This window comes from Helianthus annuus, chromosome 8 (assembly GCF_002127325.2).
Source record: "Helianthus annuus cultivar XRQ/B chromosome 8, HanXRQr2.0-SUNRISE, whole genome shotgun sequence".
NCBI lineage: Eukaryota > Viridiplantae > Streptophyta > Magnoliopsida > Asterales > Asteraceae > Helianthus > Helianthus annuus.
Genome location: NC_035440.2, coordinates 41,737,223 through 41,809,311, shown reverse-complemented (window position 1 = coordinate 41,809,311; position 72,089 = coordinate 41,737,223). Strand labels below are relative to the sequence as shown.

General features: G+C 38.7%; 3 protein-coding genes across 9 annotated transcripts in view; all 3 read left to right on the top strand.

The window, feature by feature from the left end:
- The first annotated feature begins 27,538 nt into the window (after positions 1 to 27,538).
- On the top strand, positions 27,539 to 36,182 carry LOC110872749 (potassium transporter 2). 7 transcript variants are annotated; one of them, XM_022121617.2, is made up of 11 exons: positions 27,539 to 27,884; positions 30,178 to 30,284; positions 30,476 to 30,710; positions 30,787 to 31,032; positions 31,121 to 31,174; positions 32,205 to 32,465; positions 32,560 to 32,612; positions 33,066 to 33,183; positions 33,976 to 34,230; positions 34,896 to 35,534; positions 35,625 to 36,182. In XM_022121617.2, exons 2-11 carry the CDS (start codon positions 30,234 to 30,236, stop codon positions 36,089 to 36,091), a joined length of 2,379 nt encoding a protein of 792 aa, XP_021977309.1. In that variant the 5' UTR covers positions 27,539 to 27,884; positions 30,178 to 30,233; the 3' UTR covers positions 36,092 to 36,182. The 7 variants fall into 7 exon arrangements, with proteins under 7 accessions (XP_021977309.1, XP_035832078.1, XP_021977312.1 ...); XM_035976185.1 differs by having other exon boundaries at positions 27,641 to 27,884; positions 30,479 to 30,710; XM_022121620.2 differs by lacking the exon at positions 27,539 to 27,884 and adding an exon at positions 29,750 to 29,768.
- A 4,488-nt stretch (positions 36,183 to 40,670) lies between these two features.
- Positions 40,671 to 41,880, top strand: LOC110872748. The gene is made up of 3 exons (XM_022121615.2): positions 40,671 to 41,012; positions 41,426 to 41,489; positions 41,573 to 41,880. The coding sequence occupies exons 1-3, from the start codon at positions 40,701 to 40,703 to the stop codon at positions 41,740 to 41,742; spliced, it is 546 nt and encodes a 181-aa protein (XP_021977307.1). The 5' UTR covers positions 40,671 to 40,700; the 3' UTR covers positions 41,743 to 41,880.
- Positions 41,881 to 71,975: 30,095 nt separating this feature from the next.
- The window catches only part of LOC110872747 (mini-chromosome maintenance complex-binding protein), a 3,382-nt gene continuing 3,268 nt past the window's right edge, over positions 71,976 to 72,089 (top strand). The window contains exon 1 of the mRNA XM_022121614.2: positions 71,976 to 72,089. This exon is cut by the window's right edge and continues 194 nt beyond it. The gene's annotated coding sequence lies outside the window, so the exon portion shown is untranslated.

The following is a 72,089-nucleotide window of genomic DNA, read 5'->3' as shown; positions in this document are numbered from 1 at the left end:
CCCTATTATCCGTATCCTAACCCCTGCTATTGAGGATCATGTAGCTATGGAGATAGGAGAGGATTCTGCAATTATCCCTAGTGATGATATACAATCTCATTCAGGATCATGGATCCTTCCAATCATGAGATATATCCAACATGGAGAGATCCCTACAGGAGAAAACCCCAGGGCTTTCAAAATTAAGGTATCTTAGTTTACAATATTAAATAACATGTTATATAAACGATCTCTTGCAGGACCATATCTAAGGTGTATTGAGGATCCTTAAACCCAAGAAGTCTTAAAGGATCTTCATGAAGGAGATTGTGGAAACCACACTGGGGGCAGGGCATTATTCTCAAGGATCTTGAGAACAGGATACTATTGGCCTACTATGAAGAAGGATGTTGTGGATTGTGCTAAAAGATGTGATCCTTGTCAAAGACATAGTAATATCCTTCATCAACCAGCAGAGCTCTTGCATCCTATACCCTCTTCTTGGCCATTTATGAGATGGGGAATGGATATAGTTGGTAAATTTCCCAAGGCACCTGGTGGAAAAGTATTCACGCTTGCTATGACTGACTATTTCTCAAAGTGGATAGAGGCTGAAGCCTTTGCTCAAGTCAGAGAAAAATAAGTGATATCCTTTATCAAGAGAAATATTATTACTAGATTTGGTATTCCTTCTGAAATTGTCTATGATAATGGATCCCAATTTATTAGGAGTAGAACTACTAACTTTTGTGACAGCTGAGGGATTAAGATGATAACATCAACGCCAGTCCACCCACAAGCTAATGGCCAAGCAGAATCATCCAACAAGATCATCATCAACAACTTGAAAAAGAAGCTTGGATCCAAAAAAGGAAAATGGGCAGAAGAGCTACCTTATGTATTATGGGCTGATAGGACAACTCCCAAGAATGCTACTGGTCAAACTCCATTCTCTTTGGTATTTGGAGCAGAATCAGTGATCCCTACAGAAATGGTGGTTCCTACTGCAAGAACAAGCATCCGTGATCCTGAAGGAAATGCTGAAAACTTGGTTCAAGACCTGGATACTATAGAAGAACTCAGGGATTTGGCAAGGATAAGGATGGCCAGTTATCAACAAAAGATGGCTGGAGCTTACAATAAGAATGTCAGGATCAGGAAATTCCAAGTTGGTGATATGGTACTGAGGAAAGCATTTCAGAATACCACCAATCCTGCTGATGGAAAGTTGGCACCAAAGTGGGAAGACCCTTATTTGATTGAAGCTGAAGTAAGAAAGGGGGCATATCGGTTGCTAACAATGGAATGTGATTTGCTGCCAAGAGCTTGGAATGTTGTCCACTTGATACTTCATGTGATAAGGATCCATGATCCTTAGCCGACAATGATCCTTGAAGGATCCTTGCAGAACGAAGGATCCTCGTTATGGTAATAATTTAATCTCAAACTGTTTAATCCTTCAAATATCATGTATATAAGGATAAGGATCCTGGATCCTTTATCCTCCTTTAACTTGTTTCTAAGTTTTGCAGAAGGTTTGGGTATCCTTAGCAGAGGATAAGTCTCCACAGAAGTATCAAGTTATTTGGGCTTGACCCCAGTTATTTGGGCTTAACCCCAGTTATTTGGGCTTGACCCCAGTTATTTGGGCTTAACCCCATTTCTTTGGGCTAGTCCCCAGTATCGCCAGCAGCGCACGATGATCCTGGTACAGTTCATGGCAATGGGACCAGTACTCGCTTTAGGGGCTGATAATTTCATTGTACTGGCTTTATCCGGGATCCTACGTATAATGGTAGACGTACCATACATCCGTTCCTAATGTTTCTAACGTTTTCACGTTAGCTAAGGTTTTGGCATTTTCATGTCACTAAGTTTGGATAGTCTCCAGTGAGGGCCATACTCCAGTCTACACAAGATCCTTTGGGCTTGTCCCCAGTTATCCTTTGGGCTTGTCCCCAGTTATCCTTTGGGCTTGTCCCCAGTTATCCTTTGGGCTTGTCCCCAGTATATTGGGCTTGTCCCCAGTTACTAACTTTTCTCTGATAATTGGCTTAGTCCCAAGTTATATCCTATTTCAGGTCTTTGAAGCTAAACAACCAAGGATCCTTGATCCTCGGCTTTTACTAAGGTTTGCCTTTTGATTATCCTCATTATGAACGTTAAAGGGTTAGGATCCTAACTTGGATTCTCAGGTATGTTCCTTTATCACTTTGATTGTATTCATTATTTATATAAGTGACCCTTATCCTTTGACAATAGAACTAATGATCCTTAAGTTGCATAACCTTTCTGAATTAATTGACTATAGGATATTTGATCCTTGATCATATCCTAAAACTTTTAAACATTATTTGTTAAACTTAATAAATTCAAACAAGGTATATAACAATAGTTGAGAAGTAAAGAATTCACAAGGATAACAACACGGGAGATAGCCAAAAAGTTAAAGTTTTATTTATTCACAAAATATTAAACCCTTTTAAGGTTGTCAAAATTGCCAACCCAAGTTTCTACCAGCAATACATGGCCCGTCCACTTGGGTTGGCAAAGGGTGTCCATTGTTTAACAGGTCATAAGAGTGCAGGTAATAAAAGACGGCAGGATAACAAGTGGCTTCATCCCCCAAACAGAGGATCCCTCCACCACCTATTATCCTACCTATTGTCCAAAGGATCGGTGATCCTTAAACCTAAGACTATTGTTTAAGATACAACCCAACAGTGTTTAAAACATCAACAACCACAAAAAGAAAACTACCAAATTTCAAAAAAAAAATGGGCTCCGGCTGTGTCTAGAAATGTCCATCATCGCCCATCCTTGCAGCTCACACCTTGGCTGCATCACCACCAGCATCACCTCCAGCTTGATCCTTGCCACTGCCACCTGCCTCAATTGTCAGGATCTCCGTAGTCTCCTCCTCATCCTCTAGCTCAGCCAATTTTGCCTTCCAGCCTTCCTTGTCCCAAGTGGTCCTGTCGAAGTTGGGATCTTCAGCCTCTTGAGCCATTTGGAGCTAGATTTGGTACATGGTGATCGCGGCAGAGACTTTGGCATCCTCCATGATCTCATGCTTTTCATAGTCAGCATTTATCTGAGCTGCAACCAACTCCTTCTTTGCCAGAGCGAGGTCTTTCTCGAGGGAGGAGATGGTCTGATCTTTGGCCAGGAAGAACCTTTGGAACTCTGCTTGCTTCTGCTCCGCCTCCTCAGTATATGCATCAAAAAGCATTTCAATCTCGGCAAATTTCTGCAAGAAGGCAAGGTAAAGTTTAGGATTCATGATCCTTAAGTGGGCAGGATAATGAAGCAGAGTAGGTGATCCTTACATCAGCAAAATATTCCTGGAACTAGTGGCGGATAAGAGGCTATCCTTCTAGCTTATCAGCCTCGGTGGCCTTCCTTTTCTTTCCCCCTTTGGAGGTGGTAGCCTTTGGGATTACAGCATTGGGGCTGGCAGCAGCTTTCTTCCTCGCAGATCGAGGACCAACATTGCTAAGGTCACTATCATTGAAACGGGGAGATAGATTTTGAGGATTTTCCAGCACCTATCAATCCAAAACAACAGATAAGTATCCTTGTCTTATTTGCATTTCAATATTTAATCATATATCAACTTGGATACTTACTTGACATTGTAACAGAATCTGAGGATATTTCTTGAGAATCTTTAGTGCTTGCCTGGAATGACCTTGCTGTAGGTTCAAGATTCCAGAAAACTGTGATCCTTTCTTTGGTTGCAGGGGATGGAATAATATGGGAAACAGAGATAGCTGCAAAGTAGAAACAAAAAGAATCAGTTATCCTCGCAAGAGCAGGGTTATCCTATGATCCTTCTATAAGGATCCTCTATCCTACAATGAGTGGCCCATTCTAAGGGGAGATCCTTTCCGTTTGGAATAGAATCCCTCCTGACGAAGAAAAATCATTTCTTCCAGTTGGTGTCGTTCTTGGTGGTCTTGAGGATCGGGTGTTCTTGACCAAGTTTGTGTTTGAACAGGTAGTGATGTGATCCATGGCTTACAAGGTTATACAACTCGGCAAGTTCAGGCATACCTAACTCTATATCCTCCTGCTCAATGATCCTTTCAAGGGTAAACAAAACCCCCCACATCATTGGTATTGCCTGAACGTAGGATATGCCAGTAAGGGAGAAGAAGGACTGGGTGAAAGCGGGAAAAGGATAAGAGTATCCGATCAGAAAAGGGGTAGCCAGAAATGCAACCCAGGTTTTAGAGACGAAGTCGCTCAGGGCGGTAGGATCAAAACGCTTAAAAACAGAGTCCGCCGGGAAACAATGGCGAATCCTGTTGATTTCAGGATCAGTAAAGCAACGTTCCTTCGGGGAGTCCTTGATGATCCCTTGGCTCTTCAATGGACTGTCTTTCTGATGATCCTTAGCAGGGGATAATCGTAGCTTCATCGTGATTCAGAGATTTCGAGAAAGAAGGAACAGAGCAAGAATGGGAAGAGAAAAGGAGAGAGAGAAGTACCTGCTTGATCTTCGATTGAGGCTTTAAAGGATGAAACGCACGAATTTAAATGCTCCTCAACCCTTATCTCTAACTTGAATTTATAATGATGATTTTGCAGGGATGTCGCTTCAAGTGACGTATGATCCATAACGGATAGTTCTATCCTAACGGCTATATATCCGTTAGTTTGCTACGGATAGGATCAAGAAAATATAGTTCAACAATTTACATTTTACTCCCTATATTTTGGGGGCAATTGTTAGGGGAGGATTTTATAATCCTAAGGATCATGGATCCTCAAGTGCTGCCAGGGTCAGGGATCCTCAATTCTGTTTGAATTAGTGATCCTCAGGGAGTGTTGCAGGATCAGGATCCAGGATCATTATTGTTATCCTTAAACTAACGATTGTCCATTTTGAATATGAAGTCGTTTTGCAGGAGCTAAAGCATGGACCGAGTCTCGCCGAAGTTCCTGGGGCATATTCCCTTAATATTCTGCACGTGCTAAGCTTTCATGGACGTTGTGGAGATCGTGGGAGGCTTGCATTATTGTCGGATAGTTTGTTACTTTAGTTATTTCTAATTTAAAATGGGGATAACAAGCTTGAGTAGAACACTTAGCTATTTTTGGCATACACACGCTCGTAAACAGCTCTCAGTCAGCTCTCAAACAATTACTTGGCGATTTCATACACCTTATTGCACATTACACACTAGTGATCCTCGTAACAAGCTTGTTATCATCCCGAGTTGTAATCTTCATTTGTCTAATCTTAATTGGTGATCGGTAGTTGCCATCACCCGAGGTTTTTTATGCCGGAGATCAACTCTTGATCAAGGGCTTTTTCCTCGTATAAATCCTTGTGTCACTTGTTCATTACATTTGATTGTTATCCTTAACATTGTTCATTGATTCAAGCATCACACCTCACAACAAAAGATTTGGTTGCATTATCTTTGCTTGATTTTTTACCAAAACAGCTACCAAACAGTACAAACACTCATAACACAACCTCCTACTCCTTTTTTAACAGAGTAGAAACAATAAACACACACACACCAGAAAAATTATTTTGAGCATATCTAGAGTAATGTACAGTACGCAAAATCAATAAAGATACAAAAAAGTGTATAAACGATAACAAACCTCGTCTTCAAGCACACTGCTAATGGTTCTTAAGTTGCTTCATTTTTTAGCACCATCTCTCACACAAAACCCTAGAAAAAAAAAACAACTAAACCTTTAAATCCACATTACACAAAAGGTACGAAATAAAATTACAGCCTAAAAGGCTGAAACTACAAACACAACGTACAAACAGTTTTGAAGCGAAAAACTATGAAATAGGAAGGGGTTTGAGAAATATTCAGGGTGTAGGTATCTCTGATATGAACAGATACTACATCGGATCATACGTAATCGGAGTGTTTTGGTTCCGAACGGCATGGAAGCCCTAGATTTTAACTCGAACATATCCGACCACCCTTTCCACCATCTCCATTAAGTTTAGGGTTGATAGGAAGAAGATATTGCGTACCAGATGTAAGATCCTTTTGAGTAGCAGCTTGAATCGCCTTGGAGGAAAACCCTAGATCCAGATCCAGATCTGGAATCGCCAGAGAGAGAGAGAGAGAGAGGAGCATGGAAGCGGGCAATTTTGAAATGTTTTGAAATGGTGAAACCCTAATGTATCCCGTGTTTTTTAGTAGAAGGGTATTAGTGGAAAGTGATGTTTTTTGGTGCTTAAAAGACTTGTACATCATGCTTTAGGGGTGTTTTAAGGAAATTACAATGACCTTAAGAAGTCCTTCTAATATGCTTTTATATATAGTATAGATATAGATATAGATATAGATAAGTGACAATTCGTGAGAGATATCACCTAAAACATCATACAAACTTAGATTGAAAATAATCAAGTTGATCTCATGTCTAATATGTTTATTATACAAGTTGTGTTTGATTTAATCTCTTGAACATGAATTATTAAACAAGTTGTATTCACATGTCAACTTATCAACACTTGAAAATAGGGATGACAATTTCAGACACGTACACGAATACACGACACGAACCTACACGAAATTAACAGGTATCGTGTATGGCCTTAACAGGTAACATGTACTACACAGGTGGACACGAAAATACCTGTTAATTTTCGTTTCTAAACATGTAAAATATGTGTTTACCTATTTAATACCTGTTAATACATGTTAAAAATTTTAATATACTAAAAAATATAATTTAATGGGACCATGTGATTTAAAAACCTAATTCTTCCCTTTCTCCAACCCCAGTCCCAACGACACCACCCCAACCACCGGCCATCGAGAAGAAAGACCCATGTAAACTTTGAATTGAAGATTTGAGAAGAAAGACCTATGTGAACTTTACATTGTTTTGAATAGATATTATGAATTATTTAAATCTTTTGTGATTTGTCGTTTATGGATTTTGTTTCAAACTTGTTACGGATTTTACGTTTATGCATTATTTAAGCCTATTGTGAACTTTTGACAACTTTTGTTTCACTAAATAGGTTCCTATATATGTAATTATTGAAACATTCGTAAACATGTATTAACATGTAATTATCGTGTATACCTGTTAAAAAATATTTCGTGTTCGTTTATGGAAAACTGAACACGAAACATTTTCGTGTCGTGTTCGTGTATCGTGTATTATCGTGTACATGTATACACGATATGCCAGCCTTACTTAAAAATAAGAAATCAAAAAGAAATTTATATATTTTAAAATAAAGGGCAATAGAAATTTATATATTTTAAAGGGCAACTGGTCAATCTGATTATGATACACTATGACTTGTTTATATTAAAATAACAATGTTAGAGCATTCACAATGAAAATCTAAAAAATATGTGAGAGAGTTTAGTTATATTATATGGAATGGTTATTATTGTTTTTGAGTGGTTGTGAGTGAGGGAGAGAGTAAATATATGGGAAAGTTATTGTTCATCTGTAAATATATACGAAAAAAAAAATCTGGAGAGAGAAAACCTTATAAATTTTTTAATATATTTAGAAATTGTTGTGAGTGAAGGAGAGCAAAAAATTAATAATAAATATATAAAAAAATATTTAATTGAAAAAGAGAGAAAAAAATAGTTGTTTTTAATGGAAATATATGGATATGGATAAAGAATTCATTGTGAATGCTTACACGATTCAGCTAGAATTAACGTCGATTACACAAATAAATATACATGTCGATTTCAAGGTAATCAGTCTAGCCCGTCCAACCAACCTGGTATCTACATTAGGATGAACGGTGCGGCAGAGTGGACTCCATGCGGTGAAGGAGTTTGCCGCAAGTGGATTCACCACCAACACCCAAATTCCATGCGGTGAACTCCAAAATCGGTAAGTTGTTACTGCTTGCGGGAAGAGGAGAGAGAGCGGGTAGTGGTGGGCCTCACTCTCTTTCAACCAATCACACATTTTCATTTTTTTATTTATAAAAAATGGTTTGGGTGAAACCACCCCTTATGATTAAGGACAAGAGGGGAGTTAAAAAGGGAAATTGACATGACAAGAAATCATTGGTGAGAATTTACCCTCATGAGGGTGCACCCCTTTTACCCTTATGTAACACCTCGAAAATTTACGTCCTATAATGTATTGACACGTGTCATAAGCTTGAACGTGAGAAATAATACTCTAGATGGACTAAAGTTGACAAACATGGAAAGTATGTGAATATAAGGGTTCAAAATGTCAACAAGGGATAAATATACTTTACAGTAACCCTACATGATGCTCATACCTTCAAACGAATAAATCATGGATCATACGGAACTAAATATGAAAGAAAGTGAGAAGTTACAAACTCCAGGGGTTAAATGTGTCAACATGTTTAAGTTATACCTCTGAGTGACCTTTTAGCAAACCCGAGGCTTTGTAACAGTAAATTATGCTCACTAGAATGCACGATAAAAATTTCATAAAGTTTCGTTGCCATATGAGAAAGTTATGATTAAATTCGTTTAAGAGGGGTTAAAGCGTAAACGTTAAAAGTTTTGACCTTTCGGGTAATAATAAAGTGACCAAGGACTTAACACGATGGGTAAAAGTTTCGAGGCCCTTGTACGTAAATATGAAGGGCTCATAATGCAAGAGATAAGTTAAGTTGACCTTTCGAAGAGCCAGGAGCCAAACATGCAATTATTGAAAAGATTGGAATCTGATCAGAAGGCCCATACGGGCCGCGTAAGCCTTGTCAAGGCCTTACGCGGGCCGCGTGAGACGCCCAGATACAGAAAAACGTAGACAGCCTCCTGTTCAGCCTTGTAACTGACTTTGAAAGATCTTTTCAGCAGCATGGGCGCCCCCTACTTGCTTTTTAGACCTTAGGGACACTTGTTGATGATCAGGGAGCAATGGTAGACTTGCTTGGCAAAGATCTAAGGTGATTTAATCACTATATAAAGCCACATTGATGCAACATTGTGTTCATTCCTTCCTTCTGCATTTGTGGAGCTTTCTGGAGCACAAGTGTCTTCCCTAAGCATTCCTAATCGTGCATAGGACTTCAGTAAGTATGCTTAACCTTCCTTAGTTGAGTTTTTACTTAGTTTTAGCTTAAAAGTCAAACCATCGTAATTAACGGTTGACTTAACGATTAATCATTAATGGTCCAGTGATTAGTCGAATCAAAGGTAGTTATAAGTTGGTAATCATGTGGGCTTTAAACCCTTAAAAGGGCACCCCCTGATTCCCACTCTAACTAGATCAAATGTCGGGTCAAAGTTGCTTAGAAAAAGTCAACAGAAGCTTAATTTTTGAATTAACATGTAATTAGCAATGTAGAAGGCATGTAACCTATTTTATCACTCATATAACTTGGTAATAAGTATAAGAACTGGTCTAAGCTTGTTTGATCTGACAACTTTCTGTTTAGACCCGGTTCGGAACCGAAAGTCGCAAAACTTTGACTTTTGCTTTGACTTCAGTTCTGACCCATTTTAGTAGAGTTTAGAAATGCCTTAGGACTTCCTTAGGACCAGGTTACATGATAGTATAACCCTCTGTGACTGGTTCGTTGATTGTCCGAGTCGTTTGCACATTTCCGTTAAATGCTTAAAAGTTGACCATAATGCCCTTTTGATCATAAAATGAGAATTTTGGGAATGTGAGAGAGCAAAAATCTTTGTTACTGATTTATAAACATGTCCCTGAAGTTTCATGTCAGTTAGAGGTCTAGAATAGGAGTTATGCTAAATAGCGCATTTAAGAAATCTTTTGTTAATTAAACGGCGCACTTAGAATAAAGCCTATCTAAACCTAATTTCGACACCAAACCTTTTACACACTAATGTAATATAATATTTTGAAATTTTTAAAGATTTTTAATTATTTTTAACCTACTCATAACCTAAGGTTATGGCATTGATTCGGTAAATACCGATTATACCCTTTTCGGGCATAAAATGAGTTCTACATAGTATTTTGACACAAATCCAATTGCTACTGATTTTATATAATAAATAAAGTATTTTGAACTATGTATCCTGATCGGAAAACTCAGATTTCCTGTTTAGCCCGGAAATCGCTTAAAATGGCTTTTTACGCGTATTAAACGCCTAGTATAGCTTTAAAACCATTTTGTCATATAAAGACTTATTACCTACTGATGTAATTTTTTAAAGTAAGTAGTTTTACTGATCACTTCAGACCCGAACATCAGAATTATAAATAATCTCTTTTATAATCTTTAAAATGACCAAAATACCCCTACGGGGCTTATATTGGGATTAAACTCGTTTTGGGCATAATGGAAGGTATCCTACTGATATCACAACATATTTAGGGCATATTAACTTAGGAAACCTGTAAGTGACTCTCTTGGTTACCCGTTACGCTTTCTGCGCGTTCGGTTCGGTTTATGTAACTAGTTTACATAAATTAGTCGAAACGGGTCAAACCTTATCGTTTTTATCTTAAAATCCAGAAGGTGTTTAGTTTACCCATATTATGCAAGTCTTTAAACTTGTCGGGACTAAAACACATTCTATTCCGGTCTTCGCTTAATCGTGCGTTCGAACCGTATCTTTCGTTAAAACTAACCGGTCTAAGTTTAGGCTTAATTAAAGACCCGTTAGGATTCTAATAGGTTATATTAAACCTTCGTTCCAGAATAGGAGACCCGGTAAAAGCTACCCGCACTTGCTATTTGTGATTGATACTTGCAAAGGTAAATACTTTTAACTTAATTTCCCTTATACGGGCTTGGGGTACGGTATATAAATTACCGCTTGGTCCAGCATTGAATCTTTGATCGAATAGAAATTAAATCATTGATATGCTTTGTTTTGAAATGTATTGTTTGCTTAAAGCCTTTGGGGGGGTTAATGACCATGTCCCGGATATCCTTGGCATCATCTTACGAGATGGCCACGACCTGAGCACGGGGTGTAGGCGTACACCCGTCAGTGCATAAATGAATAAATAATGTGGTGTGTTTATTGATCTTTAACCCGGTCTACGGAACGGGCTACTGAACGCATAAGGAACATGTAATTCGTTTACAAGTATTATATTCAAAATAATTATCCCAAGTTATAAAAGTTTGTGCCACGTGCATTCAAATCAATTTTATTAAACTTTTCAAATGAGTCGGTTGAATGTATTTACCAGTGTAAACTGACGTATTTTCCCAAAAAGGTTAAGTGCAGGTACTACGCGCACTAGGCTGGCTTTCTCCTAGCGTCCTCAATAAGTCTCGCAAACTTGGATGTCAAACTGTTGAACATGTCTCCTATTTATTTTGGATCCCCTGTGGATTATTTTCAACTAATTGTGATACTTGATATTACAATTATATTCAGTTGAAATATATCTATCTTTTGCTTCCGCTGTGCATTTAAATATTGTGTTGTTTGACTGTAATGTTACCAACTACGTCACGGTAATCCCCCACCGGGCCCACCGGTGAAACGTGGAAATATCGGGGTGGGACACCTTACTATATTTTGTCACGGCCCCCGCCCCGGTTTTACCCGGTCCAGGTGCCGCGGGACAGAAAACCTGTGGTATTTAAGTTTACAGCGGAAGTTTAGCAGGATCGTTTAAACTTAAATATGCCCGATTATTTTATTTCATAATTTGGGACAAACCCCGTAATTTACAATAGAGGAATTTCACGAGGAAATTTCCTGGTTTACAAAACATGTTTATTTATTTAACTGAGCCACTACTTCAAGCTTTGTTAGTGCTCCGTAGCACTTTTCCTTGCTTCACAGTAGGTCACCTGAAACATGTTTTAAAAATATTTTTGTCAGTGGGGAAATACTGGTGGGTCACTCAATTTGATAAAACGACACATAGCTATTAATTACAGCATAAGAGCGATTACAATGGCTTTTATTTTATTTTTATCTGGCGCCGTGTCACCTCCTGGTGACGATGGTCATACCACTATTGGGTCTTTTCACCCAAGTAGTGATGATTATCACTGTTAGGATTTATTAGCCTAACCGTGAGAAATTAGTAATGTGCACAATACCCCACTAGCCAGTGATTCAACCACGACTTTATCCCTGTAATTATAACTTTTGAAAATAATTTGGAGTATTGTAAAACACTGTTGATAAAAAGAGAATGACTCACATTGCAAGTTTAAACGGGCAGAGCTTGGCCTACTGATAAGCCTGATAACCTAATTTAAATAACAATGCACACGAACTAGGTCACTAACTAATACAGCATTTACGATAACTCACGAGATTAAAACCTTCACAACAAATGACAAAGTGCAACACTTAAACATCCATCGAATTCACGACGAATGACAAAGTATAGCCCTAATGTGGGCAGCACTTAAACATTCATCAGATAGTTTCAATCGATCGGACATTGAATCGTAGCAGCGATCGAGTTAATACCATGTATCGTAGCAGCGTCTTGATACCTTAAAACTTCGGATTTAAGCAGTATACTTCGTGTTTGAATGAAATTTTCGAGCACAGGTGAATGTCCCATGCACAGGCTACTTATAGCCAAATTTTGAGTTTTACGCGGCCCGCGTAAGACTTAATAAGAGCTTACACAGCTCGCGAGGGCCCCTAGTCTATGTGTAGGGCATATGTGTCACGAGTAGGTTCGCCAAGTGTATGACACGTAGCCCGGTATGCTTATCCGGTCAACAACACTTTGACGCGGCCCGCGTAAACTTCTCTTATGGCTTACGCGGCCCGCCTGAAACCAGAAAATTGATTTTTCTTGATTTTTGATATGGATTAAGGCTTCAGGGGTCCGGGTTTTTACTTACGGGTCGTTTATGGGCATTTTTGAAGGTCCTTACATCCTCCCCACCTTATTTAAAATCTCGTCCTCGAGATTTACTAGAATAAGTATGGATACTTTCGCTTCATTTCTGATTCCAGTTCCCAGGTGTATTCGGGTCCTCTTTTCGACTTCCACTTGACTTTGACCAGTACGAGTCTTTTGTGTTTGAGAAACTTGACTTTTCGGTCTTCTATTTGAAGCGGTTTCTCTACGAGCTTCAGTTTTTCATTTACCTCTATGTCTTGAAGAGGTACTACCAAGGATTCGTCAGATAAACACTTTTTAAGGTTGGATACATGAAATATGTCATGTACCCCGGCTAACTCTTCTGGTAGTTGTAAGCGATAGGCAACTGGTCCTATGCGTTGGATTACTGGAAAGGGTCCTACATACCTTGCACTTAACTTTCCTTTCTTACCGAACCGAACTACTCCTTTCCAAGGAGAAACTTTCAAGAGTAATCTATCTCCAACTTGGAATTCTAACGGCTTGCGTCGATTGTCTGCATAACTTTTCTGGCGAACTCGAGCCTTCTTTAGTCTTTCCTTGGTTTGAGTTATCTTGCTAGTGGTTTCTTGCATAATCTCAGGACCTGATAATTGGCTTTCTCCTATTTCTGCCCAGCAAACTGGAGTTCTACACTTGCGCCCATACAGTGCTCCGAACGGGGCAGCTTCGATGCTTGAATAATAACTACTGTTATAGGAGAATTCAATTAAGGGTAGGTGGTTATCCCAGTTTCCACCAAAATCTATCACACATGACCTGAGCATGTCTTCTAGGGTTTGAATCGTCCTTTCACTTTGTACGTCAGTTTGGGGATGGTAGGCAGTACTTAAATTCAATCGGGTCCCCATTGCCTCTTGAAAACTTGTCCAGAAATGTGAAGTGAAACGATTATCCCTATCCGATACAATGGAGAGTGGAACTCCATGTAAGGATACTACTTCGTCTACGTATAACTTTGCTAACCTTTCCATGCTAAAGGTTTCTTTCATGGGTAGAAAATGAGCTGATTTGGTTAATCGATCCACAATCACCCAAATCGCGTCGTTACCTTTTCTGGTTTTGGGTAACTTAGAAATCCATGGTTATTAGTTCCCATTTCCAAACAGGCATTTCTAATTGTTGGAGTAACCCTGAAGGTTTCTGGTGTTCGGCTTTAACTTGCGAACAAGTTAGACACGTAGATACATATCTAGCTATGTCCTTTTTCATTCCTATCCACCAGAAATTATTTCTTAAATCTTGGTACATCTTATTATTTCCTGGGTGCATGGTATACCTAGATTTATGAGCTTACTCTAAAATCTTATTTCTTAAGTTTCCTTGCTTAGGTACCCACACCCTTTTCTTGTGGAATCTCCAAATTCCATCGGTACCTTGCTCTAGCTCCTTTATCCTTCCTTTCATTCCTTCAGCATCATCCTTGATTGCTGTTTCCTAAACCTTCTTCAATTGTTCCATTAAATCTACTTGAAGATTTAATCTAAGAGCACGAACTCGCTTTTGCTTTTCATGATACTTACGACTTAAGGCATCTGCAACTACATTTGCTTTTCCTTCGTGATATTGGATATCACAGTCGTAGTCGCTTAGAATTTCCACCCATCTCCTTTGCCTCATGTTCAACTCTTTTTGCCCAAATATGTATCAAGCTCTTATGATCCGTATAGACAGTAAACTTACTTCCATACAGATAATGTCTCCAAATCTTAAGGGCAAAATTTATTGCTCCTAATTCTAAATCATGAGTCGTATAGTTTTCTTCGTGCTTTTTCAATTGTCTTGAGGCATACGCAATTACCTTTTTGCGTTGCATTAGCACACATCCTAATCCTAGCTTAGAAGCATCACAGTAAACTTCAAAATCTTCTGTCCCTTCTGGTAAAGCAAAAATCGGGGCGTTTGTTAATCTTTGCTTTAAAATCTTGAAAGCCTCTTCTTGCTTAGGTCCCCACTCAAATTTTACTGCTTTACAGGTTAGCTTAGTTAATGGCACGGCTATTTTGGAAAAATCCTTAATGAATCGCCTATAGTATCCAGCTAACCCTATAAAACTTCTAATTTCCATAGCTGATTGTGGGACCTTCCATTTGGTGATTGCTTCTATTTTGGAGGGATCTACGTGAATGCCTTCATGATTCACCATGTGTCCTAAAAATTGCACCTCCTGGAGCCAAAATTCACACTTGGAGAATTTGGCGTACAACTTTTCTTTTCTTAACAAAGTTAAGAGTGCATGTAGATGTTCACAGTGCTCGTCCTGACTTTTGGAATAAATAAGTATATCGTCGATAAAGACAATTACAAATTTATCCAAATACGGTTTACAGATCCTATTCATCATGTCCATAAATGTTGTAGGAGCATTTGTTAATCCAAATGGCATGACTGTAAACTCGTAATGACCATACCTAGTTCTGAAAGCGGTTTTAGGTATGTCTTCTTCTTGTACCTTCAATTGATGGTATCCGGAGCGTAAATCTATCTTAGAGAAATATCTAGCTCCCTGAAGCTGATAAAAAGGGTCATCAATCCTAGGTAATGGGTATCGATTCTTAATTGTAACTTTATTTAATTCCCTATAATCGATACACATTCGCATCGAACCATCTTTCTTTTTCACAAACAACACTGGTGCTCCCCAAGGGAATGAACTAGGTTGTATAAATCCTTTGCTTAGTAATTCATCTAACTGCTTTTTCAATTCAAACATTTCGGTGGGTGCTAACCGATAAGGTGCCTTGGCTATCGGTGTAGTTCCAGGAATTAGATGAATTCTAAATTCTACCTCCCTATCTGGTGGTAATCCTGGTAGTACTTCTGGGAATACATCCGGGTATTCTGATACTACAGGAATTTCCTTAAGTTCTTTACCTTTGGTATTAACAACTACCGATACCATATATGCTATTCCTTGTTTTCTTGAATAACTGGCCACAATCATCACTGAAATGAATTTCATTGGCCTTCGTGGCTTATCTGCTGTAACCATAATTATTCCTCCTGTAGGTGTATGAATTTCTATGGGATTCTTATCACAAAGGATTCGACCATGATTGGCTACTAACCAATCCATCCCTAACACCACATCGAATCCAGCTAAATTCATGGGTAACAGGTTTGCAGAAAATTTATGACCTGAAAGTTCTATTTTACTTTCCTGCAAGATTCGATCTATGCTAACAGAGTTACCATCGGCTGTTTCTACTGTATAAACCTGTCTAAGTTTGGTTAAAGGTAACTTAAGAGCTTGGCAGAATGAAGTATTTATAAAACTTTGGTTTGCACCAGAGTCAAATAATACTTTCGCATAAACGCTGTGAACTAGGAACGTACCAGCTATCACGTCCGGAATCAAGTCTGCTTCTTGTGTAGTCAACTGGAAGGCTCTTGCATTCTTTTTGGTAGTTCCTCCTGCAGGTTTAGCCATGTTGTCAGCTGGTCTGACCAATTTCGGGCAGTCTGGCCTAAAATGTCCAGTTTCTCCGCAATTGTAGCAGATTGTTGCTTTCTTCTTCCTGCAATCTTCTTCTTGATGTCCTGGAATTTTGCAGAAATTGCATACCTTCCATTTGGTGATTGCTTCTATTTTGGATGGATCTACGTGAATGCCTTCATGATTCACCATGTGTCCTAAAAATTGCACCTCCTGGAGCCAAAATTCACACTTGGAGAATTTGGCGTACAACTTTTATTTTCTTAACAAAGTTAAGAGTGCTTGTAGATGTTCACAGTGCTCGTCCTGACTTTTGGAATAAATAAGTATATCGTCGATAAAGACAATTACAAATTTATCAAAATACGGTTTACAGATCCTATTCATCATGTCCATAAAGGCTGCAGGAGCATTTGTTAATCCAAATGGCATGACTGTAAACTCGTAATGACCATACCTAGTTCTGAAAGCGGTTTTAGGTATGTCTTCTTCTTGTACCTTCAATTGATGGTATCTGGAGCGTAAATCTATCTTAGAGAAATATCTAACTCCCTGAAGCTGATAAAAAGGGTCATCAATCCTAGGTAATGGGTATCGATTCTTAATTGTAACTTTATTTAATTCCCTATAATCGATACACATTCGCATCGAACCATCTTTCTTTTTCACAAACAACACTGGTGCTCCCCAAGGGGATGAACTAGGTTGTATAAATCCTTTGCTTAGTAATTCATCTAACTGCTTTTTCAATTCTAACATTTCGGTGGGTGCTAATCGATAAGGTGCCTTGGCTATCGGTGTAGTTCCAGGAATTAGATGAATTCTAAATTCTACCTCCCTATCTGGTGGTAATCCTGGTAGTTCTTCTGGGAATACATCAGGGTATTCTGATACTACAGGAATTTCCTTAAGTTCTTTACCTTTGGTATTAACAACTACCGATACCATATATGCTATTCCTTGTTTTCTTGAAGAACTGGCCACTTTCATTACTGAAATGAATTTCATTGGCCTTCGTGGCTTATCTGCTGTAACCATAATTATTCCTCCTGTAGGTGTATGAATTTCTATGGAATTCTTATCACAAAGGATTCGACCATGATTGGCTACTAACCAATCCATGCCTAACACCACATCGAATCCAGCTAAATTCATGGGTAACAGGTTTGCAGAAAATTTATGACCTGAAAGTTCTATTTTACTTTCCTGCAAGATTCGATCTATGCTAACAGAGTTACCGTCGGCTGTTTCTACTGTATAAACCTGTCTAAGTTTGGTTAAAGGTAACTTAAGAGCTTGGCAGAATGAAGTATTTATAAAACTTTGGTTTGCACCAGAGTCAAATAATACTTTCGCATAAACGTTGTGAACTAGGAACGTACCAGCTATCACGTCCGGAATCAAATCTGCTTCTTGTGTAGTCAACTGGAAGGCTCTTGCATTCTTTTTGGTTGTTCCTTCTGCAGGTTTAGCCATGTTGTCAACGGTCTGACCAATTTCGGGTAGTCTGGCCTAAAATGTCCAGTTTCTCCGCAATTGTAGCAGATTGTTGCTTTCTTCTTCCTGCAATCTTCTTCTTGATGTCCTGGAATTTTGCAGAAATTGCAACACCCTTTGCATTTTCCAAAATGCTTTCTTTTGCAGGTACCGCAGAATGGAGCAGTGGAAGATCGCCCGGTTCCCTTTTTCTTGAAATTACTACTATTACCCACACGAAATCCTTGGGTAATCTTTTGGGCCACTTTCTTCTTTCTATTTTCCTCTCGCGTGTGCACCAGTCCGTCGGTCAAGGTGTTGGCTAATTCCACCGCATCATCAATCGTGCGGGGTCTAACAACTTTGACGATATCACGAATCTCGCTAATCAACCCCCAAATGTAGCGAGAAATAAGTACTGGCTCTGGCGATGCCAGAGTTGGCACAATTCTGGCATACTCGAAGAATTTCGAAGTATACCCTCGACAGTCAACATCCATCATCCGGTGGCTCAGGAACTTGTTTGCCATTTGTTATTTTTCATATTCGGGACAGAATTTTCTTTCCACCAATTGTCTAAATTCTTCCCAATTCATGGCATAAGCCATGTCGCTTTCCTTGGCTTGTAACACCGTATTCCACCATTCTAATGCTTCTTCCTTAAAAAGGTGAGAAGCATACATGACCTTGTCCTCTTCGGTACATTTACTTATCTTAATTACTGCCTCGGTTTTCTCCAACCAACGTAGCGCGGCAGTTGCCCCTTCATTGCCTGCGAATTCGACAGGTTTACAGGCGAGAAATTCCTTGTAGGTGCAACCAGGTGTTGCAGCTTTCATTCTTTTGAGTATTGGGGCCTGAATTAAGTTGTCGTTATTGCCTCCTCCATTAACACTATTGCTGAAATTATCATCGCGCGTGTGTTTACTGGGGTGAGCTTGCGAAGGCTCAACAGGACTTTTAACTGCAGCGACGATTGCCGGAATAGCGTTAGCTATTCCCTGAGCGACGATGTTTTCTATATCTTGCCGATTTAGAAAGTGATCCTCATTATTGTGTTCCGATTGATTAACTTCATTAACTGGTTCATTAACCGCGTGTTCCATCTGAATATTTATCAATTATTAATTATCACAATATTTAGGTATAACTGTACAATCAGATAAAATATAGCAAACATTGCGGCTTTTATATATATATGTCTATTACAAATTACACTGAAATTCACAATATACTAGGGGTTGTGCATTCCATTTTAGTCTAGCTAGGAATATTATGCTCAGCCTGCTTCTATATAAGGTTTATTCTATTTCCTCTTTACTAAGTTGTTTATCTAATGGGCAAAGTTCCTTTAAAGTTTCTGGCTTATAGATGATATGGGTGCTAGTACTGGGTCAGGGTGTTGAGATATAAGATAATTTATAAACTTTTCTGGTTGAGATCTAATTTCATTGGTTGGTCCGGGTTTGGCAGTTTAACTTAATTAAAAGTTAACATTTACTGTTGTAGTGGCTAACATATAGAGATTTGCCCATTTTTCATCCAATTCGTCTTCCCATGGTGGGTTATTGCCTATTTCCTGAGTTTCCTTATTAGTTATCACTCCTTTTGCTTGTGACTTCTCTACTTTCTCTTGACTTTTTCTAATAATCCAACGTCTTTTCTTAGCGGTAAGTGGTTTCTCAAACTGTGACTTACGAATACATATTCCTTCCTTAGTATCTGCTGAGTATCTTGAGGAATTTGATTGAGAGGAGGTTCCCTTATCTTTTGGTGAATTATTTAGTTGACGATAGATGTCCGAAATTCTTTGCTTGCCCATACTGTAAATTAACAAATAGTTAAATAACACAAAAACACATAATCACACTAATACGTATAGCCAAAATTGTCGACTTTGCGACTATCAGATTTTATATATTTTAATATGCCTCCGTACACACCCGTTATCTTACAAAAGTTTTATTTTAAGGTATTTTACAAGATTATATTATTTATTATTTTATTATTATTATTAAACACACATCCCTACAACCACATACGATCCCCGTTAGCTGGCACTTCAGAAACGACGTTCCCTCTCGTCGTACTTCCAGGAGATTTATTCTCCTACTTCCTGGATCCTATTTCCTGCATCCACCAGCTCCTCGCCATAGTGGTGGAGTTCAGCCAAGTTTTCATAACTCATCGGTTGTACCACCCCGTGTTACCGAATGTCAAAGTCAAAGTCAAGATTGACTTCTTTGACTATAGTTAGTCTATTCTATGTTGGTGTTTCTATTAATTGTATTATGTGGAGTAAGTGTTATTAATCAAAGTCATCGAATGTTTATCGACGCGAAACGATTTGCGACTGTGAATAATAGGAAGTAACAATGCGATAAAGTCAATCAATCAATAAACAAGCTAATCGAATCATCATCGAACTCGAAACTCGAATTACGCGAATTCTGGTGTTAGTATACGTGTGTGTGTGCCTTATGTGTTACTTTTGCATGTTTACTTTATGTTATGTATGGTAATCAATCAAAACTCAAAAACTTAATCGAACTCAATCGAAATCGAATCATGATAAATGCTGGTGGAAAGATAGTGTGAAATATACATGCTTGTATGAAGATAGAGTGGTTGGGATTAAAAGTAATTTGAATAGGAAACTCTATCGTATTCGTATCGTCTTCAATCGAAATCGAAATATCAGAAATCGTCGCACCGAATGCTCGAAACAGGCTGTTGATCGATCAGGCTCCTAGCCGATCGAACAGCCCAGCCGATCGGACGGACTGTCCGATCGAGCAGTCTGTCCGATCGGGATGCCTGGTCGATCGGCCAACCCTTTCCTCTTTGGGAAGCCTATAAATAGCCCTGTCATTGTCATTCTTTCCACTTTTGGAAACTCTCTGACCGACCAGCTCGTGCTCTTCACATTTCCTCAGATTTCTCTCAATCCCGGTAAGATTTCATCCTAAATCTTGTACTCTCTTGATCTATACACACTCCTACACCTTTCTATCTTTCAAATCTTAACTTTTAACCGTGAAATCATCAAGATTCAAGCATTCTAGGATGATGTCATCATGGTGTTCTTGAAGAACTTCATGTTTTGACCTCAATCCACCAAGAATAGCTTGGATCTAACCGATTTCCACATAAACAAACAAAGATCTATCACAGATCTAAACATATTCACGGTGGAAAAGATTGAAAGATGGATTTTCCAACTTTCTTTCAACCCTTTACACTCAATACCTTCAAACCGGTAGAAACGGAGCTTGAACCCACTCACTAATCACTCTAGTAGTTGTGCGGTTCGAGATTCGGGGTTTCTATCCATGAGGTTCACGGATTTTGGGTTAAACGTCAAACTACCGTTCCGAACAGTTCACCGGCCGGACTTGGGTGATTCCTGTCCGAGCAGGGGAAACAAGTAAGAACGAAGGTTCCATGGTTCAGCTCGTTGTTAAAATACCTCGATATAACGTCAAGCAATAAGAACAGCCAAGTGTTAGACGAACAGGCCGACCAGGTCAGGATGCTGACCGATCGGACAGGCTGTTTGAACGAACAGCCCAACCAATCGGATATGTCAGCCGATCGACCAGGCCAGCCGATCGGCTAGCACATGGCCCCACACTTTAACAATTTCATGTAGTCTAATATTGAACGAAGTGTTGTTCGATCGAACTACGGTTTGATTTGAATTACTCTTTGGATCATGAGATACTATGCTTCAACACTTAATCGATTTTCAACTCGTTCGACGTATTGGAGTGCCACCCGATCGAACATGCCGTCCGATCAGGTGACATCCTGCTGAGGACGTATTACTGAAGTACCTAACCGATCGGTTAAGCCGGTCGATTGAACGGCCTGTTTGATCGATCGACCTGAAAGGTAAGGACACTTCAATGTTCTCAAATACTACAACGAAAACTTCAAAAGGACAAGCCATCATACACAAACACATCCTACACAAAGGAAGAAACAATCCACTCAAACAACCCAACCGATCGAGCCCACCGGCCGACCGAACAGGCTGCCCGAACGGACTGTCAAACCGAACGAACCACCCGTCCGATCGAACCTATCGTTCGATCGACCAGGCTGTTCGACCCGTCAACACTTGTATACCTTTTACGCGTTACTCATCGTTATGATATCGAACTATTCAGGCTAACCCTACTCTCAAGCGCTCCCTTCAATCCATCAACCGTTGTGAGTATACTCGATTCCTTTTTGCTTTTAGCACTTTTGGGTGTTACATACGTTACTTATACGAAATCACATCAAACACACTACTCAATCATTTCAAACGCTAACCGTTATTGCATGTATTACGTGACTAAATGAATGCTTGTTGTTATGTTTAGACGTGGAATGCTGTCTACCTGCCTTAACGACGATAGTACTATAGTTTGGACTCAGCACCCGTTCACACGGGGGTTGTTAAGGACATTTACTTGCATGGATTACAGTGGTAATCATGTATTGCGAATTGCCTCGGGCAGTCAACCCGCAGTCGTTGGTATTGATAGATCCATGTCGATAATTAACATGCTTCGTTTTCCTCTATGTACGTGCTGGTTATGCGTAAACTATTTTGAACTCTATTATGCTATTATCAAACTTGTATGCTCACCTTTACATTTTGTGTATTGACTTTATTTTAACGTATGTGGCAGGCAATTAGGATGCTTATCTGCTAGGAAGGCGAGCTTAGAATAAGCGTCTAGAGCATAGTTGTCTGTAGATCTTGCAGATCGAGTCTCTAGAAGCATTTGAACAATTTTTATATTTAAAATCTGAGTTGTCGGAACAGAATATTTGACTTGATGTTATCTGTAATAATTTGTTTGCTATTTGAGGTACGGTATGGGACGTATTATATAAATTGAATAGTGATGATAATTGTTATGGAAACTTCTGGACAATCTGTTTCGCTCAGTGCCATGCCCCGATGATTCCGCCATCGGTTGGGGTGTGACATCGGTGGGTTTGGTGCAGGCTCCGGGTCGAACTGAGGGAAAAAGGTATTAGGGTTATTTATGAGGTTCTGAAATTGCCAGTCAGTGGTCCATCATTCTTCCAGCTCTCCGGGTAGAGGTTGGGGGTGAACAATGGGATCTGGAATAGCAAGTTCTAGATTAACTAGAAGTAGTGATTCAATTGGGTAATTGAAGAGGTTTTCATCGGCAGGTCCGATGAGATCACTAAGTGCCAGTTTACGATCCAACTCCTCCCAGGATGACATTTATTGAGCTTGTCTGGAACTTTCCCCAGTTTCTATTCCTTTTCCCTTATCTTTTGGATCCTCAGTTTTTACAACCTTCTGTACCGCTGGTCTTTTCCTACGCACCCGCCTCCAGCTTACAAACCTTCTTCTCTTTTTCGCCTTTGGTTTTTCCGGCGGTTGTGCCCGGAACACCATCGGCTCTTCAACATCAGCCTGGTAGCCAGTGACAGTATCAGTAATATCCAAATCTGTGGTATGGATAGTAAAGTTTTGAAGGGCTTCTAATAGTTCATTCATGTTGTTAGCACACACGAAGACGCACACAACCTTAAGTTAAAATTTTGTAAACTAAAATTTCACAGAATCACAGAATGGCAATCAGAAAATTAAGTATTTCTAAATACTTAATTGGCTTAAACCAGTGGCTCTGATACCACCTTTTTCTGTCACGGCCCCCGCCCTGGTTTTACCCGGTCCAGGTGCCGCGGGACAGAAAACCCGTGGTATTTAAGTTTACAGCGGAAGTTTAGCAGGATCGTTTAAACTTAAATATGCCCAATTATTTTATTTCATAATTTGGGACAAACCCCGTAATTTACAATAGAGGAATTTCACGAGGAAATTTCCTGGTTTACAAAACATGTTTATTTATTTAACTGAACCACTACTTCAAGCTTTGTTAGTGCTCCGTAGCACTTTTCCTTGCTTCACAGTAGTCACCTGAAACGTGTTTTAAAAGTATTTTTTGTCACACCCCAACCGATGGCGGAATCATCGGGGCATGGCACTGAGCGAAACAGATTGTCCAGAAGTTTCCATAACAATTATTATCACTAGTCAATTTATATAATACGTCCCATACCGTACCTCAAATAGCAAACAAATTATTACAGATAACATCAAGTCAAATATTCTGTTCCGACAACTCAGATTTTAAATATAAAAATTGTTCAAATGCTTCTAGAGACTCGATCTGCAAGATCTACAGACAACTATGCTTTAGACGCTTATTCTAAGCTCGCCTTCCTAGCAGTTAAGCATCCTAATTGCCTGCCACATACGTTAAAATAAGGTCAATACATAAAATGTAAAGGTGAGCATACAAGTTTGATAATAGCATAATAGAGTTCGAAATAGTTTACGCATAACCAGCACGTACACAGAGAAAAACGAAGCACGTTAATTATCGACATGGATCTATCGATACCAGTGACTGCGGGTTGACTGCCCAAGGCAGTTCGCAATACATGATTACCACCGTAATCCATGCAAGTAATGGTCCTTAACAACCCCCGTGTGAACGGGTGCTGAGTCCAAACTATAGTACTATCATCGTTAAGGCAAGTAGACAGCATTCCACGTGTAAACATAACAACAAGCATTCATTTAGTCACGTATTACATGCAGAACGGTTAGCGTTTAAATAATTGAGTAGTGTGTTCGATTGTGACTTAGATAAGTAACGTATGTAACACCCAAAAGTGCTAAAGCAAAAAGGGTTCGAGTATACTCACAGCGATTGATGGATTGAAGGGAGCGCTTGAGAGTAGGGTTAGCCTGGATAGTTTGATATCATAATGATGAGTAACGCGTAAAACGAATACAAGTGTTGATGGGTCGAACAACCTGGTCGATCGAACAGTAGGTTCGATCGGACGGGTTGTTCGTTCGGTTTGACAGTCCGTTCGGGCAGCCTGTTCGGTCGGCCGGTGGGCTCGATCGGTTGGGTTGTTCGAGTGGATTGTTTCTTCCATTGAGTAGGATGTGTTTGTGTATGATGGCTTGTCCTTTTGAAGTTTTCGTTGTAGTATTTGAGAACATTGAAGTGTCCTTACCTTTCAGGTCGATCGATCGAACGGGCCGTTCGATCGGCCGGCTTAACCGATCGGTTAGGTACTTCAGTAATAAGTCCTCGGCAGGATGTCACCTGATCGGACGGCATGTTCGATCGGGTGGCACTCCAGTACGTCGAACGAGTTGAAAATCGATTAAGTGTTGAAGCATAGTATCTCATGATCCGAAGAGTAATTCAAATCAACCGTAGTTCGATCGAACAGTACTTCGTTCAATACTAGACTTCATGAAATTGTTAAAGTGTGGGGCCAGGTGCTAGCCGATCGGCTGGCCTGGTCGATCGGCTGACCTGTTCGATCGGTTGGGCTGTTCGTTTGAACAGCCTGTCCGATCGGTCAGCATCCTGACCTGGTCGGCCTGTTCGTCTAACACTTGGCTGTTCTGATGGCTTGACGTTATATCGAGGTATTTTGACAACGAGCTGGACCATGGAACCTTCGTTCTTACTTGTTTCCCCTGCTCTGACGGGAATCACCCAAGTCCGGCCGGTGAGTGGTTTGGAACGGAGTTTTAAGTTTAACCCGAAATCGGTGAACCTCGTAGATAGAATCCGAATCTTGAACCACACAACTATTAGAATGATTAGTGAGTTGGCTCAAGCTCCGTTTCTACCGGTTTGAAGACATTGAGTGTAAAAGAGTTGAAAGAAAGTTGGAAAATCCATCTTTCCATCCTTTGCATCGTGTAAATGTTTAGATCTAGGATAGATCTTTGTTTGTTTATGTGGAAATCGGCTATATCCAAGTGATTCTTGGTGGATTGAAGCCAAAACATGAAGTTCTTTAAGAACACCATGATGACATCATCCTAGAACACTTAGATCTTGATGATTTCACGGTTAGAAATCAAGATTTGAAAGATAGAAAGGTGTAGGAGTGTGTATTGATCAAGAAAGTACAAGATTTAGGATGAAATCTTACCGGGATTGAGAGAAATCTGAGAAATAGTGAAGAACACGAGCTGGTCGGTCAGAGAGTTTCCAAAAGTGGAAAGAATGACAATGACAGGGCTATTTATAGGCTGCGCAAAGAGGAAAGGGCTGGCCGATCGGCCAGGCATCCCGGCGGACAGCCTGCTCGATCGGACGGTCTGTCCGATCGGCTGGGCTGTTCGATCGGCTTAGGAGCCTGATCGATCAACAGTCTGTTTTGAGCGTTTGGTGCAACGATTTCTGATATTTTAATTTCGATTGAAGACGATACGAATACGATAGAGTTTCCCATTCAAATAACCTTTAATCCCAACCACTATATCTACATACAAGCATCTATATTTCACACTATCTTTTCGTCACCATTTATCATAATTCGATTTCGATTGAGTTCCGAGTTTCGATTCGAGTTTCGATTGGTTACCACACATCACATAAAGTAAACATGCACAAGTAACACATAAGACACACACACACGTATACTAACACCAGAATTCGCGTAATTCGAGTTTCGAGTTCGATGATGATTCGATCAGCTTGATTATTGATTAATTGACTTTATCGCATTGTTACTTCCTATTATTCGCAGTCGTTTAGCGTTTCACATCGATTTGAACATTTGATTACTTTGATTAATAACACTTACTCCACATAATACAACTAACAGAAACACCAACATAGAATAGGTTAACTATAGTCAAAGAAGTCAATCTTGACTTTGACTTTGGCTTTGACATTCAGTAACACGGGGTGTTACATTTTTGTCAGCGGGGAAATACTGGTGGGTCACTCAATTTGATAAAACGACACATAAGCTATTAATTACAGCATAAAAGCGATTACAATGGCTTTTATCTTATTTTTATCTGACGCCGTGTCACCTCCTGGTGACGATGGTCATACCACTATTGGGTCTTTTCACCCAAGTAGTGATGATTATCACTGTTAGGATTTATTAGCCTAACCGTGAGAAATTAGTAATGTGCACAATACCCCACTAGCCAGTGATTCAAGATAACCACGACTTAATCCCTGTAATTATAACTTTTGAAAATAATTTGGAGTATTGTAAAACACCGTTGATAAAAAGAGAATGACTCACATTGCAAGTTTAAACGGGCAGAGCTTAGCCTACTGATAAGCCTGATAACCTAATTTAAATAACAATGCACACGAACTAGGTCAGTAACTAATACAGCATTTACGATAACTTACGAGATTTAAACCTTCACAACAAATGACAAAGTGCAACACTTAAACATCCATCGAATTCATGACGAATGACAAAGTATAGCCCTAATGTGGGCAGCACTTAAACATTCATCGGATAGTTTCAATTGATCGGACATTGAATCGTAGCAGCGATCGAGTTAATACCCTGTATCGTAGCAGCGTCTTGATACCTTAAAACTTCGAATTTAAGCAGTATACTTCGTGTTTGAATGAAATTTTCGAGCACAGGTGAATGTCCCATGCACAGGCTACTTATAGCCAGATTTTGAGTTTTATGCGGCCCGCGTAAGACTTAATAAGAGCTTACGCGGCCCGCGAGGCCCCCTAGTCTACGTGTAGGGCATATGTGTCACGAGTAGGTTCGCCAAGTGTATGACACGTAGCCCGGTATGCTTATCCGGTCAACAACACTTTGACGCGGCCCGCATAAGCTTCTCTTGTGGCTTACGCGGCTCGCCTAAAACCAGAAAATTGATTTTTCTTGATTTTTGATATGGATTAAGGTTTCAGGGGTCTGGGTTTTACTTACAGGTCGTTTATGGGCATTTTTGAAGGTACTTACATATTTCACATAGTTAAATATGAAATATCATTACATTATTAAACTCACATAATTATATCACAAAATATAGAATAAAATAGAAATACAACATAAAAAAATGCAACATGATAAATCAGATCAGAGGGTTTTAAAAACCCCATGAATATCCATTTTCCCGGCCCATGTTTAGCATCTGCAGACTGCAGATATAATAACAGCAGAGATTCGCGTTTCGTGTTCGCCACTCGCCCCCATTTATCACACAACGTGGTGGATCCATCCTCATTTTTCAACCCTAATTCCACCTTTTCACTCCCGAGTTCAGGATACACAGATCAACTTATCATCTTCATTGCTGCTGCATTCATGGCCGAATAAACCTTGAATTCCAATTCATATACCTATATCAACAGTAAGTTCTAATATCTCCGTCTTCTTATTTTATCGGTTTATTTTGCTATCGATTGATTGATGCTCTTTTACTTGTTTGTTATTTGAGTGATTCAGTTTTCAAACAATTGTTAACAGTTTGGATTCAGTTAATGTCGAAATTCGTCACAAGTGCAAATTCTTACAAATTGTTTTTCCAATTTTCCTTTATTACATAGAAATGCGAAAGGTTATGACTCTTCTTCCTCTGGTTTGTTTGAATTCCACTAAAATTGATTAATGACCTTTTGGTTTCCGCACCAAGAGAGCTTGCGAAACGTTTTTTTTAATGAAACGTCTTTGATGAAAACAAACATTCTGCACATGGCAATGTCTGCCCGTGATCGACGCGGCGGAGACAGAAAAGCCTTTTAGAAAAACAAACACCAGCTAAGCAATTTTGGATAGTGTTGTATAGAGAACTTGTAGGCCGTTTGGGGAAAACCTAATTTGTAAATGAGCAGGGCTGCAAATGAACCGAATGAATACGAACAAGACCTTGTTTGTGTTTGTTTATTAAAAAATACGTGTTCGCGAAGCGTTCACGAACACTTATCGAACGAGATTTTATGCTTGTGTTCGTTTGTTAAGGAAATGAACTTGTTCATGTTCGTTTGTGTTTGTTTGTTAATTTTAGGCAACGAACAAAAACGAACGTTGACGAACACAAATGAGCACAAACTAATTAGATATTTAATTTGTCGGAATTTTGAAGTATTGAAATAAATATAAAAACTAAAAACACTAATGAATTATCGAACACAGACGAACACATTACCAAACGTTCACGAACAAACATGACCCTTGTTCATGTTTCTTCATTTAACTAAACGAACGAAATTTCTTATTCATGTTCGTTTGTTTAATAAACAAATGAACACAAACGAAAACAAACGAATTTCCCGCCGAATGGTTCACGAACTGTTCGCCGAACGTTTGGTTCGTTTGCAGTCCTATAAATGAGTTTAGCTCGAGTCAATGTGAGTTTGCTTATTTGATTTGTTTAAGTTAAACCCATATTTTAATAATACAATATGAGTTCAGGTGACTTAAAATATTAAAATAAACACAAAATATGAGCTTTAATATAAACAAACTTGCTCGAGCTCTTCGACACAATAAAACATCAAGAAATGTTTGATTTGACTTCTCTGTATCCAATGGTAGTTTCTTTCGGCTAAGATAGGGATGTAAAAAATACCCTAAATATTCGGGTATCAAACTAAGCTAAAACTTGTGTCAAAATCAAATACAGTAATATATTATAAAATTTTAAAATATAACATATATACTATGCTTAAATTACTAATATTATAGTTGAGTTCAAGTAATTGGCATTTTAACAAGTAATATTTAACGATATAATATCATAAATAGGTATATGTGATCTCACAAACCCAATGGATAATAAGTACTTGTGCGAAACAAAAATAAGACAGTCTTGTAATCGGACTTCCGGACACCCTGTGGTTACCAATGTACAATACATGGTCCATTGTTAATTTGTTGTACGTACGGCTAATGCATATGCACCAAAAAGATATTTTTTTTAATCAAAAGAAGTCAAGTAACTTAATTTTTTACTCATATATTTTAATGTTGTTTTTGGTGTTAGTTGGGACGGTTTATTTCAACATTGGAAGGTGTGGTTACACCTTGTAATAAAGTCTACTTTGGTTTTGGACATATTTTCTAGCCCACTTCTAGACACTTTATTATTAACTATCTAATTATTATTATTCGGTGCTTTGTCACATTGCTGACACCAACCCACGTGTAGGTGTTATGTGTGTGAGAGAGATACAACCCAATATTTCATATTTACCCTTGAAACTTGCATTGAATTGTGCACACAATTTGGAATATGGTAATAAACTGATAATTGCATTTTTCTGTTGAGTCACGTTATTTTTTTTGGCTTTCTTGCTGTCCCAACATTCTTCTTGTTCTCTTGCTACTTCGGTTATAGTGAAGTTTTAAAATCTTGATTTAATCCTTAATCTCAATTTGAGTATTATTACTTTTATTATTCAAGAAAGTATTATCTTGATAGAAGTTGCAATTTTTTTATTTACTTTTTCAGAAAGACAAATCTTTTTTATTCGATTTTGCATCATGGGGTCTTTCTGGTTGGACCCCTTTTGATTTTTCACTTTATAGTTGATAGGTTTTCAAGAATCAAGATAAGGGTATTATACTATAATCAAGTGGGTCACTGTTTCTTGATGTTTCTATCAAGGGTAGTTTATGTTTATGTATGTGCTTTTTTGTTGCAGCTGTGATCTACATTTAGCTTGTTAAATCATCCACAATTTCAAGAGAATCTTGATTTATGAAAAGCATGGATCTTGGTGACAAAAAAAGTTGTTGGGGAAATTCTAAGGTATGCCCACCAGATTTTGGAATTATTGATTTTCATATTACAAAATATTGATTTATGTTTGTTTGTTAAATTGCATTTAGAATGATTTCATATTACATAATATTGATTTATGTTTGTTTGTTAAAGTGCATTTAGAATGATTTTCATTTTACAAAATATTGATTTATGTTTGTTTGTTAAATTGGATTTAGAAGGATACATGGAGGACAACATTGGTGTTAGCATATCAAAGTCTTGGTGTAGTCTATGGTGACCTCAGCATTTCCCCAATTTATGTTTATAAAAGCACATTTGCAGAAGACATTCATCACTCTGAAACAAACGTAGAGATTTTCGGTGTGCTTTCGTTTGTTTTCTGGACTTTAACCCTCATTACTTTGTTCAAATATGTCTTCATCGTTCTTCGAGCTGACGATAATGGCGAAGGTAAGATTTAGTTTTTTTTTAAAGTAATTACCATTTAAAACCATCAGCGGTTAACATGTTATTGATGAATCTTTAGGTGGAACTTTTGCACTTTATTCCTTAATATGTCGGCATGCTAAAGTAAGCCTGCTACCAAACAAACAAACTGCTGATGAATCGCTCTCAACGTATAAACTGACGCAACCTCCCAAGGGAGAAAACGTGTCAAAATTGAAAACATTGCTTGAAAAGCACAAAACTTTGCATACGGCTTTACTAATCTTGGTCCTTCTTGGCACTTGTATGGTAATCGGAGATGGAGTACTTACGCCAGTTATTTCTGGTACAACTTTATAATCTTTTTCGAACTTTTGAAATCTCTTGTTCAATATTTGCGTTATTAACGTGTTTTTTGTTCTCTAAATTTTCAGTTTTTTCTGCTGTTTCGGGGCTCGAGCTATCAATGTCCAAAGCACACCATGAATGTGAGTGTTCTCCTATTTTCAATCGTTTGCGGTACACAAGTTTCTTTGCGAATTGTTTGGATGTGCTTTTCAGAAATAATTATACTACATTTAATAGTAATGATAGAGATATAATAACCACACAAACATAAACATGTATAGTGATTCAGTTGGATATTAACAAAAGAGTAAAATGCCATTTTCGTTCTTGAGGTTTGGCCAGTTTTGCAACTTTCGTCCAATAGTTTGTTTTTCCGCATCTGGATCCAAAAGGTTTGAAATCTTGCCATTTTCATCTGGCTCGTTAACTCCATCCATTGTTCTCCGTTAAGGCAGGGGTGTTTTCGTCTTTTTTGAATACTTATATATTATACTAAATGCTTGTACGTAAAGTGTAAAGGCCCATTTGCCTTTTAAGTTAACGAAAAAAGACGAAAATATCCTTGTCTTAACCGAGAAAAATGGATGGAGTTAACAAGCCGAATGAAAATGGCAAGATTTCAATCCTTTTGGATCTAGATGCGGAAAACAAACCTTTGGACAAAGTCGCAAAACTGGCCAAACCTCAGGGACTGAAATGGCATTTTACTCTTAACAAAAAATTAAGAGTAAATTACGGTTTTGGTCCCTATGGTTTAGTTGTTATTGCGATTATTTACAAAATCCAATTATCTTGCAATTTTAATACCAAGGTTTCTATTTTATTGCGGTTTTGGTCCACCACACTAACTCCATCCAACTTATAGTCAAATCCTTATCACATAAGTTGGATGGAGTTAGTGTGGTAGACCAAAACCGCAATAAAATAGAAACCTTGGTATTAAAATAGCAAGACATTTGGATGTTGTAAATAATAGCAATAACCAATAATTCATTGGGACCTAAACTACAATTTACTCAAAAATTAACTTACATCCACTCCTTAAGGTGATGGAAGCGAGCATAAAAGAAACAAAGGTTTACTAGCATAACATTCAATGCACAAACTTTAAACAACATTATATGCATATTCTGAAAGTATATACATATATATATTGTTTTTAATTTACAGATGCTGTGATTCCGATAACCTGCTTCATATTGGTGTGCTTATTTGCACTACAACATTATGGCTCACATAGAATTGGTTTCATTTTTGCGCCAATTGTGCTGTTATGGCTGCTATGCCTCAGTGGCCTCGGGCTATACAATATATTATACTGGGACCCACATGTTTACAAAGCTCTTTCGCCCTATTACATGTATAAGTTTTTAAAGAAGACAGAAAAACGAGGGTGGATGTCTTTGGGAGGCATTTTATTATGCATTACAGGTAAAACCTTCATTATATAGGTATCGTTTGACTTTTGTGGTCAAACTGATTTTATTTACTCCGTGTTATGATAACTTATCAAGTTTACTTGCAGGCTCGGAGGCCATGTTTGCCGACCTTGGTCATTTCTCTTATGCTGCAATACAGGTACATTGGCCTGAAATCTTACATATGGGTATAACAATATGAAATTCACATATATGAATCTTGAGTAAAGTACACAAATGGTCCCTATGGTTTACCAAAATTTTGGATTTGGTCCCTATTTTTCCAAAAGTACACGGATGGTCCTTGTGGTTAGCACTTTATAACGCATTTAGTCCCCAGTTTTTTTCCAAAAGTAAATGGATGGTCCCTGTGGTTTGCGTTTTATAACGCATTTTGTCTCTAACTTGGACCTGCTAAAACCTTTATATCTGTTGGTTGGGGACTAAATGCGTTACAAAGTGCAAATCAGAAGGACCATCCGTTTACTTTTGGAAAGCTAGGGACCATTCGTGTACTTTACTCATGATTCTTTTATCACATTTTCTGTTCATTGACTTTTATTTGGCATCATGTGGGACCAGAAATTATTTTGTCTAACGACTTCTTTTGCAGATCGCTTTCTCCTTCTTAGTTTATCCAGCATTAATACTAGGTTACATGGGGCAAGCAGCTTATTTGTCAAAACATCACCAAATGGCACACGACATTAGTTATTATGTCTCAGTGCCAGGTATTCTTTTTGAGGACATAAACTTGACACATAGTTTAAGTAAATTTTTAAGTAAAATGCCATTTTCGTCCCTAAGGTTTGGCCAGTTTTGCGACTTTCGGCTAACGGTTTGTTTTTCCGCATCTGGATCCAAAAGGTTTGAAATCTTGCCATTTTCATCCGGCTCGTTAACTTCATCCATTTTTTCCTGTTAAGTCAGGGGGTAATTCCGTCTTTATTTTGTTAACTTAAAGGGAAATTCGGTCTTTTTCAGGGGTATTCAGTCTTTTTGCATAAATTAAAAAAGACCGAATTGCCTTTTAAGTTAGCAAAAAAGACGGAAATACCTCTGACTTTACGTAGAAAGATGGATGGAGTTAACGAGCTAGATGAAAATGGCAAGATTTCAAACCTTTGGATTCAAATGCGGAAAAACAAACTTTTGGACAAAAATCGCTAACCTAGCCAAACCTCAGGGATGAAAATGGCTTTTTACTTTAAATTTTTTTTACTACCGGGGTGTTTGGATCTGCATTTTTATAATTGTATCCGTCACGGTTTTCAATTTTTGGATCAAACAACAAAAAGTCAAAAACACATTCAAAGTTTCAAACACTATATATCATACATCCCTTTTATTAAAACTGATTATTTAAAATTGTATAATCTCTTTCAAAAAGCACATCCAATCACGCCCAAATCTTATATGATAACATGGAGTAAGTAATTCAAACTTGAAGCTTTCCAACTTTCCAAAAACAGAAATGTTTACGATAATAACTATATAATAACATAATGTTGAAACATATGCAGCATGTGTACGGTGGCCAGTGATTGTTATAGCCATTCTTGCTTCCGTTGTAGGGAGTCAAGCGATCATCAGTGGAACCTTCTCTATCATTAACCAGAGTCAATCACTCGGTTGTTTTCCAAGGGTTAAGGTTGTCCATACGTCTGACAAGAAACACGGTCAGATTTACATCCCGGAGATCAACTGGATTCTCATGATTCTATGTATTGCCGTCACTATTGGATTCAGGGACACCAAACATATGGGAAATGCATCAGGTTCGTGAAAAAATTTTGTACTTCCTAGTTTTACTTATGGGGCCAAATGTAAGTCTGTAAACGAACCGAACGAACACGAACAGAGGTGTGTTCATGTGAGTTCATATAACTTTAACCGAACACGAACACGAACATATAATCGAATAACTTTTTGTGTTCATGTTCGTTCATTAAGAAAATGGGTATGTTCGTGTATGTTTAAAACTAAATGAACAATTCACGAAAACTTAAACGAACATAATTTAAGAAACATAAACGAACACAAATGAACATAATTGAAATAACATAAATAGATACAAATGAAGATAATTAACCAAAATAAACGAAGACAAACGAACGGAAACTAGTTTTTTATATGTAACTTAGTGATTAATCACGATAAGTACCATTGTAAAGCTTGTTTTTATTACTAGAAAGCCTAATTACTAATTATTTCTATTTATTTAAGTAGTTATAAAACCACTTTTATGTTTATATTTATATAAATATAACTACTTATGTATATATGTATTAAAATTTGAACGAACATAAAGTGACGTTCATGAACGAACCAAACACGATGGTTGAACATTTGACTAGATACATCGTTTTGTGAACTTGTTCGACTGTTACTTGAATGGTACTCCAAGAATGTTTTTAAAATTCTTAATTTTTTTATGTTGCAGGATTAGCCGTTATGGCTGTCATGATGGTTACAACTTGCCTAACATCATTGGCAATTGTTTTTTGTTGGAATAAACCTCCAATTCTCGGTCTATGTTTTCTACTTTTCTTTGGTTCCATAGAATTACTCTATTTCTCGGCTTCGTTAGTCAAATTTCGTGAAGGTGCATGGCTCCCGATTCTCTTAGCGCTTATTCTAGTCACAATAATGTTCGTTTGGCACTACGCCACCATCAAAAAGTACGAATATGACCTTCAAAATAAGGTCTCGTTAGAATGGCTACTAGCTTTGGGCACAAGTTTGGGTATTTCTCGGGTTCCTGGGATCGGGCTTGTGTTCACAGATCTTACGTCGGGAATCCCGGCTAACTTCTCACGGTTCGTGACCAATTTGCCTGCGTTTCACAGTATCTTGGTGTTTGTGTGTGTGAAATTTGTACCTGTTCCGTTTATCCCTCCAGCTGAGCGGTACCTTATTGGTCGCGTGGGACCCCCTAGTTTTAGGTCGTATAGATGTATTGTGCGGTATGGGTATCGCGATGTTCATCAGGATGTTGATTCGTTTGAGACCGAACTCGTGAACCGGATCGCTGATTTCATCCGTTATGATTGGACCCACCCTGAACCGGCTAGTGATCCAGGTTACTTATTATTTATTGTACAACAAAACTTGTCTTCCTAAGTTATCGGGTCACCTAGATCCTGCCTTTTCTTATGTGGGTCCCATGCAGGTGACGAAGACGATGGATTTCAATCAACTACGTCACCAGGAGAGTATAGGCTTGCGGTAATAGGGAACTCACGGGCTTTTGAATCAGAGGAAAGTCTGCAACAAGTTAGCGTGTCGGGCAGTTTTCAAACAGTGGAGAGTATAGCTGACATTATTGATGTCGAGATGAACCCGCCAACCAGAACACGACGTGTGACATTTGCTGTTGATGATCATAATGATTCTGATGAACCAGAAGACCTGCAAATGAGGGAAGAGCTTCAAGATTTATTGGATGCTCAACAAAGTGGGACCGCATTCATACTCGGTCACTCGCACGTGAAAACAAAACAAGGTTCTTCAGTTTGGAAGAGGTTGGCGATTAATGTCGGGTATAATTTTCTTAGGCGGAATTGTCGTGGACCGGATGTTGTGTTGAGGGTGCCTCCGGTATCTTTGTTGGAAGTTGGTATGGTTTATGTTGTATAAAACTTACGGTTACTGATACACTATGCAACTTGCTTCTGAGTTCATGCTAACGAGCTAAAAGAGTTTAAATTTTGTTACCAGCAGTGTTGCTTTAACAACTTGTACATCACGCCTTAGAATTTGTATCTTGCTCTCTTCAATTTCACCTTGGAACGCAGAATCTAAGCGTTCATTGTTTTCATAACCCTCGGATTTTAGAACCAGAAGATGTTATAAATAATATAAAAAGTTAAATCTGTACATGCCAGTGGCGGACCCAGGATTTTTTTTCTGGGTGTGCGAAATTTTTTTAAAGATTTTAGACCCCTAGCTATACAAAAAAAAATCGGTTCATATCGGGTCGGGTCATGTAAAACAAGTAAACACAAACAAACGAAGTTTCATAATGGGTCGAATCAGATCGGGTCGGGTCCATTTCAATTTTCAAATAATCAAACCCTAGTTCCTAACTTCCTATCGCATTAACAAACAAAAAAGCATCAAAGTTCAAACCATCCCTACTTCTATTTCTCTTAATCATTAAATAAGGATCTTCAAGTGTTCAACCATAGCTCATGTTCCTTAATTTTCAATTTAAAATTTTGAATTTTAAGCCCTAGTAATTGTTATTTACCAACCAACAGTCATATAATCAACAAAACCACCCAACTAAAGACTAGAACAACCCAAAAATACATGAAAACATATAAAATTTTAAACCTTTTTAACAAATATATATATATATATATACATGTTTCTTTTGAAAAAACCCAATAAAACATCAAAACAAAGCAAATTACCTATTTAAGTTCAATTTTTAAATTTCATCTTTTCAAACCCTATACTAGTATCATATAATCAATAAGAAATTAAGAAACAACAAACTCATCCTATAAAGACTATAACAACCCCAAATTACCTCAAAACTAGTAGTTGGATTGGGCTTGAATGAGTATTAAGTTATTGGGCTTGATGGATTGAATTTAAGTTTTATTAAAGGTGTTAGTGAGCTAACTTGTTTACATAATTTGATCGAATTTCAATCAGTGTTAACAATTTTTTATATAAATTCTTAAGGGGTGCGGACGAAAATTTCCAATGGGTGCGGTCGGAATTTTCCAAGGGGTGCGGTTGGAATTTTTCAAGGGGTGCAGACGAAAATTTTCAAGGGGTGCGGTCGGGAGTTTTCGCGAAAAATACCACTAAATTTTTTTTTTCAAGGGGTGCGGCCGCCCACCCACCCCTTAAGGTGAGTCCGCCGCTGGTACATGCATTCTCCTACATATACACTTCCCCATTGGACCAACCAATTTATAATTTTATTTCCATTTTAAAATTATGTTTTTCCTCCTTTTTTAAATTTACTATTTTGCCCCTAACTCAAAATAAAATTACGCTTTCGTCCCCATCTCAAAATTACGATTTTGCAATCAATTCAAAATTACGATTTTGTCTGACACTCTCCCATTGAACCAACCAGCTTATTCTTTTATATTCATTTTAAAATTAAGTTTTTGCCGTCAGCTCAAAATAAAATTACGTTTTCGGCCCTAGCTCAAAATTATGATTTTTCCCTCGATTAAAAATAAAAGTGTAGTTTTGCCCTCAGCTCAGAAATTACCTCCCCCCCCCCCCAGTTCAAAATAAAATTTTATTTTTGCCCTCAGCTAAAAATTACGATTTTGCCCTTTGTCCCCGTTTAAAAAATTATGATTTCGCCATCGGTTCAAAATTACGTTTTCCCCCCAGTTCAAAATAAAATTATGCTTTTGCCCCCAACTCAAAATTACGATTTTGCCCTCAGTTCAAAATAAAATTGTGGTTTTGCTTCCAGCTTAAAATTATGATTGTGCCCTTAGTTCAAATTTATATTACGCTGTTTCCCTAAGTTCAAAATTATGAATTTGCCCCTGTGAAAATTTACAATTTTGCCACTGGTTCAAATTTACAGTATTGCCATCACTTTAGCTTTTGGCATATTACGATTTTAACCCAGTCAAAAAAATACAACTTTCCCTCAATTAAAAATTACAATATTGTCATTGTTTTAGTTTTTTTTTTATCAAAACTATAAAAATGTTTTGTTTTAATTGGTTGACTCGATTTGATTGTTTTTCGTCTCAATAAGCTGCCTAACACTCGCTCATTATTCGGCCATCGCCCCGCAACACGGGTGGGGCATCCACTAGTTCTCCTATATAAAGTAAATGAAATGAACAGTAACTTATATTATAATATAATAAAATATTACAGTTTTATTGTTTTAATATTATAATTATAATAATTGTTATCTTCTTTACATTTTAAGTTTGATAAGCTTGGTGTTAACCGCTACTTGTATCGAAAATACCGGTTCGTTATCGGTACATGAAGGTAAAAACCAGCAGCAGCGTGGTACATAAAACGCCAAAGTCGGTACATGATTGAGTTTGATAATCTTTTAGTTCGAGAAATTTGGTACTGCTACCCAGTACCATTTGCTCATCCCTGATCACGGGTATCGTACGAACAACTACGGTATCGTACAACTTTTTTTATTAGTTTCAGGGGTAGTGATGAGCTCGATGCCAACTGATACTGAATCGGTGTTGGTACAGAAAATACCGGTTACGGTATCGGTATATGAAGGTAAAAACTGGTAGCGAACCGGTACCAGGAACGCCAAACGTCAGTACCGAACTGGTACTTAGGATCTTTCGGTTAAGGAAATTCGGTACCGGTACCCGTTACTATTTGCTCATCTCTGACTACGGGTTTCTACTGAACAACATCATTACCATACAACTTTTTTAGTTGATTTTCTTTCGGTTATTTTTTAGTGTTTTTTTCTACATTTTTTTTTCTTGTCAGCGATTCCGTGTGCAACGCGCTCGTAGTGATTTTAAATACATATAAACATAGACTAAATAACAAAATAAGTTCGCCGCAACGCGGCGACGGTTTTTATAACTAGTTTATTACAAAACAAAAAATGAAAATACATTATACTTTAGTGTGAATTTTTAACTTTAAAAAATGTGAAGACTTGAATAAAAAAAAATATGGAGTCTTGAGTAGTAAATGAACACGAAATTAATAAAAATTGACTAGAAATTTGTATCGGGTCAGACTGGTTCACTGATCCTTCTAGTAACCGGCTGGTTCAAACGGGGAACGGTTCAAGAACCTTAACCGGATCGGTTCCATGTCGAAGCTTTTGCTTTTATTTAAACGTAAGAAAAGGGTGAAAGTAACATGTTATTTATTAACAACTTTGATAACTTTTTGATAAATATCTATTAACAACTTTGATAACTTTTCTGATAAATAATACAGTAGTTATAAAAACCGTACAAAGGTTGGATTTTAATATTAGGGTGCACGGGACACTATGCGGGGAGGCAAGCGGTGACCCAAGTCCCCGAGCGAGAACACCGCCGCCATCCCCGCGGTGAGGCAAATCGGTGAAAGGAATCGGTGTGTATTCACCGATGAGAGAAGATGGGGGGAGGTTGAGAGAAGATGTTTTTGATTGGTTGGACCAGGATTTACAACAAATAAAAAAAACAAAAAAAAAAAGAAAAAAGCAAGTCCCCTAAGAGAGGAGTGCCACGATCAAATTGAAGGTGTGGGGGGAGTTAAGAGGGGAGTTAACGTGGCGCGTGCTCATTGGCCATGCGTAAAAAAGGGGGACTCCCCTAAGAGAGGAGTGCCCCTTACACCCTTAGCTTATTTCCTATCTATTGTAAAAAAAACTTTGTGATGGCTTTTCACTATTTAGTTTTTTCCTAATCTTCACTTTCATTAAGCTTTTTCACTATTTAGTATATAAACCTTAAACTGTTTATTTTTACTTTTTAGTTTCTTTTTTATGTTGGTTATTTATCATTTTAATTAGTTATTCTTTTTTACGTTTATGTCAAAATTTCACACGCTACGCGTGTGTCTAGTTCAACATGTTTACATTATTTTTTTGCGCTTTAATGATTTTGTCGCAACGCGCAGGTCCAAAGTCGACTTAATTATTTTGTTCTATGTTTAACGTTTAGGTCTATTTTTTGTGGGTTATTCTTTTCGCACACTACTCGCGTTCGTGGTTCAACGTCGTTATGTTCACTTTGTGTTCGTTTTAACGGTTTCGTCGTAAATCGTGGGGTCGTAAATACTAGTTTATACATATATAGTTAAATATTAAACTCGTTTGTAACACAATTATAACTGAACATGGGTTGGTTTACTTATTTTAATTATTGCTAGATGTTATATTTTAGTTTGTTACAAAAGATTATACATTTTTTTACAAAGGATTATACATTTTATAAGTGGCATAGATTTATTCAGAACCGAGCAACAATAATAAAACTACCAATAAAGAAAATACAGATGTACAACTCTGAAAGCATAGGTTACAATACACAATTGCACTTATTCTTTATTCAGTGGTGCTTACAACTTATAACACAAGACGAGCAAAATTGGTCCTCTCAGTTTCAACTGTCAGCCAAAGGGCCACGTAGCATCTCATAAACCATATATTATTAAGTGACACGTGGCAATCTTCTGATGGTCATACCATGAACCACTTGTATAGATAGAAAGTAAAGTATAAAAGGGAAGTTTGTGTGTGAATTTGGTTTCTAACAGCATAAGAATGGGGATGGGGCTAAGAGCTGTTCCTGTATCACCTGCTTTTGCTGGTTCTAACTTCACTTTGTCAAAACAAAACCTCACCTTCACAATACCTAAACCTTGTTACAAGTTCAAAGTTGTTGCATCAAAAACAGAGAAAGGTTACAAAGATGATGATGAAGAAGAACAAAAGCCCAAGAAAAGAAAGCAGAATCTGTTTGAAAGTGTTACAGAAGCTCTAGATTTTGCTCAAGTTAGATCAGCTGAAGATGCTCAGCTTATTGAAGATGCTAGGTCAGCAACTCAATCCGGAGAAAAAATGAGCAGGGAACAGGTAGTTTATTCTTGGCCCGATTCGTTGTTATAGGTTTATTAGATTTTCGTGAACCGAGTTTTTTTGTGTCTTTCGGTTCAGTTATTGTTTCTAGTTGTTTTAGGTCTAATCGGACGGGTCAAACCAACATATGTATGTTTTTTTATTAATTATGGTAAAATCCATTACTGGAAAACCGGGATCCCACTAGTACCCTGTTAACCAATGAGATCTGACGCTGGACAAGTAGCTTTCAAGAGGGTTAAAAATGAACCCTAAACATGTTAATGTTATCCACTGAATTTATTATATTCCAATTTCAACGAATTCTGCGAACATCTATTTTAAATATGGTTTGCGGATTACAATACTATTGAAATCAAGTAAATTCCAACGAACCAAGCGCCCCTAACAAATATGGTTTGTGTTGGCAGTATGGGGCTCTTAGGAGGAAGATTGGAGGGACATATAAAGATTTCTTCAAATCATATGTTGAAGGTATCCTATATTATTAATTGTAGCATGAAACTAGGAATTACCTAATTTACCCTTATCTTGATTTTGTTTTTGTTTTTGGTTAGTGGATGGTGCATATGTTGAAGAAGGGTGGATAGATAAGACATGTAAAGTATGCAAGAAAGAAACAAGGGGTGAACCAAGACAAGTTGACAAGGCTGGAAGATATGTTCATGTGGCATGCTTGGACAAGGCTAAATCTGGAAATTTTTTTACCAGGCTATTTTCTGGTTAAACATATAGTTTTCTCTGTACTTTTTTGTTGTTGGAAGTACACAATATTAAAGTATAGTTAACGTTGTAGTTTGATTCAAGGGTGCCTAAAACAGTAATGTTTTGGGTTTTTCCTTATATATAGTAAGAATGTTTGTTAGACCATGTATAAAGGAAGACACAAATAATGCCTCCACTCTTGGGCATTTTGCGTTATTTGGCAGTCCAGTCAGCAATAGGGCATTATGAGGCGTTTTTCTAAAATGGGTTTAGTGGGGGATGTGTGAGACCTTATTTTTAAAGGGGGGTAAACAATTAAATAAAAAAAACCATAAAAAGGTATTGGCGAAACAAAAAGAAGAATACCTATCATTGGCCAAACCATTTAACAAGGGGCGTGGAAAAAAGAATGCTCTGGCCATTTTTTTTTTTTTTGAAAAAAAAACAGCCAGGGGGTTGGGAAAAATGTCCAAAAACCCTCCACTACGGGTGGTCTTAGGCTATATGAACTAAATGTTCGAGAAGATTGATAGTTATTTTATCCACATTAAGATTTTGTCATGGCACGCCATACGTTTCTCCCTTGTAACATCATGCACGGGCAGATCTGGGGGGGGGGGGGGGGGGGGGGTTCGTTGATCTTCTTGTTTATATAAATTAATAGGTTATGTAACATCATGGGTTTCTTATAATTTGATATCTTGATTATCATGCCGACAACTCTTATGCCTCAAGTTGAAAAATTTGTAGTTTAGTTACTAAATATCATGTCAAACAACTCTTATGCCTTTGTAAACTATGGGTATAACATTACATTACATTATATGTGACTTACAATGACCGTGACGTCACACATTTTAAAAAACTGATAATACAATGTTGTTTCGTATAATAGTTACAAACGATGAGTTAAAAACCACACACAGATGTTGGTTTGTTAGTTTTATACATATGTCAAATGCGTAAGACATTCTCCACGGATGCGAATGTACCCCCTCCTCTCGACAATCTTCCCCTCTTTCGTCCATATAGATTGCCACATCACTCCTCTCATTCTCTCCTCCACACGAGCTTATGAATGTCTGATGGAGATGCTCGTAGCAATGTTGTAACAACCTTATAAACTTTTTTAGATGTACAAATTTAGAGCATGAATATGAATACATATTTTCCTATATAGCTTATACGAAAAGAAGGTATGAATAATCATCTTTGTAAGTGCTTACTAAAAGTATTATCAAAACTAAAAACCCTAAACAATCTTTTATTTTAGTTTTAGAAACTAATAGGTGTAATCTTTGTTGAATATTTAACAACAGAGGGTGTGCAAGTTACAACTTAGGCTACATGACATGGGCTCGCGCACCTTTCCATGTCAACCACTTAAAGCCCTTTAGCATTCCAACACCCCTTAACAGGTGTGAGAGAGAAAGTGATAGAGCTATATGCAAACCACTAATCACAAAGTTCTTTTTTAGTGATTAGCTAATACATACCATGCTAGTTAATAAGGGTGTGCACTGTTTGGTTCGGTTTTTGGGTAAAACCAAAATTGTAACCGAAAGTTCGATTTTTGGTTTTTAAAAACCGTTCATTTCGGTTTTTTCGGCTTCGGTTATTTCGGTTTTAGCAACGGTTCAGTTCGGTTTTTGAAACAAATTATGTAAGATTCAAAACTTAAAAGTATAATTCAAAGTTTAAGAATCTTTCTTAAATGTTTACATTTAAGTTAATATAATTAGTCTTTTAAATTAATATTATTCACATAAACCTAACCTTTTAATCTATTTTAATGTTTCTCCAAAGTTCTTGTTAAGACGTTTTCTTTTATAATACTTTGAAAACCATTTAATTTTTAGAGTAAACTGCCATTTTGGTCCCTGTGGTTTGGGTACTTTTGCCATTTTAGTCCAAATCTCAAACTTTTTAAATCTGGGTCCCTGTGGTTTCGTTTTTGTTACCATTTTGGTCCAAAACTCAAATCAGGTCAGATTTCTTAAAAAAACCCTGCTATTTTGTCCTTTTCTAAAGGGAATTTTGGTCATTTTGCCACCCCCACCCCATCCCTCTCTCCTTTTCTTCTTTCACCCTCTGCATTCTTCATTCATCTCCTCTGCATTCTTCACTTTCCTCCGCCAAATCAAACAACAACATCAACTTATATATATTTGTTAACCAAATCTGCACAAAAGTCTCGAACCGATCAAGTCTGCACCCTTCACTTTCCTCCGCCACCATACCCTGCGAAGACGATGGAAGCTCAACAAAATCCATGCACAAACTCATAAGATTCTCTTGATGACACATAATCAACACTGCTGAAACTACCAACATCTTGATTTTCGACGAATTGATGAGGATTCGGGTTGCCTTGTTGTTCACTGGTCAACCCTCTTTGGTACATATAATCAGACTGCAACTGAAGCCATCATTTTGAGTCGGATTCAAGGTTCGAATAGAAAGATTTCTCATCTGGAAGGGGGAAACTGTCATTCAAATCTGTAGGGTTAACCGGTTTCGTCTCAATTTTAGAAATTACAGACGAAACTGAAGCTAATTTTGGCGCCCTTTTTCGCATCTTCTTGGATGAAATATCGATTCGCAGTCCGTTGCCAAACCGCCCTTACATCTCCTCCGCCATCACCGTCCTCCTCGCCGCCGCCATCTACTTCCTCTGTTTAGGTTTTGTTTTGTTTCATCTAGGGTTTCAGTTTTTAGGGTTTTTTATTTTGGTAGGTAGTTTTGTTAATTGATGTTGTCAGAGTGTTTGTGCTTACAGTTTTTATGTTGTTTTGAAGTTAATTTGGTTCTAGAGACTGATTTTTGTGTAAATTGATGTTGTTGTTTGATTTGGTTAATAGGTTAGATGTTTTTATGTTGTTTAATAGAAGATGATGGTGATTTCTGTTGTTGAAGACGATGATGATTATGTCGATGATGGTGACTTCTGTTGTTGAAGACGATGAACGAGATGGTTGCAGGTTGAACGGAGGTGATAAAGATGATCGGGGATAAAGATCGGTGGTGATAAAGATGACCGGGAACAAGTTGCAGGTTGATGATGGTGAAACAGAGATGAAGATGATGAAGATTTTAACAATGGAGGTGTAACAACCCGCACTTTCGTGCGTTGTTACTACTCGCTATCCTCGTTACGCCTAGCACCAGAGATTCGGATCATAATGTAACAATATCAAGTACATCGCTGTATCGAAGTATAATCGAATAATTATGCATATTCTATCGCTATTACAAAGCTATTTTCATAAACAATGACACTCACGATGATATTGAGTGAGGGCTTAATCTACCCTCCTCGATAACCGTGAGGTGTCAAAACGTAAACAATCAACGCTAACAAGGACTTTCGGGTGAGTACCATGCCTCCAGCCATCGTGACGATGATGGCAACACGAGCAAGTAGTACCCCGATATTCATTGTGGCACATCACATCGAAGAACGCACTCGAAGACACGCGTAACTCGATCATCGCACTGAATATTGAATATATAGATACGTATATACGACCCTTTTGTGATTAATTATAATAAATAAATAAATAATAATATAAATATATGAAAATGTGGCCTAAACTATCGCAACGCACCAAAAACGAGGATCGAAAGGCCTCCGTACGGATGGGCCAGCCGAACGGCTGGGCCGGCCGATCGGACAGGCCAGCCGGATGGCTGGGCCAGCCGGATGGCTGGGCCAGCCGATCGAACGAGCCGTCCGATTCAGGCCAACCTGCCCTCCTTTCTCCTTGCCTATAAATACCCCTCATTCACTCCCAAACACTTGTTGTCACTGTTGCTGCTCGACCAGACCTTGCAACCCCTTTATCTCTCGATTTCTCGCGATTCTTGTAAGTTTTCAACTCAAATCTTGTACTTCTTTGATCTATATGCATTCCTCCAGCTTTCTATCTTTCAAATTCCAACTTTTAACCGTGAAATCAACGGATTTGGGGTGTTCTAGGGTGATGTCATCATGAAGTTCTTATGAACTTCAAATGTTGGCCTCATTCCACCAAGAACAACTCAGATCTAAGGGAATTCCACAAGAATAAACAAGATTTTCACATCAGATCTACACCTAATCACGAATAAAAGGATTAAAGGATGGTTTTCCAACTTTCTTTCAACCCTTTTACTCTCAAAGTATTCAAAAACGGTGGAAACGGAGCTTATACCGACCTTCTACTTATTTTTTTTAGTGTCGTGTTGATCAAAGATCTGATTCCTAACGATGAAACAACCAATTTTGGTTAAACAAGGGAAAACCGCCAAGAACGGCAAGTTCTGATGGAACGGGGTGATTCCCGGCCGTTAGAACAAGTCGGAATTGATGGAATTTCAGTTGTTCAACACGTCACAGCAACGTCTCAACCAAAACCACCGAAAAACTTGCAAAAATAGTCGAATACAGCTGGCCAGGCTAGCTGATCGGATAGCCCAACCGATCGGACAGGCTAGCCGATCGGACAGGCTAGCGATCGGACAACCCCTCCGATCGGACAGTCTATTCGATCGGACAGCCCATCCGAACGGGCCAACCTTTGATCTGATTTACGTTCAATTCCGTGTATTCCGATATCATTTAACGCGCTATCCAATACTCATGTAATCAGTCTGGAATCAGGGCATTCTCAGGCATTATCCTGTCAATCCAACCAAATACGCACTGTGAGTATACTTGACCCCTTTTCAACAAATTTTGGGTGTAACATACCGAAGAAACACTAGATAAATGGTCGGAACCGAGATATCTAGGGGGTTTGAATCCGCATAAAAAGGTTAGTTCCTACTCGATTGATTTAGATCTTAACAGATCTTCTTCTCCGGTAATTCTGCAAAAAAGAAGCACCGTTAGCCTCGTCAAGGGGAGAAGAGGGTTCTCTCCTTGACCCGACTCCGGTGTGAGAATAAGTATTGGGAATGAAGAAGAAGATGTATTTGAGAAGTGAGTGTAACTTGAATTTCATACCTGAATAGTTCTCTTATTTATAACCGGGAATCTTTGGGCGGGAAAACCCGTTAGTGAAAAGAAAACGGAAAATGCTAACCCCGTAAGCGGTTATGTTTCCTTCTGTTAATACTCTTGATCCGACGTGATAGCACACGGATCGTGGTTTTGATCGAAGGCTAGGGATCAGCCACGTGTAAAGTGACTAAGTGGAGATTACCCTTCATTTACATGCATTCGTTGTGATTTTAAGGACGACTGATGTAGTGACACGTGTCCAGACGGTTGTAACCGTCTTGGTGGTGCACGATTGTATTATTTCTAGAAGACTACTGCTGTAATCTGGTGTGACACCTTATCGTGTGGAAGCAGGTGAATAAATACCAAGTCTGGGCAAATAATATCCAAATCTGGATATTAAGCGGAAATATCTAATTCTGGATTCTTGTCCTTTGCTTTGTGTAGGACAGGCGCAAGGTTTTATGATTCCCTTTGGGCGCAAGTTTTGACTGTTGTGGGCTTTTTAAACCTTTCTTTTGTGAGACCAGTGCGCGGCCGCGCAAGGTGCCAAGCTGAAAATTAAGGTTGTGGTATGGTCCCGAGCACTTATTATTTGGTTTTTGGGACCTTACCCCTTCAAGTCCCCCCCAGTCTAGTGTTGTACTTATACAAATAAGTGGAGCACTGGACTTGTAAGAGAAAAATGCTTTTTGGGCGCGAAAAATAAGGAATCTTCTATGGGAAGATTTAATTTTGTTTTGGAGGTTTTGAAAATCTTTGACTTTAGTAAATAGTATAGTCAGGACTGTGTGACAGGCTGTCACTATTAGGTACGTTTTACTATCCGTGTTTTTCACGCGCGAGTGCAAACGCGTGTGTATTTTTTCTGCTGTTTGCGTGCAAACGCGTGTGTAATTTTGTTTTGGAGGTTTTGAAAATCTTTGACTTTAGTAAATAGTATAGTCAGGACTGTGTGACAGGCTGTCACTATCAGGTACGTTTTACTATCCGTGTTTTTCACGCGCGCGTGCAAACGCGTGTGTATTTTTTCTGCTGTTTGGGGACCTGTGATATCCGGAAAAGTCGCTGTGACGGTTACCGATGCTATTTATTGTGGTAAGTATATAACGTTTGAGTAACCTCTTCGTGCAATCATTGTTTTATTGAAAACTTTTCCCCTTCCTTTCTTCTTTAATTGTTTGAGAAAGAGGTTGTCAATCTTTCTTCTTCTTATGTCAACTGGAGAATATCACGAAGATTTATCGGAGGAAATGTCTACTGAACTTCCACCGCTGAAATGGCCTAGGGCAACTTTTGATAGCCTGGTTCAGAACTTTAGGTTCCCGGAGACCTGGGGTGCCCGGTACCCTGAGGAGGGTCAGACGGCAGCAGATGCTCCGGCTGGGTATATTACTCTGTTTTGGGATTTCTTTTGTGAAGGCAACTTTCGCTTGCCTGCAACAAAGTTTTTCCTTGAAATTCTTGGTTTTTACAACATTCATCTCTCTCAATTGCATCCTATTGGTATGGTTAGGGTCCGTCACTTTGAGTTTGTGTGTCGGACCATGCATATTGAGTCGACCGTTCCCCGATTTAGGGTTTTTCATCAAATGCATTGTACCCAGGGGTTTTATTCCTTTGTTCAGAGGGCATCTGCGAAGAAAATTTTGCAGCATCCTCCGAAATCTTTCCATGATTGGAAACACAATTTTTTCTTTATCAGAGCCGGAGTGATTCCGGTGAGGATGGTTTTGAGGGGAAAGGAAGATGTTCCCGTGGAAACGCTTCGGACCCCTTCTGACGAGAATTGGTACCAAGATCTGAAGGAGATTCCTAACATTGTTCTGCCTGAGAAAGCCCTCGTCGGGGCTAGTATGAGTTTAAACTGGAAGATGGACCGGGACGACAAGCCGGTGTACACGGAGGGAGGTCATGGTATGATTTGGTTTTCTCTTCCCCCCCCCCCCCTTTCTCTTTCTTTCTTTTTTTTTACATGTTTCCCTTCTCTTGCAATTGTTTCATTGTATGTTGTTGCATATAAGAGAGAAGGGGGAAAATGGGTACCATTAAGAAAAAGCCTGACGAAGAGCTTTGGTACCATCGTATTGTGAGGAATTTTGCTCTTCCGCGGGATTCGGATTTGTCTGAACATCCTGCTGCTGGTGTAGGTAAGATTGTGCATACTGTTTGTTGTCTTTCTTACTATTGCGCCTTTGAGTGAATTGTTCTTTGCGCTTTATAGGTGAGTTATCGAATTTGGGCATAGGCTCTGAGAAGAAAAAACGCGCAACGACTAGTAATGTTGTGCCGAAAAAGAGTGATGCTGAGAAGCCTCAATCTTCTAAAGCTAAAAATGTTGGGGAGAAGAAAGGTATGCGCCATTCTTCTGACAACTGGTGTGATTATGTGGTGGTTTCTGATACTTTGGAGGGTCTTGCGCCTGCAGTTACTATTAGGCGACCGAAACCAGAACCGAAGGATTCTGCTGACATTCCTCCATCCAACCCAGAGGATCCAATTGATTTGGAGTCCAGTCCTGAGCATTTGGTTCAAAGACGAGCAAACAAAAGGAAACAAACTGATGCTGACGCGGAAGGTCAACCTCCTAAAAAAGTTCAGAGGAAGAAAATTACTAGAAGGGGGAACCTTGATGCCTTTGTTACGGAATCTGTTCCTGGTAAGTGGCGTCTTTCCTTATTTTCCTTATGCGGATTATATCCTTACAGATTTTTGTTTTTCTAGAGGTTACTGTTACTCCTATTCTCACAGAACCGCAATCTGTGGAGAATGAAGAACTTCCCTCCACTCATCCGCATGCTTCTGTAGTTGACCAGCTGAAACCTACAGGGGTTGCGGATGATGGTGTGGAGAAGACTGTTGAAGCTGAGAAGCCTGCTGGTGCTGATCCAGGTGTAGTGATTGATGTTGCTAATCCCCCAACCCCTGAGGTTGTTGTTCAAGATTTGGGGAAAGAGACAACTGAGAACACTTCTACTTCTTCCCCTAAACCTTCTGATACTATGCCAGATCATGTTGAGAAGGTGTCAATTGAGGGGGAAGATTTGTCTGCTGGTACTAGTAAACATTCTCCGATCCGCCCAGAGGAAACCTTGGGAGATTACTATTACCGGACTTACATGGAGAAAGATGCTGCTGATCCTCACACCCCCGTTTGGAACTTGAAAAAAGGTGATACTTTCTCAGATTGGCACGTGTGTCAAGATTGGTTGCAAGGGACACTTCCGCCTGGGGAAATTAAATTTCAGGAAGGTCGATCCTTCGAGCATACCTACCAGTCTTATTGTGCAGAAACTGCTTCTCATGTCTCTACCACTCACCGCATAGTACGTGAGTGGTATAGCATGCACAAGGACCAGGAATCCTTTATGGCGTCTCGGAAGAAATTTGCCAAAGATGAGAGACGTCTAGCTCAATTGATGGCTAAATTAAAAGATGATCAAGCCAAGTTTGAGGCTGAGCGCAAGACTGAGGAATGGTCTGTTGCTGGTTGGAAAAGAAAAGCGGAAGCTGAATCTGCTCTCCTTTCTGAGGAACGTAAAAATTGGAGAAAGATTTGTGAAAAGGATAATGCTGAGCAAGCAAACCTTCGTAATATCATTAATAACCTCAAGGCTGAGGTTATGAAACTGAAGAATCAAGATGCGGAGGTAGAAAAATTGAAGAAAGAGAAAGCTGATGCAGAAACTGCGCTGGCGGAGGCACGCTCTCATTGGGAGCGTAGTGAGCAACGAGAGGTACAAGTTTTAGCCACCCTTGCCCTTAGAGATAAAGAGTTGAAAGAACTTACTGCTTTGGTTTCTGATCAGGAACAACTTAAGAAGGATCTGGAGATTGCGCATTCCGAAAATACTGAAACTTCCCGCCGTTTGACTGAGGTTGAGAAGAAATTAGAATATTCTGAAACGACACGGGTTACAGCGGAAAGCGAGCTTGAACCTTTAAAGAATGATATGACCTGGTTGAAAGATCGCGGAATTGCGTGCGTAAGTTTCTTCTCTCCTTCTCGTTTGTGGAAAGTACTTTTTTAATACTTGTTTTTTCTTTGATTTCATAGGTTGCGGAATCTGTATTAAACTCTGATGAGTTGGATAAGACCGTTGCTAATTTAATGGTTGCTGCGCGACGTGATGGGTATGCACAAGGATACGCTGAATGTTCCCAACATGTAAAAAGTGCCTTAAAAGTTAGCTGGGATGATAGCAAGTCTGCGACTTTTGGCGTAAATACTAGCGCCGCGCTTGCTTCCATGAAGACAGAGTTTAATAATTTGCAACTTCCAGTTATGGATTTGATAAACGCAGCGCTGCAGTCGGATGACCATGTAACGCGATTAAAGGAAATCTTCCCGGATGAGGGTGAAGATTTAGAGTAGTTTGTTTTAAAATTGTATTTGAACAATTTCTTATGTAATATGCGGGATGTAAATCCCTGTTTTGATGGTGCGCTGGTGCGCAAGTACTTTAAACACTGTCGTGTTTGGAAATGTTCAGGACGTATATGTACGCTTGAGAACAATATGTTTCTATTTGTTTTGTTTAACGATTTTACAATGTTTTGCATGAGTACAATTGCTTTTATCGAGTAAGGCGAATGAAGTTGGTATAAAGCTCATGTGTGGATTTATGGTCGTTTGTGATGTGATCACTGACCGCGCATGGAGCTTGTTTTGTAACTACCGTAATGTTTTTGCGCTTACTACAAGAAATTGCATGCATTTTGTTAACACAAAAATAATAGAAACTTTGCAATTTTTATTCATGGATAGAGCACATAGGCTTTTTACAAAGTTTTTGTAATAATTATGTGGAACTTAACTTACTCTCTAGTATCTCCGCCATGTCTGATGGATCATGTCTTTCCACGGGGAGCTTATAGAGCTGTCACTTAGGTTTTTGCCCGTTTACTTGGGCCTTCCTCCCCTCAGGTTATCTGCTTAATCTCTTTTCGTACATTTTGGAGTAGGTGCGTTAGTTCGCCGCTCTTGAGGGCTTTCTCTATTTCTGTACGCAGAGAGATGCAGTTGTTAGTGGTGTGCCCGTTGTCTTTGTGATACTCGCAATATTGCGTCGGGTCTTGTCCACGTTTATTTTTCATCGGAATTGGAGGCTTGAATTGATAGTCTTCAGTACTTAAGACCTCCGCCGGGGTTTTTGTTAGGGGAGTCCACTGTCTCTCCCTATTTTCCTGTTTGCTCTCCCGTTGTGCGGAGAGTTTGTTAATTGTTGTACGAGCGTCTTCGGACGAACGGCTCCCTGTTCCAGACTCACGCCATGATTTTTTAAACCTCCTTTCACCAGTTAAGCTTAAATCCGCGGGCCTGTTGTGTGGTGGCGGTGGCCTGTTTGTTGTGAGGTTTTTCTCCGTTTGCGCATAAACTTTGGCTGCCGCCATTATCTTCTCCCAACTTGTTGGAAGGCCCTCTGTTCCAGATAAAACTTTGATCATGTCGTCGCATCGAACCGCGTACTTAAATTGCGCACGGATCAATTGTTCATGAACACCGCCGATTTCCAACACTTCTTTATTGTATCTAGTGATGAAATCTTCCAGATTTTCGTCATCTCGGCGCCAGATGTTCATGACGTCGGATGTATCACGGATGGAACGCCGCTGCTGGCTGAAGTGTGTCAAAAAATTTTCCCGCAGATCCTTCCATGATTCGATCTGCCCGGTTGGTAGGTTATCGAACCAAATTCGCGCTGGGCCGGTCAGGGTTTGTACAAACAGATGACACCATAGCGGGAGAGTCCAACCCCCAACCAGACCTGCGTTGGCAAATATCCTTAGGTGATCATCAGGGTCGGTTAACCCATTAAACTTCCCTATGATGGATGGTAATTTAGCCTTCTCCAATGGGGCTAAGGCTATTTCTAGTATGAACTTTGAGTTTTCCGCTGCTTCTGCAGGGCGGTAAACCAAGTCATAGTTGTGTTCTGCCTCAGGGTTATAAACCGCTCGAGGCCTGTACTTGTTATAGTTTGGTTGCAGTGGATTGAACACACTGGTATTTGTACTTAAGCGGTATGTTGGATCAGATTCGTCAGTGTGGGTATTTCGTTGAGATCCCAACCTATCATGAACTGATTGCCTTCGGTGTGTTCCTGTCTGAATGTGTTGCGATGTAGATCTAGCATAAACTTTTGTTCCTTCATAAGTTGATTCTTCTCGTTGAGAAGCATGAGCACGAGATCCCGGTCTCCGTGATTGAGTCGGGGGAGCAGTCTGAGCACACAGCTGTGTGTATACTGCGTTTAATGCCCCTTAAGACCGGACATACCAGGATATCAGAGTTTCTCCTGGAGGTAAAATTGATTGAGCAGGATTTGTTGGTAACATTCCTGCAATGATAGGATCATTTGCTCGGTTGGATTGAACCTCGTTATCGTCCGAGGCATCCTCCGGAATTCCTTCTACTTGCAAATCGTTTGGTCGAGGACCATGTTGCCGGTGAGATGATGAATTCTCTGCCATGTGCAAAACAGAGAATGAAAAGAACTAAATCGAATCGAGATGAAAACTGGAAAAAACAGAGGAATCGGTGGGCGCCAATGAAGAAACACTAGATAAATGTTCGGAACCGAGATATCTAGGGGGTTTGAATCCGCATAAAAAGGTTAGTTCCTACTCGATTGATTTAGATCTTAACAGATCTTCTTCTCTGGTAATTCTGCAAAAAAGAAGCACCGTTAGCCTCGTCAAGGGGAGAAGAGGGTTCTCTCCTTGACCCGACTCTGGTGTGAGAATAAGTATTGGGAATGAAGAAGAAGATGTATTTGAGAAGTGAGTGTAACTTGAATTTCATACCTGAATAGTTCTCTTATTTATAACCAGGAATCTTTGGGCGGGAAAACCCGTTAGTGAAAAGAAAATAGAAAATGCTAACCCCGTAAGCGGTTATGTTTCCTTCCGTTAATACTCTTGATCCGACGTGATAGCACACGGATTGTGGTTTTGATCGAAGGCTAGGGATCAGCCACGTGTAAAGTGACTAAGTGGAGATTACCCTTCATTTGCATGCATTCGTTGTGATTTTAAGGACGACTGATGTAGTGACACGTGTCCAGACAGTTGTAACCGTCTTGGTGGTGCACGATTGTATTATTTCTAGAAGACTACTGCTGTAATCTGGTGTGACACCTTATCGTGTGGAAACAGGTGAATAAATCCCAAGTCTGGGCAAATAATATCCAAATCTGGATATTAAGCGGAAATATCTAATTCTGGATTCTTGTCCTTTGCTTTGTGTAGGACAGGCGCAAGGTTTTATGATTCCCTTTGGGCGCAAGTTTTGACTGTTGTGGGCTTTTTAAACCTTTCTTTTGTGAGACCATTGCGCGGCCGCGCAAGGTGCCAAGCTGAAAATTAAGGTTGTGGTATGGTCCCGAGCACTTATTATGAGGTTTTTGGGACCTTACCCCTTCACATACGTTCCTTATAAATCGAACTCATCGAACGAATAATTCAACTAGTCAATTTATCACTTGCGAATAACTGGTTGCATAGATATACGTGATGCTAGTTGCATGTATGCTAGGACTTATACTCGTGACATCCCACCACGACTAGTATAGTACTATTGCGCCCGACGGGGTCTAGTTATGCCATCAAAGAATCGAGCATTGAGGACTTAGCTGGTAGTATCAGTTTTTTTTGAGTATATACGTCGTGTATTACGTTTATGCATGTGGAAATTTGCAGCACTTTTAATCTACTATACTATTACATATCAAACCTGTATACTCGCCAATACTTTTGTATTGACTTTATTTTAACGTATGTTGCAGGTTTAGTCGAAGTCTACATCGAATCAAGCTAGGAAGTCTAGAAACTCACCTAAAATTTAGGTTGTCGGATTTGAATTGTTCGAGAGGACAAGAAATCGGTGATGACTTATGTGATTGTATTATTTGTTAGTATGGGGTAACAGATGTAATAAATATTATTGCAATATAGTTGTTATGGATTCTCTTGAGCAATCTGGTTCGCCTAGTGCCGCGCCCCGATGATTCCGCCATCGGTTGGGCTGTGACAGATTGGTATCAGAGCCATAACTATAGGGAATTAGGCAAGACTCGACCTAGTCTGGGTCGACGTCTTAGAAATAGACCTAGTCTATAGTCTAAGAACCCACAGGCTGACTCGTACGAACCCAGTAGGGTTTGTATTGCGCCTACCTGATGCTTTCAATCGAAATTGCAAAAACTACGACTTCGTGTGAACCCCGCATTACTACAACTTCACACGAAGAAGCCTTTCCTAAGGCTGGAATACTACTTAGCCTTTCCTAAGGCGGACACAATACACATGTTTTCGAAAATACTCGTATCTCACAACCAAGTGATCCAGTCGAGATCAGGTGTGAAAACCAATAACTCTCGATAGGATCACTCACTCAGCGCATTTTTCTAGCATGAGAATCTTTCGTCAAGTTAGGAGTGACATCCATACCTCGACGAAAGCCTCCATTTCGAAATTCTAGTGGAGCTCTCGGATTCATTCGATGAGCACAACCACAATTGGGAACGAAGTTGTTAAGTCAGGGGTGAAACCCGTACCTTAATAAACCGTTCCACTCCCTATAATAGTTTTCAAAAAGCTTTCACCAAGGACTCGACCACCACAATGACTCGAGCCACGCGATGACTAAGAGGACGAATGCCATGAGTTGCATCCCAGTGGAAGCATAAGTCTCCAAAGTCAGCGCGCGTACACGAACTTGTTGGGTGTGATTGGGTTACCTTGGGTAGTCAACGCCTAAACACCCGAGGCACTCCGAGTACTTTATTAAGCCTACGACTCGCCGGTTTTACGCTTCAATGAACTTAGCTACGTTTTATGTGTTTAATTTACAATTATCAATTTTCGCTCCCTGTTTTACAAAACGCACAGCTCGCGCAACCATCGCAATCCAAAACAAAGACCGAATATTCGCAACGTAACTAATGACTAAATGTCCGATTTCTCCCGCATTCCCTCTCTCTCAAACGCGTCCTCGCGCATTCTAAACCATAATAATATACGTGTGTAAGTATAAACTACAACTATCTATATCTACGTACAACCAAATTATGGTGTGAGAATCTAGGAAGTTTTGTGTCTCCTATGTGGCTCCTATGTGAAGTCTATTTATATTGCACATTACAAGTTTCGATCGCGCTCAATCGCATCGTAAACTCAAAATCATTATGATCGAATCTCATTCCAAATCTATCTTTCTAGATGCCTTCCAACAACTCTGCCTCGAGACGAACAGCTAGGAGAAGAGCCAAACGAAGCGTCGATAAGAGGATTGCCTCGCTTGTGACCAAGGAAGTGGTCAAGCTCATCCCTCAAATTGTCGCTCAAGTGCACTCTCTCAGCAACTCTCGAGCCTCGAAGGACTCTAAGACGGAAGCGCCGCAATCTACTTTCCTCTACAAACACTTCAAGGCCTGTGACCCGATGGAATTCACAGGTGAAGGAGGTGTGACTCAACTACTCCAGTGGTTCGACTCTATCGAAGTTACCCTTCGTCAAAGTGGGTGTCCCGATAGTTTCCGTACTACGTGCGCTACCGGAGTATTTCAATCACGAGCACTCGACTGGTGGACCGCCGAACACAACAAACGTGGGATCTCCGCAGCTTATGCCCTCTCTTGGGACGAGCTGAAGGAACTCATGAAGAAAGAATACTGTCCTCCTCACGAAGTCCAGAAGCTAGAAAATGAATTTTGGGAAATCAAGCAAACCGAAGGTGACAATGCTGGCTATACCGCAAGGTTCAAGCAGCTTAGTACAATCTGCCCAAGTCAAGTTAACACTTCAGAGAAAGCCATTCCAAAGTACATCCGCAGCCTGCCTGAGTGTATGGGTGATTTTGTCGAAGCTGCAAGACCTGCTACCATAGAAGAAGCCTACCGTTTAGCTGCAGAGATCAACAGCAAACGAGTCTTGGACGGATCTTTCTCCAAGAAGCCTGTCAAGCGAGCTCATCAAGCAATCATCATCAACTCATCTGACGATTCCTCTGGCGAATCGGCCGATGATTCATCTAGCGACTCCTCTGAAGGTTCTTCTGAGGATTGTTCCAAGGTTGTCCCCAGCGAATCTCCAGACGAATCCACCGACAACACCGCATCATCCCGAGAAGATCAACCCGACCGCAAACGAAAGACCGTGAGTCCAGACTCTGCAACAACTGCACTGTCGCAACCAGAACCTCTCCGAGCAGTCCCGGTTCAACTAAAAAGTGCTTACAATGGGCCTCATCCCCTGTGTTTCACGTGCACGTATCATCACTCGCCTGAAGCAAATTGTCGCTATTGCACAAATTGCAACCGGTATGGTCATCATACACAACACTGTCGCGCAGAACCGCAGCTTTGAGGATTTCAGCAACAACCGCGGTCTCCGCAGAAGTACTCCCCAGCAACGTTAGGTTGTTTCTAATGTTGTTGTAATAATACGACTTATCGCCGTCAATTTCTTTTATGTGTGGAACTTGCTTCATCTATCATCGCATGTGAATTCTATTTCTCTTATACTCGCGCACCATCTAAATGCTAGCACTATGTATATACTTTACCCCTATCATGCGTTCTTGAGATAAGGTACGATAAACGTGCAAGAGTCAGGTGAATCACGGGTGCACACGGGATTAACTTGGTTAGTGCACGGAGATCGTAGTGAATCTCAATGATGCCTAACGAAATGTGACACTTACTCACGGGACAGAGGTGCATGGTTGAAACATGGCAGTGTTTCGCTGTGCTAACCGAAGTTTCAGGAAGAAAGTGCCATGTGGAGTTGGACGTTATTGGACCTATTATATTATTATGGTTATTTTCGACACGCTACAAATCGATCGCAAGGCGTAACAAAACTAAATCGCATCGCTGCGAGACCTTTCGTAAGTCTGCGAACGCAACGCAATTGCCACATCGATGAACTTGGGTAAGTTCACCCCGAAGAGCAATTAGAGCAACGCAAGAATTGGTCGTAAGTCTATATCGCAACTCAATCGCAGTTTTGCTAGATCTATCTTGCAATCAAAATCACTCGATATGTGGCTCGAAATCGCAATCGTATCTCGTGCTGATCTTGCAATCTCTACCACTGGTTATTGACTATTGTGTAAACCTCTATTGTCACACCCCGACCACGTAAAAAAACAAAACGTGGCGGAATCGTCGAGGAGTGTTGTAACAGAATCATTGTTTCATAACACATGGAAAATTGAAATGTTGATTTATTGATTAAAAGAGTTACAATGTCTTAACAAACAAAGAAGTATAACATAATTAACTAGTCTTGCATCTTTTATTGTCACTGAGGCCCAAGTCTGCCTATGTGTATCTTGATCAATCATATGCATCATCTCCTGAAACACATGTGAAAATAGGTACGTCAGCATAAAAATGCCGGCGAGTACATAGGTTTTATTGATTTAGGATTCATGACTTATAAGTTTAGAAAAAAAGTTGTTTAACAAAAGTCAGTCATGATCCTTGTAAAATGTTTTTGTTTTATAAATCATTTGAAAAACGATGATAAGGTAGATAATATGTAAAAGAGTAATGTAAGGTTAAATGAATAACCAAGTAAAAATGAGTTTGTATAAAATAAGTTGTTTGTAAAACAATGTTTTGTGAAAAATATGTTATATGTCTAAACTGAAATGATTTAAACAACGCTGTGATATGTAACATCATACAAATACTTATATATAGGAAGTACCAGCGGCGTATCCACCATGCTTGTATCATATTACACATGCCTCGTTACTTAAATTACTTACCCAAACAAACCACCAATGTAAAATGTCTATGTTTAAACCAATTGCCAAATGTATTGAATAATATGTCAAAATGTTTATGTCAAATGTAAAACATGTAATGTATAATCATTGTCAAAAATGTTTATGTGTCAACTGTAAATCATGTAATGTGTAACCAAAATGATATGTATGGCTAGCGAAATGCATCAACTAAACCATAGGTGAAAATGCACAAAACAAAGTGTTGAAGTAAAACTTGGTTTAAATCAAAGTTATGTTTTGTGGAAATGCATGCTATACTGATACAAACACTTATGCGGTGTTGTGAAAATTCCATACATTCAAGCCTTGAGACAGCAGGATAACCTTAGAGTAAAAGTTATCAAAAAGAAATGTTTTCGGGTTCGGTCATTCCATCCATCCAAACAAACCTAGGATTTTAGGAACGGGATTTGTCAAGTCCTATGGTACCACTACCTACTACTGAGCGGCGTGATCAATGTTAATGAATGTACATTGTCCCATTTAAACAAACCAAATGTCATACCAAGATGTAAGCATGTGATGTGATGTGAATGTACTAAGTATGAACTAAATGAATATACATAGCATGTGATGTGATGTAAAACAATGTACTAGTATGATGAACATACAGAGCATGTGATGTGATGTAAAACAATGTACTAGTATGATGAACATACATAGCATGTGATGTGATGTAAAATAATGTACTAGTATGATGAGTATACATAGCATGTGATGTGATGTAAAACAATGTACTAGTATGATGGACATACATAGCATGTGATGTGATATAAAACAAATGTACTAAGTATGTGCTAAGTGAGCATACATAGCATAAAATGTTATGTAAAACGATGCACTAAGTATGCACACAATGGACATACATAGCAAAAACATAATGAAATCGTGTACTAATAGTGTACTAATGAACATAGCAAGTATATGATATGAAAACATGGAAAGCACGAAAGTAACAAGTAGGCACATGTGTTTCACCCCAAAACGTTTGAAAAACAGTAAAAGAGGGGTACTATGTACTCACTTGAGGGTGCTTAGAAGTCTTGAACAACAACCAAGCAAAGCTAGAGGGATCACGGAATCAAACGGCACCCTATATAGATAACTACATAAATAACCGGACCTAAATCGGGGGATTGGATAGTATGAGGTTTCGTGAACCAAATGAGTATTGGAACTCATATGAAATGTTTAAACAAAGCCCACATACTAAAATGAAACCTAACCTAAGTGCTTATGACCCATTACGACCCGTTTAGGTAGCTTATGCTACTTCAACGCGTCGTTCACGTAAAACGCGTTCGGAATGCCTAACTAGTCCTATGACAAGCAAGATATGCCTTTACATGTTTAATATTGTTGCCAAAACAGTTTATATGTCAAAAGTTATGTTACATAGGCTTAAAATGAATTTTAGCGCAAAAAGGGCATTTTGGTAATTTACCTGAGGCATAATAACTACTTATCATACAACTACTGAATGACGTAACCATAAGGTATGACCTCGGAAGGTTATTCCCTATACAACTATGGTCACCTAAATGCGTTTGGTCGGATCCTAATGATCGACCAAATGGGTCGGCTTCGAAAGTATAAGCGATTGATTAGATCGCTTACCTTTACGACCCTAAACAAGAACAAACCTAAAAGTGACGAGCTAAACATGCTTGAACATGTTTAGTTAAGTTAGAAAACAAGTTTGGTATCAAAACAAACGGTTTTGATACCCTAGAGTAGTTTGGTTACAAAATACGCGAGAAAACGCATTTTGGCCGAAACTACGACTCGTCACTGAGCCTAGATAACGTGGTAATCAGTAGGTATAGTCACTAGGGACTATAACCATTATGATTACGCTCACGTTATGAAATTCAAACGAACTTCGCGTTGACCATAAATTGGTCAATGCAGAAAGTCAAATGCAGTTTGACTTTAATGCTAAAACGCATAAAAAGAACGAAGGAATACTTACAAAGGGTCCCCGAAAGATTGATTTTCCAAGTATTCTCAGGTATGAGGTGATGAAACACCCCAACTTAGAGAAATCTCAGAAACCAAGTGGGTTCTGCAAGTGAATGGGATGGGCTATTTATAGTTTTTGGAGAGCCGTTAAGATCGTTTGTCGATATCCGAGCTTTGATCTCAACCTTACACTTGTGCCCCCTGTTTTGTAATACCTTGGGCACTCAAAACCAGCCCATAGGAACTTCAAAAACCATTTGGGACCATGGGGAACAGCTGGAAATGGCTGGAAAACACTTCTGCTGAACTGGGAGGTCCTTACGGACCGTATGGACAAGTGCTTACGGTCCGTAAGCCTTGTGTAGACCAGCAAAGTTTGAATTTTGGCAGAACAGGCCCCTGCAGCTCCAAACTTGATTTTTAATGCATTTTTGACACATTTAAGTCCCGTTAACCCCATTTCAAAGCTCTAAAATGAAGTTAAAGTATAGGGAACTTAAAATATGCTCAGAAATATGTCGAATGTCGGTTTGTTTGGTCGTACCATTGCGTTGTTCGGTTAATTACGACGGAAGTCGTAACGGACGCAAAAACGATCCAAATTGCGCGACGAATGGATTTTTATCAAGCCAATCACTAAAACATAATATTTTAATGATTACACAACTTTTTGGATGTCCAGAAGTATTCAGAACATAAGTTATGCGCGAAAATGCAAACTTATGCACTTTTTGACGCTTTTAGTCCCTGAATGACCAAAAAAGTTTATTTTAGCACACCGAACCCCTCAAAGCCTATTTCTAAGCTATGTAAAGGATATTTAGGGTATGTTTAACTTATGGTCAAGTTCTTGAATGTTCGTTACAGTTCAAATTGGCATACTTTCGTAGTTTGTCATATTTAGTCCCTGTAAGCGAATAGACTTGATTTCGGCATACCAAACCTTCCAAAACTTATTTCTAAGTTATGTAAAGGTTATTTAAGGTATGTTAAGCCTATGTTATTATTCCGAAGTGTTTGTTGCATTAAACTGGTTATATTTACGCATCAGTGCGCGTATAACCTTCCAGAAAGCGATTTAGAGCCAGAAATCGAACAAGAGTTGATATGTGCAAATGATACACATATTTTTTACAAATCTCAAGTACGAAATACAATATTTCATTGGTTTGGTATTTGTTTGATGGTTGAAGTGACACAGATGTCACAGTCTCCCCTACTTCGGGAAATTTCGTCCCGAAATTTATTTAGAGGAAACTAGTGAGAGCTTGAAACATGAGGTTGAAAAGATCGAACAACACTGGTTAGAGTCCTGAACTTCTAGTAACTTTAAATAAAATCATGCTTAAAATGTAAGAGGGACACTTATATACAAGTATATAAAGTGTTATTGGTGCGTCCACCATACCTCTATTACATTGTTCACATTTTGTTATGGTTGTCACTATCGGTTCTTACACATAATAAGTCTTACTGTGGTTTCTGTGCACTGAAACTTCGTAATTATGTATGCATCCATAATTACGCAATTCCTTGCATAGTCACGTAGTGCATCTTATAATGTGTAGGGGAAGGAAACAATGAACGAGCCGGTGATGATTGTGCTTAGACCTCCATAGGGTCTTCTAATTAAATCAGTGAATGATTTAAATAGACTACCAAGGAGTCTGTTCAGCTATAACACCACATGTTATTCTTAACCAGATTCTGGATCAATCTCTTGACTTAGACCACTCAGAGGGGTCTCTTATGAATCATGGAGTGGTACTATATAATCCAAGGGTCTTAACTATCATGTAGAAGCCCAATAAGGATTTTGGGTAGTACCTTTTTGAATATCCTTCTATGAATCCCTCATATGAATATATGAAGGGTTTTACAAGGATTTGGATAACGAATATCCAGAGTATATAAAAACACAAAAATGCATAAAAGAAAACATAAAATGCATAAACACATAATCACATAATTGTTTAACTTGATTTTAAGTTTGTCATCATTTTGCTAATTGCGCACAAGTATTTGAAGCACACTAGGAATCCATTCCGTGGATTTCATTTGGTACTTAAAACATTAACAAGAATCTAACTATGAAGATAGAAAGAACTTAAAGAGGAAATTCGATTTCGATTATAAGGAACCGAAATGTTCGAATTAAGGTACAAAGAATTCAATAAGACACTGATTTGAATGATAATCATCCACAAGGATCTAATTGTAATGATAAGGAGATCCCATATGGATTTTAGAAGTTGAAGATGTTTGAAATCTTACACTGGGTGTGCTTAAGTCAAAACATGAAGTAAAAATGCTTATGAAATTGAGATGCTAGATATGCCAAGGCGACATATGAAGCGGAATTTGAAGGTTAAGTCAATGTATGAGGAAAATATTTTGAAAACTACGCATGGGGTTCTAAAATGTGTTCAATGTTTTTGGAAACCTTATATATAATACTTTTGAAATCATAAAGTAGGTGTATTAGGTAGGTATATTTATAAAAATATTTTAAAATCATGCAAGATGAATTTTGAAATTATGTATAAGGTTTTTGAAAACATGAATGGTGCTTTTGAAATCATGCGCTTGATATAAGTAATTATGCTGTATTAATAACATTTTGAAATCATGAAGGTCATTTTTGAAAACATAGACAATGTTTTTGAAATTATGGAGGTTGTTTTTGAAAATATAGACAATGTTTTTGAAATCATGCATATGATATGTTAAGTAAATACACTATATTAAAAACGTTTTTGAACTATATATAAAATGTTTTTGAAATCATGAAGGTTGTTTTGAAAACTTATGTTATGCATGTTGAAAAATCAGAACGTAATGGGTATGAGATTTGAAAATACCCTTAGTTATCTAACCAGGGATTTAAAGGCACAAATGTGCAAAAGCACGATTACACACATATAACTACATTTGTATATCAGAATTGCGAACAACGACTTTTATTTATGAACAAAAGAGATTGTTTCACAATACAAGAAAACAAAAGAAACAAAGGCATAAGACAGCAACATCTTTTGCTCTGCCAAATGCTTATCCAAGGGTTGGATTTGCATTAACAATCTTTGGGCATTTGTTCCTGAAATGGCTCATTTCGCCACAGTTGTAGCACGATCCACGTGGAAAACGAGCTTGGATAGGGTTGGCTTGTGGTTGACTCGGACCACCTTGGCTTGGGTTGATTCGATAAGTACTTGCCAGGTGACTAATTCGCCCACATAATACACACATACGACACTGCAGGTGAGCTTGGTGATGCCCGTTACATTTGTCGCATAGTGGTGTCGCTCCATTGTATTGCTTCTTAGCAGGGGGTGTTGCCTTTTGGCTAGGTCCTGCTGGATTAGGTGCAACTATTGCGGGTTTCTTTGAAGCCTTACGCTTCCTTGATTTTGGTGCAGGCTTGACTTCTACTTTCCTCAGTGACTCTTGAGTGGCTCCATTCTTGAGGCGAGACATGGCAATACCTAAATCCACGGACTTCAGAATTACTTCGCCTATTTGCTGGGCAAGCTTGGCTGCTTGCTCGGACATTCGACCGTTGTTGAGGTGAAGAGACATTCTAGAAGGAAATGAAAGATACAGGAAGAAACAAATGAAATGTTATCTGATAAATAAAACAGAAAGGCAATGCATACGAATTACGATCATTTGTTTGTTACCTAAGGCAAACAAATGAGATGGTGACAAATCAAAGCAAACGGGTCATAATAATGTACGCTGAAGACATGCTTGCCTATAAGTGAACACTCACCCCAAGGGTTCCCAGGTAAGAGTGACTGGTCCGATACTGCGGATTTGTACGAACACTCTAGCCTTAGACAGAAAACTCAGAGTACAGGCATTCACCCTTCTAGTTTGCATGTGTTCACATCATAAGACCCAAACTTTGACGAGATTTGAAAACTTAGAGGGTTCAAAACCTTATAACAAAGGGTTCAAAACCTAGTAATCAATCATCCTAGAACAGATGATTAGTTGTCAAAGCGGATTTGAATTTTGTGTTCTTGTTGTTGTTGTTGTCGCCTAAGGATAGGTGACGGTATTGTTTTATGACTAAACACAAGTAAACTCGCGTTAGGGTCCTAGGAAGGTTATAGAATACGTCAAAGCATTACTAATAACCTAATTCCCTATAACCATGAGCTCTGATACCAACTTTTCTGTCACACCCCGACCACGTAAAACAACAAAACGTGGCGGAATCGTCGAGGAGTGTTGTAACAGAATCATTGTTTCATAACACATGGAAAATTGAAATGTTGATTTATTGATTAAAAAAGTAACAATGTCTTAACAAACAAAGAAGTATAACATAATTAACTAGTCTTGCATCTTTTATTGTCACTAAGGCCCAAGTCCGCCTATGTGTATCTTGATCAATCCTATGCATCATCTCCTGAAACACATGTGAAAATAGGTACGTCAGCATAAAAATGTCAGCGAGTACATAGGTTTTATTGATTTAGGATTCATGACTTATAAGTTTAGAAAAAAATTGTTTACCAAAAGTCAGTCATGATCCTTGTAAAATGTTTTTGTTTTATAAATCATTTGAAAAGCGATGATAAGGTAGATGATATGTAAAAGAGTAATGTAAGGTTAAATGAATAACCAAGTAAAAATGAGTTTGTATAAAATAAGTTGTTTGTAAAATAATGTCTTGTGAAAAATATGTTATATGTCTAAACTGAAATGATTTAAACAACGCTGTGATATGTAATATCATACAAACACTTATATATAGGAAGTACCAGCGGCGTATCCACCATGCTTGTATCATATTACACATGCCTTGTTACTTAAATCACTTACCCAAACAAACCACCAATGTAAAATGTCTATGTTTAAACCAATTGCCAAATGTATTGAATAATATGTCAAAATGTTTATGTCAAATGTAAAACATGTAATGTATAATCACTGTCAAAAATGTTTATGTGTCAACTGTAAATCATGTAATGTGTAACCAAAATGATATGTATGGCTAGCGAAATGCATCAACTAAACCATAGGTGAAAATGCACAAAACAAAGTGTTGAAGTAAAACTTGGTTTAAATCAAAGTTATGTTTTGTGGAAATGCATGCTATACTGATACAAACACTTATGCGGTGTTGTGAAAATTCCATACATTCAAGCCTTGAGACAGCAGGATAACCTTAGAGTAAAAGTTATCAAAAAGAAATGTTTTCGGATTCGGTCATTCCATCCATCCAAACAAACCTAGGATTTTAGGAACGGGATTTGTCAAGTCCTATGGTACCACTACCTACTACCGAGCGGCGTGATCAATGTTAATGAATGTACATTGTCCCATTTAAACAAACCAAATGTCATACCAAGATGTAAGCATGTGATGTGATGTGAATGTACTAAGTATGAACTAAATGAACATACATAGCATGTGATGTGATGTAAAACAATGTACTAGTATGATGAACATACATAGCATGTGATGTGATGTAAAACAATGTACTAGTATGATGAACATACATAGCATGTGATGTGATGTAAAACAATGTACTAGTATGATGAACATACATAGCATGTGATGTGATGTAAAACAAGGTACTAGTATGATGAACATACATAGCATGTGATGTGATGTAAAACAAATGTACTAAGTATGTGCTAAGTGAGCATACATAGCATAAAATGTTATGTAAAACGATGCACTAAGTATGCACACAATGGATATACATAGCAAAAACATAATGAAATCGTGTACTAATAGTGTACTAATGAACATAGCAAGTATATGATATGAAAACATGGAAAGCACGAAAGTAAAAAGAAGGCACATGTGTTTCACCCCAAAATGTTTGAAAAACAGTAAAAGAGGGGTACTATGTACTCACTTGAGGGTGCTTAGAAGTCTTGAACAACAACCAAGCAAAGCTAGAGGGATCACGGAATCAAACGGCACCCTATATAGATAACTACATAAATAACCGGACCTAAATCGGGGGATTGGATAGTATGAGGTTTCGTGAACCAAATGAGTATTGGAACTCATATGAAATGGTTAAACAAAGCCCACATACTAAAATGAAACCTAACCTAAGTGCTTATGACCCATTACGACCCGTTTAGGTAGCTTATGCTACTTTAACGCGTCGTTCGCGTAAAACGCGTTCGGAATGCCTAACTAGTCCTATGACAAGCAAGATATTCCTTAACATGTTTAATATTGTTGCCAAAATAGTTTATATGTCAAAAGTTATGTTACATAGGCTTAAAATGAATTTTAGCGCAAAAAGGGCATTTTGGTAATTTACCTGAGGCATAATAACTACTTATCATACAACTACTGAATGACGTGACCATAAGGTATGACCTCGGAAGGTTATTCCCTATACAACTATGGTCACCTAAATGCGTTTGGTCGGATCCTAATGATCGACCAAATGGGTCGGCTTCGAAAGTATAAGCGATTGATTAGATCGCTTACCTTTACGACCGTAAACAAGCACAAACCTAAAAGTGACGAGCTAAACATGCTGGAACATGTTTAGTTAAGTTAGAAAACAAGTTTGGTATCAAAACAAACGGTTTTGATACCCTAGAGTAGTTTGGTTACAAAATACGCGAGAAAACGCATTTTGGCCGAAACTACGACTCGTCACTAAGCCTAGATAACGTGGTAATCAGTAGGTATAGTCACTAGGGACTATAACCATTGTGATTACGCTCACGTTATGAAGTTCAAACGAACTTCGCGTTGACCATAAACTGGTCAATGCAGAAAGTCAAACGCAGTTTGACTTTAACCCTAAAACGCATAAAAAGAACGAAGGAATACTTACAAAGGGTCCCCGCAAGATTGATTTTCCAAGTATTCTCAGGTATGAGGTGATGAAACACCCCAACTTAGAGAAATCTCAGAAATCAAGTGGGTTTTGCAAGTGAATGGGATGGGGTATTTATAGTTTTCGGAGAGCCGCTAAGATCGTTTGTCGATATCCGAGCTTTGATCTCAACCTTATACTTGTGCCCCCTGTTTTGTAATACCTTGGGCACTCAAAACCAGCCCATAGGAACTTCAAAAACCATTTGGGACCATGGGGAACAGCTGGAAATGGCTGGAAAACACTTCTGCTGAACTGGGAGGTCCTTACGGACTGTATGGATAAGTGCTTACGGTCCGTAAGCCTTGTGCAGACCAGCAAAGTTTGAATTTTGGCAGAACAGGCCCCTGCAGCTCCAAACTTGATTTTTAATGCATTTTTGACACGTTTAAGCCCCGTTAACCCCATTTCAAAGCTCTAAAATGAAGTTAAAGTGTAGGGAACTTAAAATATGCTCAAAAATATGTCGAATGTCGGTTCGTTTGGTCGTACCATTGCGTTGTTCGGTTAATTACGACGGAAGTCGTAACGGACGCAAAAACGATCCAAATTGTGCGACAAATGGATTTTTATCAAGCCAATCACTAAAACATAATATTTTAATGATTACATAAATTTTTGGATGTCCGGAAGTATTCAGAACGTAAGTTATGCGCGAAAATGCAAACTTATGCACTTTTTGACGCTTTTAGTCCCTGAATGACCAAAAAAGTTTATTTTAGCACACCGAAGCCCTCAAAGCCTATTTCTAAGCTATGTAAAGGATATTTAGGGTATGTTTAACTTATGGTCAAGTTCTGGAATGTTCGTTACAGTTCAAATTGGCATACTTTCGTAGTTTGTCATATTTAGTCTCTGTAAGCGAATAAACTTGATTTCGGCATACCAAACCTTCCAAAACTTATTTCTAAGTTATGTATAGGTTATTTAAGGTATGTTAAGCCTATGTTACTATTCCGGAGTGTTTGTTGCATTAAACTGGTTATATTTAAGCATCAGTGCGCGTATAACCTTCCAGAAAGCGATTTAGAGCCAGAAATCGAACAAGAGTTGATATGTGCAAATGATACACATATTTTTTACAAATACCAAGTACGAAATACAATATTTCATTGGTTTGGTATTTGTTTGATGGTTGAAGTGACACAGATGTCACATCTATCGTTTGGTGTGGATCGCTTATCGTGGATCGCTAGTCGAGTATCGAAAGTCACTCGCCGCTTTTCGCTTTAACGCCTTTCGCGCCTATTTCATCAACTCGATACTCCTATCGCATTCAACGCTCGTGTTATCTGTGTTATGTTAGCATGCACGACCTCGCTTCACGAGACAAAACTAATGAGGCCGAAACATGGTGGTGTTTTAGCTATATTAGCAAACTTTCGTGGAAAAAGGTCAGGTGGGCTAACATTAGTTAATGTTGTGGTGTACTCAACTCAATCAAATCGAATCGAATCGCAATTGTCACTTATCATTTATTAGAGTCAATTGCTTACCGCTATTCCGATCATCGATTATTGCTTGTGAATCATCGCAGTTTGTGTAAGTACATGACATCGCTTCACGAGACAAAACTAATATGGGAAACGTGGTGTTTGCCATATTAGCCAACACTCGTGGGAACATTCCATGTGGGTTTTCATGTGGGAACAAATCGAAATCGCAGTATTCGCAATCGAAATCACGTCATTCGCCATCGCTTATCGATCATCGTCTAATCCAAACGCGCTACATCAATGTTTCATGTCATCGAACTACTCACACTCGTCCGTATTCGATTCGCTACTATTCACGACTCGGCCTTGCACTCTATCGCTTGGACCGAGGGAACGAAATTCTATCTGTGTCTTATCGGCACGCGTGACGCCGCCTCACGAAACAGAGGTAATATGGGCAAAACATGGTGGATACGCCGCTGGTACTTCCTATATATAAGTGTTTTAATCATATTAACAAACTTTCGTGGGAAAGTGCCACGTGGGGCTCGATGTAAGTTATTTTTCCGTACTGCTAAAGAAAACCAATTTTTATAAAATTTTATTTTATTAAAACCATTGGACAAGTGAAATTTCCTTACGACATGAAGAAAACATCGAATCAGTTTAGCCCCATGCCTAATGGAAGTTTCATAAGTCCAGTTTTCCTTAAAACTTTTACAATGACTAAAAGAAACCTTCCCGAAAACGATGGTTCGACAACCGAGTTTCTGCTCGAACCCACGTGAAGGAGAGTTTTCCTTAAAACTAAATTTTTAACCATCGCATCCTTTTAAGATGTATAACTCAAAACCTTTTATTAAACTAACAAAAACCCTTCCCATAGCGCTGGTGTGGACATCGATGCAGTCAACACCGCGCCATGAGGAGATTTTCGTAAGTATTTTCGAAGATTAATCGACTATCTGTAAAATTTAAAACGCTATCGAATCGCTTTTGTGTGTGTTATCGCTTTTGGTTGTTCAAATCGTATCTTCTCACCACTCTCGCTCGTGGAATCTTAAGCGATCGCTCGCTTATCTAGACGCTTTTAATCGCTACTCTCATTCGCATCAACTCTTACGACCCTACTAATGGATTAATTTCGGGACGAAATTTCCTAAAGCAGGGGAGACTATAACAACCCGCACTTTCGTGCGTTGTTACTACTCGCTATCCTCGTTACGCCTAGCACCAGAGATTCGGATCATAATGTAACAATATCAAGTACATCGCTATATCGAAGTATAATCGAATAATTACGCATATTCTATCGCTATTACAAAGCTATTTTCATAAACAATGACACTCACGATGATATTGAGTGAGGGCTTAATCTACCCTCCTCGATAACCGTGAGGTGTGAAAACGTAAACAATCAACGCTAACAAGGACTTTCGGGTGAGTACCATGCCTCCAGCCATCGTGATGATGATGGCAACACGAGCAAGTAGTACCCCGATATTCATTGTGGCACATCACATCGAAGAACGCACTCGAAGACATGCATAACTCGATCATCGCACCGAATATTGAATATATAGATACGTATATACGACCCTTTTGTGATTAATTATAATAAATAAATAAATAATAATATAAATATATGAAAATGTGGCCTAAACTATCGCAACGCACCAAAAACGAGGATCGAAAGGCCTCCGAACTTTGATCTGATTTTCGTTCAATTCCGTGTATTCTGATATCATTTAATGCGCTATCCAATACTCATGTAATCAGTCTGAAATCAGGGCATTCTCAGGCATTATCCTGTCAATCCAACCAAATACGCACTGTGAGTATACTTGACCCCTTTTCAACAAATTTTGGGTGTAATATACGTTCCTTATAAATCGAACTCATTGAATGAATAATTCAACTAGTCAATTTATCACTTGCGAATAACTGCTTGCATAGATATACGTGATGCTAGTTGCATGTATGCTAGGACTTATACTCGTGACGTCCCACCACGACTAGTATAGTACTATTGCACCCGACGGGGTCTAGTTATGCCATCAAAGAATCGAGCATCGAGGACTTAGCTGGTAGTATCAGTTTTGTGAGTATATACGTCGTGTATTACGTTTATGCATGTGGAAATTCGCAGCACTTTTAATCTATTATACTATTACATATCAAACCTGTATACTCGCCAATACTTTTGTATTGACTTTATTTTAACGTATGTTGCAGGTTTAGTCGAAGTCTACATCAAATCAAGCTAGGAAGTCTAGAAACTCACCTAAAATTTAGGTTGTCGGATTTGAATTGTTCGAGAGGACAAGAAATTTGTGATGACTTATGTGATTGTATTATTTGTTAGTATGTGATAACAGATGTAATAAATATTATTGCAATATAGTTGTTATGGGTTCTCTTGAGCAATCTGGTTCGCCTAGTGCCGCGCCCCGATGATTCCGCCATCGGTTGGGGTGTGACAGAGGTGGTGATGATCTGCAGATAGAGAGAGAAGAGAGAGAGACAGGGTTTTTTTTAAATGACCATTTTGCTCCTTCAGAAAAGGACAAAATAGCAGGTTTTTTTTTGAGAAATCTGACCTGAGTTGAGTTTTGGACCAAAATGGCAACAAAAACGAAACCAAAGGACTCAGATTTAAAAAGTTTGAGATTTGGACTAAAATGGCAAAAGTGCTCAAACTACAGGGACCAAAATGGCAGTTTACTCTAATTTTTATATTAAACTTTGTTAGTTCTTGTAAACAATGGATAATTTTAATGATAAATAAACATGATGATGTTCTTATTATAAATATTTAAAAAACAAGAATAAAATTAATAATTCTTAGTAGCATGGGTAAATACTTAAACAACTTAAACATAAAAATATATAGATTTGGTATACTATTAAAACTTATCGGTTCGGTTCGGTTATTGAAAATGATTATCCGAAAACCGAACCTAAATTTTCGGTTATTAAAAATAGAAAACCGAACCGTCGGTTTTTGCTTCGGTTCGGTTTTTCCGGTCCAAATTTTTCGGTTATTTCAGTTTCAGTTCGTTTATTTCGGTTTTCTACTCATCCCTACGTAGTTAATTTAGAACCCGCTTACATGGCGTTTGTAAAAAAAAAAAAAAAAAAAAAAAACTAAAAAAACAATATTTGAGAAACTCATATAAAAAAAAGAGCGTTAGTATCTGAAATTCGCGGGAATCCACGTCACCCAAGACATTGGCGGGAAACGAGCCTCCTTAAGTGTTAGCGCGGGAAGCCACTAAGTGTAGTAACTCCTGGAGTTGATCTCTCGAGTGCGTTTCTG

Bases quoted from the DNA above. Each gene is read 5' to 3' on its own strand.
- LOC110872749 (XM_022121617.2), top strand. From the start codon at position 30,234: ATGAAAAGCATGGATCTTGGTGACAAAAAAAGTTGTTGGGGAAATTCT. The intron at 31,033-31,120 runs GTACAACTTTAT...CTAAATTTTCAG, and splicing joins ACTTACGCCAGTTATTTCTG to TTTTTTCTGCTGTTTCGGGG. The intron at 33,184-33,975 runs GTATTCTTTTTG...AAACATATGCAG, and splicing joins TTATTATGTCTCAGTGCCAG to CATGTGTACGGTGGCCAGTG.
- LOC110872748 (XM_022121615.2), top strand. From the start codon at position 40,701: ATGGGGATGGGGCTAAGAGCTGTTCCTGTATCACCTGCTTTTGCTGGT. The intron at 41,013-41,425 runs GTAGTTTATTCT...TTGTGTTGGCAG, and splicing joins AAAAAATGAGCAGGGAACAG to TATGGGGCTCTTAGGAGGAA. The intron at 41,490-41,572 runs GTATCCTATATT...GTTTTTGGTTAG, and splicing joins CTTCAAATCATATGTTGAAG to TGGATGGTGCATATGTTGAA.